General features: G+C 46.4%; 1 pseudogene; it reads left to right on the forward strand.

Moving 5' to 3' along the window:
• Positions 1–28,496: 28,496 nt before the first annotated feature.
• Positions 28,497–32,133, forward strand: LOC123067649 (uncharacterized; annotated as a pseudogene).
• The last annotated feature ends 39,956 nt before the right edge of the window (positions 32,134–72,089 follow it).

Here is a 72,089-nt window from a genome sequence, read left to right on the forward strand (position 1 = left end):
GACCACTTATGTTCCTGGCATGGAAACGACACAGGTCTTGCTGATAGATGGTCGAACGGATCAAGGCCATCTCTCTTTCTTCCACCAGGAGGTCGACTGCATCTTGTCGAGCCTGCTCTGCTTCCTCCTCTGAGAAGAGTTCGACTCGGGGAGCGTTGTGGAGCAAATCGCTCGGCAAAACGGCTTCGGCTCCATAGACTAAGAAGAATGGAGTCCGTCCAGTCGACCGATTGGGAGTTGTCCTCAGCCCCCACAGCACTGACGGGAGCTCATCAACCCAAGCTCCAGCCGCGTGCTTGAGGTCACGCATTAACCGAGGCTTCAATCCTTTGCGAATCAATCCATTCGCCCGCTCGGCCTATCCATTCGACTGAGGGTGGGCAACCGAAGCGTAATCGACCCTCGTGCCTTGGGAAGCGCAAAAGGTTCTGAACTCGTCGGAGTTGAAGTTCGCCCCATTATTCGTGATGATGCTGTGTTGTACACCATATCTGAATATCAACTCTCTAATGAAACTCACAGCAGTGCTTTCTTCAAGGTTTTTGATGGGCTTGGCTTCAATCCACTTAGTAAACTTGTCGACTGCTACCAGTACATGGGTAAATCCGCTCCTGCCGGTCCTCAGAGGTCCAACCATGTCCAATCCCCAAACGGCAAAAGGCCAGACGAGTGGAATAGTCTTTAGAGCTGATGTGGGTTTGTGTGACATATTGGAGTAAAACTGACACCCTTCACACTTATCCACTATCTCCTTGGCCATCTCGTTGGCATACGGCCAATAAAATCCGGCTCGGTATGCTGTGGCCACGATTGTCCGAGAGGTAGCATGGTGACCACAGGTCCCCGAGTGAATATCATTGAGAATCATTCGGCCTTCTTCTGGCGCGATGCACTTCTGGCAAACCCCAGTCGCACTTTCTCTGAACAACTGTCCTTTTATCAAAGTAAAGGCTTTAGACCGTCGGACGATCTGTCGAGCCTCTTCCTCATCCTCTGGGAGTTCCTTCCTAAGAATGTAAGCGATGTATGGCACTGTCTAGTCGGGAGTGATGACAAAAATCTCCATGACTAAGTCGACCACGGCTGGGATTTCAACTTCAGTCGGATCTGTGGCACTCTTGGGCTGCGGTGACTCCTCGGTGAAAGGATCTTCCTGAACTAAAGGTGAATGAATATGTTCCAGAAACACGTTTTGGGGAATGGCCTCTCTCTTTGAACCTATCTTGGCTAACTCATCTGCGGCTTGATTTTTCAGTCGGGGAATGTGGTGGAGCTCCAACCCTTCAAACCTCTTCTCTAGCTTTCTCACCGTGTTGCAGTAACCAGTCATGGCTGGGCTCCTAACATCCCATTCCTTCATCACTTGGTTGACCACCAAATCTGAGTCACCGTAGACCATAAGGTGACGGACGCCGAGTGATATGGCCATACGACACCCGTATAGGAGTGCTTCGTATTCGTCTTCATTACTGGAGGAATCAAAATGAATCTGGAGAACATAACTGAGCCTGTCTCCGCGAGGGGATACCAAAACCACTCCAGCGCCTGAACCATTCAGCATCTTGGAGCCATCAAAGAACATAGTCCAATGCTCCGAGTGAACTTGAGTTGGCAATTGCTGCTCAATCCACTCGGCAAGGAAATCTGCAATTGCTTGGGACTTGATGGCCTTCTTTGCCTTGAACTTGATATCTAATGGAAGGAGTTCAATTGCCCATTTTGCTACTCGACTAGTGGCGTCTCTATTATTCAGAATTTTGGATAGTGGCGCGTCGCTGACGGCTGTAATGGAGTGGTCAGATAAATAGTGTGCAACTTTATTCATGGTCATGTATATTCCATAGACAAGCTTCTGATAATGTGGGTATCGTTGCTTGGATGGAGTCAAAACTTCAGAGAGATAATAGACCGGGCGTTGAACCTTGGAAGCTTTTCCTTCTTCTTCTCGCTCGACCGTGAGTATTGTGCTTACAACTTGTCCAGTGGCTGCAATATAAAGCAGTAAAGGCTCTTTGCTGATTGGTGCAGCGAGCACCGGCTGGGTGGAAAGCGGGGTTTTGAGCTCTGCAAACGCTGCGTCAGCTTCATCAGTCCACTCGAACTTATCAGACTTCTTCATCGGTCGGTAAAGAGGCAAGGCCTTTTCCCCGAGACGAGAAATGAATTGACTCAGGGCGGCCAGACAACCAGTCAGCTTCTGAATGTCATGCACTTGCACGGGGCGTTTCATTCGGAGGATGGTATCAATCTTTTCTGGATTAGCGTCGATCCCTCATTCGGAAATGAGAAAACCGAGTAACTTTCCTCCTGGAACTCCGAATGTGCATTTTGACGGATTAAGCTTGATATCATATCTCCTCAGGTTGGCAAAAGGTTTCTGCAAGGTTAGTCAATAGGTCAGAACCTTTGCGAGACTTGACCACAATGTCGTCCATGTATGCTTCCACATTCCGACTGATTTGAGTGAGCATGCACTTCTGAATCATTCTCATGAATGTGGCTCCGTCATTTTTCAAACCAAAAGGCATGGTAACATAGCAAAAGCACCCGAATGGGGTGATGAAGGCTATTTTTATTTCATCGGGACCATACAGTCCGATCTGATGGTATCCGGAATACGCATCTAGAAAAGACAAGCGCTCGCACCCCACAGTCGAGTCAACAATCTGATCGATGCGAGGGAGAGAGAAGTGATCTTTCGGGCAGGCCCGATTGATATGCTTGAAATCGATGCACATATGAAGTGAATCATCCTTCTTAGGAACCATGACTACATTGGCTAACCACTCGGAGTGGTAGATTTCATGGATGAACTCTGCTGCCAACAGTCGAGCCACTTCTTCGCCAATTGCTTTCCTCTTCTGCACGGTGAACCGCCGAAGATGCTCCTTGACGGGTTTTACTTTGGGGTCGACACGCAAACGGTGCTCAGCCAGTCCCCTGGGTACACCTGGCATGTCAGAGGTTTTCCATGCGAAGATGTCCCAGTTCTCACGGAGGAAGTGGATGAGCGCTTCTTCCTATTTGTTGTCGAGCATCGTTGAAATATGAGTCGGCGCAGTGTTGGGATCGGTCGGGTGAATATGAATAGGCTTCGTTTCAACAGTCGACTGAAGTGTAAAGTCTGTAGCGGGCTTCTTGGCTCGGAGCAAATCACTCGGATCTGCACTCTTCTGATACTCTTGCAATTCGACTGCTGCCATCTGAGCATCGGTGATTTTGGAACCTTTCTAAAAACATTCTTCCGCCTTCTGCCGGTTGCCAGTTACCATGATCACACCTTTGGGGCCAGGCATCTTCAGCTTGAGGTACACATAACATGGTCGAGCCATAAAACGTGCATAGGCTGGCCTACCCAAAATGGCATGATAGGCACTCTGGAAATCCACGACTTCAAATGTTAACTTTTCCTTACGGTAATGCTTGGAATCACCGAAAACCACGTTGAGGGCGATCTGGCCGAGTGATTCAGCTTTCTTCCCAGGCATAACACCATGGAAACTCATGTTGCTCTCACTAAGTTTGGACATCAGAATGCCCATCCCCTTCAAGGTTTCAGCATAAAGTATGTTCAAGCCACTGCCACCATCCATCAGAACTTTGGTCAGTCGAGTGCCCCCAACCACAGGGTCGACCACCAATGCTTGCCTCCCAGGGGTGGCCACATGAGCGGGATGGTCCGACTGGTCGAATGTGATGGCCGTCTGAGACCACCTCAGATAGGTGGTCTTCTCCGCAGGGGCGACCATGTTCACTTCTCTGTTGATGACCTTCAATCGACTCTTGCTTTCAACATCAGCAAAAATCATCAGAGTGGAATTGACGTTGGGATAACCATCGTCTTCCTCTTCAGCTTCTTCTTTGTCTGACTCATTTTCCTTCTCATTGGGCGGTTTCTCTCGGAACTGCTGGATTAGGAGTCGACACTGCCGAGTGGTATGCTTCGGGTAAATCAGATTACCTTCCTCATATTTCTTCGTGTGGATGTGGCATGGCAAATCCAGCACATCATTTCCTTCCTTATACTTCACCTTCTTAGGGGGCCAGGGCCCCTTAGGTTTCCCCTTGAACTTTCCTTGATTCACTGCTACGATCTCTCCAGGAGCTGCTGGCTCGGCTTTACGCTTCTGCTTCCGACTGGAGTTACCTCCGCTGGCATCTTGGCCGACCGGTTTGCTCTTCCCGCTACGGAGTCAATCCTCTTCTTCTTCGTTAGCATACCGGGTGGCTATCTCCATCATCCGAGCCAGAGTCATATCTCTAGTCCGACCGAATTTCAAAACCAACTCCCTGTACTTGACGCCTTCCTTGAAGGCACATACGGCTTGATGCTCTGAAACATTCTCGACGGTGTGATGCAAAGTGGACCATCTCTGGATGAACTCCCTCAAAGTCTCATTCGGCTTCTGCACACAATGCTGCAGCTCGGGCAAACCTGCTGGCCGCTTGCACGTGCCCTCGAAAGTTCTCACGAACACTCGGGATAGCTCTTCCCAACTGTGAATACTGCCTGGAGGCAACTGAGTTAGCCACGCTCAGGCTGACCCCTCCAACATAAGAGGGATATGCTTCATCGCTATCTCGTCGTTGCCGCCCCCAATCTGCATAGCCACTCGGTAATCTTCAAGCCAAGTTTCCGGCTTGGATTCACCGGTGAACTTACTGACTCCGGACGCCAGCCTGAAGTTGGGTGGAATCATTTCTGCCCTGATGGCTCTGCTAAAACACTCGGGACCAGAAACATGCACTCAACTGCCACTTGGACGGTCTCTGCCTAGGTCTTCTCTGTGTGCCCTGTTTCGGTCAACCAGGCCTTGAACGAGGATAGATCTCGCATCAAAGCCTGGTTCCCTTGGGTCGACTGAAGCTTTGCGCTCACCACTATGACGGCGCCTGTCATCGTTCCGCCGAGGCACATACGACGCACTCCTCGGGGGAGGCGCGGTTCCTCAACGACGATTGTCACGGTCAAGTGGATGATCATATTGCCTACGCCCTTCATGCCGTGGAGGTGATCTGGGGCTGTGAGCCGACTGAACCGTGTCCGCAGCTATGGATCTGCTGTGAATCCTGTTTCGCGACTGAGATACTGCTGTATTCTGCTCTCCTGCCGCCCTGAGCAGGGCCCGGATTTGCATCAACCCTCTACCAGCCTCTGACTGGGAGGGTTGGATCGACTCTGCTATGCAGGCTGCGGCTGTGAGATTCCGAATCAGAGCGCAGTATACCTTAGGTGGAGGCGGAAAGAGTTGTCGCCGACTGGACTCATGGATCCGCTCCTGAGCGCGCTCGTCGAGAGCCCGCTGGAGGTTGTCCAGTCGATTGCCTCAGCCATATTAGCTAAGCGCACCTCCTCCAAGGCCCGAGCCTTGGGGGTTTCCCCTACGATGGGTGTGTGGAGTGCATCCATGTTGCAGCAACGAAGTTCTTCCCTCTGCTGAGAAGAGAGGGGTTCGGGTCGGTATTCCTCGTGGGCATGCGACGGATCGCCGCCTCCGTCTCCGCCGCCCTCGCGGCGGAAACCAGGTGGGCTGTGAGGCCCATTGACCATTAAGACTTCGGCCGCAGGATCACTGCTATCGCATTCGGATGCGGTCTCCACGGAGCCAGTCGACAGATCGAACAGGCCGTGGAGAGTTTCGTCGGGCTCGATTGCCGCAACTTGATGGGTGGTCGATTGCTGAGCCACCGCGTGTTTCACCCACCGCTGAAGCTGCGATCAACCGGATTGTTTGCGGCAGCGGACAGCGGGAGGGGAAAACGCCATTGGAGCCGACTGGTATTGAGTCGACGGCTGCCGAAGAAGAACGCCCTGAACGCATGCGTGGAAGTGCATCGCTCCTCGGACGGGGAGCGCCTCAATGTCCAGGGGAGCTTCTTGGAGCCACGTGGAGTCGTCGGTGACGAAAACGAGCGTGCCAAGATAGATCTCGCGGCCCTTAGTGGCAATCCGCCGCCGGAAACCATGATGATGGTGATCGGAAAAACTTGCAACTTCACCAATAAGTCGCTAAGACACCTGCCCCACGGTGGGCGCCAACTGTCGTGGTTCTAAGCCTGACAGTAGAAAGGGGGGTAGGTATGGAGAGGCAAGATCTTAGCTATGGTAAAGATGTACACACGAGATTTACGAGTTCAGGCCCTTCTCTGAGGAAGTAATAGCCCTACGTCTCGGTGCCCGGAGGCGGTCGATTGGATTATGTGTGTTGTATTACAAAGAGTGCCAACCCTTGTGCCAGAGGAGGGGGGTGGCTTATATAGAGTGCGCCAGGATCCCGGCCCGCCTCCATTACAAGGGAACTAATGTACATAAAGTAAGGGGCGTTACTGGTAACGCCAACATTAAGTACTCTTAATGCCCATGAAGACTAAGGAGTGAATATCTGGCCGTTACACGTTCTACCGACTCCTGGTATTTGACATTGTCGAGTGGTTCCCATATGGTAGAGTGAAGGTAAAGGATTCCAGGTCGAGTGATTGCATCGTCGAGTGGATTCTTGGTCTTCTCATCTTCTGGGGTATTGACCTTGGGTAGGGTGTGTGGGTCAGGCCTATGACCCTACCCCAGGTCTGTATCCTCATCAAAATCCTAATCTCGAAATACGTCAACTCAACAAGTACCTTTGGGGACACCTGTAGAGCACCTTTATAATCACCCAGTTATGTTGTCATGTTTGGTTGCACACAAAGTGTTCCGCCGGTAAGTGGGAGTTACATAATCTCATAGTCATAGGAACATGTATAAGTCATGAAGAAAGCAATAGCAACATACTAAACGATCAAGTGCTAAGCTAACGGAATGGGTCAAGTCAATCACATCATTCTCCTAATGATGTGATCCCGTTAATCAAATGACAACTCATGTCTATGGCTAGGAAACACAACCATCTTTGATCAACGAGCTACTCAAGTAGAGGCATACTAGTGACACTATGTTTGTCTATGTATTCACACATGTATTATGTTTCCGGTTTATACAATTCTAGCATGAATAATAAACATTTATCATGAAATAAGTAAATAAATAATAACTTTATTATTGCCTCTAGGGCATATTTCCTTCACTTTCATTGTCACAAAGCAATGGAACATGTTTCATATAGATCCCATAATCTTTAAGAGTTTGGGTCATCCAAAGTAATTGAGCACAACATGAACCGGCGGCAATGTATTCACTTCGGCGGTAGATAAGGATACCGAGTTTTGTTTCTTGGAAGAGCAAGACACAAGAGATCTACCAAGAAATTGACAAGTACCCGAAGTGGACTTTCTATCAACCTTGTCACCGACATAGTCCGAGTCGGAGTAGCCAAAAAGATCAAAAGAAGACCTCTTAGGATACCAAATGCCAAAGTTTGGTGTATGAATTAAGTATCTCACTATCCTTTTCACGGCCTTAAGATGACATTCTTTAGGGGTCGCTTGATATCGTGCACACATGCACAAACTTAGCATAATATCGAGACGGGAGGCGCATAGATATAACAATGAACCAATCATGGAGCGGTAAACCTTTTGGTCAACCGGTTCGCCATCCTTGGTCAAGTCAAGATGTCCACTAGTAGGCATGGGTGTATTCATACCTTTGCATTCTTGCATGTTTAACTTCTTGAATAAGTCCTTGGTGTACTTTGTTTCAGAGACAAAGGTACCCTCCTTAGTTTGCTTGATTTGCAAACCAAGAAAGAACTTGAGTTCGCTCATCATAGACATCTCAAACTTCTCCGACATTAGCTTTCCAAACTTTTCACTAAAATGAGGGTTAGTCGAACCAAATAAGATATCATCAACATAAATTTGGCACACAAATAACTCTCCGGTAACCCTTTTAGTAAAAAGAGTAGAATCAATCTTTCCAATGTCAAAGCCCTTTTCAATAAGGAACTTGTTCAAGCATTTATACCATACTCTAGGAGCTTGTTTAAGACCATAAAGAGCTTTGTGGAGTTTGTAAACATGAGTAGGTTTTTTAGGACTAACAAAGCTGGGAGGTTATTTAACATAAACTTCCTCCTCAATTTCGGCATTTAGAAAAGCACTTTTGATGTCCATTTGGTACAAGGTAATATCATGATGATTTGCATAGGCAAGTAAGATGAGAATGGACTCAAGTCTAGCAACGGGGGCATATGTCTCACCATAGTCCATACCTTCGACTTGTGTGTAGCCTTGGGCGACGAGACGTGCTTTGTTGAAAATGACTTATCCATCTTCGTCTTGCTTGTTGCGAAACACCCATTTGGTACCGATGATGTTGTGATTGTTGTCGGGCTTCTCAACCAACGTCCAAACTTGGTTCCTTTCAAAATTGTGTAGCTCTTCATGCATCGCGTTTATCCAATCCGGATCTTCTAGAGCTTCTTCAACCTTCATAGGTTCAATACTAGAGATAAATGAGTATTTTCACAAAGTTAGCTAGGCGTGTTTTAGAGCGTGTGATTCTCCTGGTTTGAATATCATCAAAGATTTGCTCTACGGGATGATCTCTAGAAACTCTTGCTCTAACTCGTGAGAGCTTTTCTTTGGGTCGGGGTGGAGCATCTTCTTCATCATCTTGTTCTTCCTCTTGGCCTTCTTCGTTGTTGACGTTGTCGTTCTCTTGTGGAGGTGGAGAAGGAGGTTGATGAGGTTCATCTTGGTGTACTTCCTCGTTTTCTCCATCTTGGCGTGTCCCGCTTGTGGATGCCTTCGTGTCAACTCTTGGTTCACCTTGTCGTGAGGTAGAAGCTTCCACTTGGACGGACGAGGTACTCTCCTTCACCTCCGTTGGATGAATCTTGCCAATATGCAAGTCTTGGATTGCTTTCGAAGGGTCTTTGTCACCTACATCAATTGGCAATTTCTCTACTTGCGAGCCGTTAGATTCATCAAACTTCACATCTACTATCTCTTCAACCTTTCGGGTGAAATTGTTATAGACACGGTATGTGTGAGAGTTTGAGCCATAACCAAGTAGGAAACCCTCATGAGATTTAGGAGAAAATTGAGAATGACGATGCTTATCAAGAATGTAGCACTTTGAGCCGAAAACTCAAAAGTATCCAACTTGGGGTTTGTTACCGGTGAGAAGCTCGTATGCCGTCTTGCCGAGTAGCTTGTGAAGATATAGACAATTCGTTGCATGACAAGCTATCTCAACCGCTTTCGCCCAAAAGTGTTTTGGCATCTTGTAATCATCAAGCATCGTTCTTGCCATCTCAATAAGAGTCCAGTTCTTCCTCTCAACAACTCCATTTTGTTGAGGCGTGTACGTAGCCACGAACTCGTGTGAAATCCCTTCTTCATCAAGAAAGGTATCCACATTTGTGTTCTTGAACTCCGTTCCGTTGTCGCTGCGAACCTTCTTGATCTTCGCTTCAAATTGATTTTGGGCCTTCCTAGCGAAGTTTTTGAAGATCTTTTGTACCTACGATTTGTCATGATGAAAGAACACCCACGTGAATCTGGAAAAATCATCAACAATGACTAAACCGAACGAGTTACCACCGAGACTCTTGTAGGCATTGGGACCAAAAAGATACATGTGAAGTAGCTCAAGTGGTCTTCTCGTGGTCATGATGTTCTTCACAGGATGACTTCCTCCGACTTGTTTTTCTGCCTGGCAAGCACTGAAAAGTATGTCCTTGTCAAATACAACATCTTTAATTCCAAGGATATGATTACCTTTAATCAGCTTATCAAGATTTCTCATACCCACATGACCTAACCTTCTATGCCATAACCAACCTCTATAAGATTTAGCAATTAAGCAAGTCTTAGGTTGATCTCTCTTAGTGAAGTCAACAATATATAGATCACCTCTACGTATGCCGGTAAAGACCATTTTATGATTGTCTCTTCGAAACACTTGGCAATCTACTTCAGTAAATAGGACATTGAAACCGAAATTGGCTAGTCTAGATACAGAGAGTAAATTATAGCCAAGAGATTCAATGAGCATGACATTTTGTATGGAGCTATCATGTGAGATGGCCACTGATGGAGTCATGTACCTAGGGTAGGGTCACAGACCTGGTCTAAGTACCCTGCCCAAGGACACCCTTAGAAGAGATCACCTTCCAGTCGACCTACGAGGGACTCACTCGACTAGCTTGAAGGACTCGACCACGAAGACTCACTCGACCATCAGAAGGTCAAGAGGCACTCTGCACTGCAACGGTCTGTAATTAAGTAGACTTTATGATAGTAAAGACACTTTATGTGGGGCGTTACCAGTAACGCCCCAGACTTAATGTACCTTAAACCCTTCATTACATGGGTTGGCTGGGGTCCTGGCGCACTCTATATAAGCCACCCCCCTCCACAGGCAGAAGGGTTCGGCACCCTGTAATCCATATACACATAATCCACTCGACCGCCTCCGGGCTCCGAGATGTAGGGCTTTTACTTCCTCCGAGAAGGGCCTGAACTCGTACATCTCTTGTGCTTACAACCTCTCCATAGCTAGGACCTCGCCCTCTCCATACCTACCCCCCACTCTACTGTCAGACTTAGATCCACGACAGTTGGCGCCCACCGTGGGGCGGGTGTTTTAGCGATTTTGTGGAGAAGTTGCGATTCTTTCGAGTACTTTCATCATGGTAGCTGCTGGAGTTTTGGTCGAGGGTCGAGAGATTCGTCTCGGTGCTCTCACCTTCATCGCCGACGACTCCGCCTGGCTCCAGGAGGCTCCACTCGACGTCGATGCGCTCCCCGTCCGCGGTGCGACGCATTTTCGCGTATGTGTCCGCGGCGTTCTGCTGCGGCAACCGTCGACCCCATATCGGTCGACTCCCCTATCGACCACCCTCCCGGTCTCCCGCCAGCGCAAGCGCTCGGGTCGGTCGAGGCTTCAGCGGTGGGTGAGACACGCGGTGGCTCGCCAGACGGCCACCACCCAAGTTGCGGCAATCGAGCCCGACGAATCTCTCTACGGCCTGTTCGATCTGTCGACTGGCTCCGTAGAGACTGCATCCGAATGCGATAGCAGTGATCCAGCGGCGGAAATCTTGATGGTCGACGGGCCTCGCAGCCCCCCTGGCTTCGCCCGTGATGGTGGGGCAGGCGACGGAGGCGACCCCGCACGAGACCACGAAGAGTACCAGCCCGAGCCACTCGACTCTCTGCAAAGAGAGGAACTTCGCCGCAGGAACATGGATGCCCTGCATACTCCCATCGCAGGAGAAACCCCCGAGGCTCGCGCCTTGGAGGAGGCACGTTTGGCTAATTTGGCCGAACGCGCTCGCCTGGAGAATCTTCAGCGAGCACTCGACGAGCGCGCGCGGCAACGAGTTCCCGACACCAGTCGACGTCAACTCTTCCCGCCGACTCAGGTATATCAAACCCCAATCCAGAATTTAGCAGCTGCGACCCGTATTGCAGAGTCCATCCAGCCCTCTCAGTCGGAAGCTGGCAGAGGCTTGATGCAGATCAGGGATCTGCTCCGGGCAGCAGGAGATCAGAATTCAGCCGTGTCGCAGTCGCGCAACAGAATTCACAGTCGATCCGTCGCTGCGAATACGGTTCAGTCGGCTCACAGTCCCAGATCGCCTCCGCGGCGTGAGAGGCGCGAGAATCGGCGAGACCAATATGGAGACCGACACGACCGAGATGATAGGCGTCGAGTGCCCACTTCCCCTCCGAGGGGTGGGTCTTACGCTCCTCGGCAGCAAGATGACAGACGTCAGCTCAGTGCGGGGCGAAGAGTTCCAGTCGACCCCAGGGAACCAGGCTTCGACGCGCGATCCATTATCGTGCAAGGCTTGGTCGACCGGAACAGAGCCCATCGAGGTGGACTCGACAGAGATGCGCCCACGAGCAGTCGAGTGCACGTTTCTGGTCCGAAATGTTTCAGCAGAGCTATCAGAGCCGCAGTGATTCCTCCCAATTTCAGGTTGGCAACAGGAGTCAGCAAGTTCACCGGTGAGTCTAAGCCTGAAACTTGGCTTGAGGACTACCGAGTGGCAGTTCAGATTGGTGGTGGGAATGACGAGGTGGCCATGAAGCATTTGCCCCTCATGTTGGAAGGTTCTGCCAGAGCGTGGTTGAATCAGTTACCTCCTAGCAGTATTTACACTTGGGAAGATCTGTCCCGAGTGTTTGTTAGAATGTTTGAAGGAACTTGCAAGCGACCGGCTGGATTGACGGAGCTGCAAGTCTGCGTGCAGAAGACCAATGAGACCCTCAGGGAGTATATTCAGAGATGGATCACTTTGCACCATACTGTGGAGAATGTGTCTGATCATCAGGCAGTCTGCGCCTTCAAGGATGGTGTCAAGAACAGAGAATTGAGTTTGAAATTTGGTCGAACCGGAGACATGACCTTGAGTCGGATGATGGAAATTGCTACCAAGTACGCCAACGGTGAAGAAGAAGACCGACTCCGAAGCGGCAAGCACAAGCCGAGCCAGTCGGAGAAGGGAAACACCAGTCGGAAACAGAAGCGGAAGGCTGAACCGGCAGCTCCTGGAGAGGCTCTGGCCGTGGCTCATGGAAAGTTTAAAGGGAAACCAAAAGGATCCTGGAACCCTAAGAAGGTAAAGGATAAAGAAGGGAACGACGTGATGGATATGCCGTGTCATATCCACACGAAGAAAGACGAAGAGGGGAATATCATTTACCCAAAGCATACCACTCGCCAATGTCGACTCCTGATCCAGCAGTTTCAAGGAAAACAGTCTAAAGACAAGGAAAAGGAGTCGGACAAGGCCGAAGACAAGGAGGACAGTGAGGAAGGATATCCGCATGTCAACTCCACTCTGATGATCTTTGCAGATGTGGAAAGCAAGAGTCGATTGAAAGTCATTAACCGCGAGGTGAACATGGTTACCCCAGCAAAAGCAAATTATCTGAGATGGTCCCAAACACCCATCACATTCGACCAATCTGATCACCCGACTCATATTGCCACCCCTGGGAGGCAAGCTCTGGTGGTCGATCCAGTTGTCGAAGGCACTCGACTGACAAAAGTGCTGATGGACGGTGGTAGCGGGCTGAATTTGTTGTATGCAGACACACTGAAAGGAATGGGCATTCCGATGTCCCGACTGAGCACCAGTAACATGAGCTTTCATGGAGTTATACCAGGGAAGAAAGCCGAGTCACTCGGCCAAATAGCTCTGGACGTGGTGTTTGGTGATTCGAAACATTTTCGCAAAGAGAAGTTGACGTTTGAGGTCGTGGATTTTCAGAGTGCATATCATGCCATTTTGGGGAGACCAGCTTATGCACGGTTCATGGCTCGACCATGTTACGTGTACCTCAAATTGAAGATGCCCGGCCCCAAAGGAGTGATCACTGTCACCGGTGATCGGAAAAAGGCAGAAGAGTGCTTTCAGAAGGGCTCAAAGATTGCTGATTCCCAGGTGACAGCGGTCGAGTTTGAAGAATACAAGCAAAACGCAGATCCGAGTGATTTGCTGCGATCCAAGAAACCCGCCACAGAATCTGCATTTCAGTCGTCCGGTGAGACGAAGCCTGTTCACATTCACCCGACCGACCCCGATGCAGCCCCGACCCACATCTCCACAACACTCGACCCGAAATAGGAAGAAGCGCTCATCCAGTTCCTCCGTGAGAACTGGGACATTTTTGCATGGAAGCCCGCTGACATGCCAGGTGTTCCCAGGGGACTGGCTGAGCATCGCCTAAGAGTCGACTCATCAGCAAAACCAGTCAAAGAGCATCTTCGGCGGTCCGCCGTCCAGAAGAGAAAAGCCATTGGTGAGGAAGTGGCTCGACTGTTGGCGGCAGGATTTATCCGAGAGATATACCACTCCGAGTGGCTCGCTAATGTCGTCATGGTTCCTAAGAAGGACAAATCGCTCCGAATGTGCATTGATTTCAAGCACATCAACCGGGCCTGCCCGAAAGATCATTTTCCCCTCCCTCGCATAGATCAAATTGTTGACTCGACCGCGGGATGTGAGAGATTGTCTTTTCTAGACGCCTACTCCGGGTACCACCAGATCCGTCTGTACGGACCCGACGAGGTAAAAACAGCTTTCATCACTCCATTCGGGTGCTTCTGCTATATCACCATGCCATTCGGCCTCAAGAATGCCGGAGCCACATTTATGCGAATGATTCAGAAGTGTCTACTCACTCAAATCAGTCGGAATGTGGAAGCGTATATGGATGATATCGTCGTCAAGTCACGAAAAGGTTCCGACCTGCTCGCTGACCTCGCCGAAACATTTGCCAACCTCAGAAGGTATGATATCAAGCTCAATCCATCAAAGTGCACATTCGGAGTTCCTGGTGGCAAGTTACTCGGTTTTCTCGTTTCCGAGCGAGGGATCGACGCTAATCCAGAAAAGATCGGCACTATTCTCCGAATGAAACGCCCTGTGCGAGTGCACGATGTCCAGAAGCTTACTGGATGCTTGGCCGCATTAAGTCGATTCATCTCACGACTCGGTGAAAAGGCATTGCCTCTTTACCGACTGATGAAGAAGGCAGACAAGTTCGAGTGGACTCCAGAAGCTGATGCAGCGTTTGCCGAGCTAAAAGCTCTGCTCTCCACCCAGCCGGTGCTTGCTGCTCCAATCAGCAAAGAGCCTCTGTTGCTTTATATCGCAGCCACAGGACAAGTCGTCAGTACTGTGCTTACGGTCGAGCGGGAAGAAGAAGGAAAAGCTTTCAAAGTTCAGCGCCCAGTGTATTATTTGTCTGAAGTCTTGACTCCATCCAAGCAGAGATATCCTCATTATCAGAAGCTTGTGTATGGAATATACATGACCACAAAGAAGGTTGCTCATTATTTCTCTGATCATTCCATCACAGTCGTCAGCGACGCTCCACTATCAGAGATTTTGCACAACAGAGATGCAACTGGTCGAGTGGCGAAATGGGCGATTGAACTTCTTCCCCTTGATATCAAGTTTGAGGCAAAGAAAGCCATTAAGTCCCAGGCAATAGCAGATTTCCTCGCCGAGTGGATTGAACAGCAGCAGCCGACTGAAGTTCACTCGGAGCATTGGACCATGTTTTTTGATGGCTCTAAGATGTTGAATGGTTCCGGTGCTGGGGTTGTCCTGGTTTCCCCCAGAGGAGATAAGCTCAGATATGTGCTCCAGATTCACTTTGATTCCTCCAACAATGAGGCAGAGTATGAGGCCCTCTTATACGGATTGCGCATGGCCATTTCACTCGGCGTCCGTCGCCTGATGGTCTATGGCGATTCAGATTTAGTGGTCAACCAAGTGATGAAGGAGTGGGACGTGAGAAGCCCAGCCATGACTGGATACTGCAGTGCAGTGAGGAAGCTGGAAAAGAAGTTCGAGGGGTTGGAGCTCCATCATATACCCCGACTGAAAAATCAAGCAGCTGATGATCTAGCAAAGATAGGTTCCAAGAGAGGAGCCATTCCGAGTGGTGTGTTCTTGGAGCATATACACACTCCGTCAGTCAAAGAAGATCCTTTCACCGAAGAAGCTCCACAGCCCAAGAGTGCCACAGATCCGACTGAGGTTGAAGTCCCAGCAGTGGTCGACTTGGTCATGGAGGTCTTGGTGGTCATTCCCGACTGGACAGTTCCGTATATCGCGTATATCCTGAGAAAAGAGCTTCCGGAGGATGAGGAAGAGGCTCGACAGATCGTCCGTCGATCTAAAGCCTTTACCGTAATCAAAGGACAGTTATATAGAGAAAGCGCGACTGGAGTTGGTCAGAAGTGCATAACACCAGACGAAGGTCGAATCATCCTTAATGATATTCACTCGGGGACCTGTGGTCATCATGCGTCCTCTCGGACCATCGTGGCCAAAGCATACCGAGCCGGATTTTACTGGCCAAAGGCGAATGAGATGGCAAAGGAAATAGTGGATAAGTGCGAGGGATGTCAGTTCTACTCGAATATGTCGCACAAGCCTGCATCAGCTCTGAAGACCATTCCACTCGTCTGGCCTTTCGCAGTATGGGGGTTGGACATGGTTGGTCCTTTGAGAACAGGTCGAAGTGGCTTCACGCACGTACTGGTGGCAGTCGACAAGTTCACCAAGTGGATTGAGGCTAAACCAATCAAGAACCTTGACGCCGGTACTGTTGTTAGCTTCATCAGGGAACTGATATTCAGATATGGAGTCCCGCACAGCATCATTACGGATAATGGGTCGAACTTTGACTCGGAGGAATTCAGGGATTTCTGCAACTCTCAAGGCACACGAGTCGACTACGCTTCAGTCGCCCATCCGCAGACGAATGGACAAGCAGAGCGAGCCAATGGCCTGATTCTCAAGGGATTGAAACCCCGACTGATGCGTGATCTCAAGCATGCAGCTGGAGCTTGGGTCGACGAACTTCCCTCGGTGCTTTGGGGACTGCGGACCACACCTAATCGGTCGACCGGAAGAACTCCATTCTTCTTGGTCTACGGAGCTGAAGCAGTCTTGCCGAGTGATCTTCTCCACAATGCTCCTCGAGTTGAGATCTACAACAAAGCAGAAGCTGAACAAGCGCGGTAGGACGCAGTCGACCTTTTAGAGGAAGAAAGGGAGATGGCTCTGATCCGATCGACCATCTACCAACAAGATTTGCGTCGTTTCCACGCCAGAAATGTGAGGGGTCGAGCCTTCCAGGAAGGAGATTTAGTTCTCCGAGTGGATCAGAAGAAACATCACAAGCTTGCTCCTTCTTGGGAAGGACCCTTCATCGTCACCAAAGTTCTCCACAATGGGGCGTACCGTCTTTACAACGTCAAACATAATATCGACGAGCCCCGAGCTTGGAACGCGGAACTACTCCGCCCATTTTACACTTAAGTTTATCACTCGGATGAGTTGCAATAAAGTACTCCTGTAGTTCATGGATTTCAAAATAATAGTGTCATAGTTCCTCCATAATTTTTGTCACTTTTTATTTTTTGTCCAATAAAATTTTCCCCTCAGTGGGTGACTTAGCTGCGAATCCGTTTCGCCTAAGTTTGTAAAAATCCTTACCGAGTGGTGAGCCAGACTCCCACTCGGAGGCTTAGCCGCGAATCCGTTTCACCTAAGTTTGTAAAAATCCTTACCGAGTGGTGAGCCAGACTCCCACTCGGAGGCTTAGCCGCGAATCCGTTTCGCCTAAGATTAAATAAAATCCTACCGAGTGGTGAGCCAGACTCCCACTCGGAGGCTTAGCCGCGAATCCGTTTCGCATAAGATTAAATAAAATCCTACCGAGTGGTAAGCCAGACTTCCACTCGGAGGCTTAGCTGCAGTCCAAGTACTCGCCTAAGTTATAAAAATCCTACCGAGTGGTAAGCCAGACTTCCACTCGGGGGCTTAGCTGCAGTCCAAGTACTCGCCTAAGTTATCAAAATCCTACCGAGTGGTAAGCCAGACTTCCACTCGGAGGCTTAGCTGCAGTCCAAGTACTCGCCTAAGTTATAAAAATCCTACCGAGTGGTAAGCCAGACTCTCACTCGGAGGCTTAGCTGCAGTCCAACTGCTCGCCTAAGATATAAAAAATCCTACCGAGTGGTAAGCCAGACTTCCACTCGGAGGCTTAGCTGCAGTCCAAGTACTCGCCTAAGTTATCAAAATCCTACCGAGTGGTAAGCCAGACTTCCACTCGGAGGCTTAGCTGCAGTCCAAGTACTCGCCTAAGTTATAAAAATCCTACCGAGTGGTAAGCCAGACTCTCACTCGGGGGCTTAGCTGCAGTCCAAGTGCTCGCCTAAGATATAAAAAATCCTACCGAGTGGTAAGCCAGACTTCCACTTGGAGGCTTAGCTGCAGTCCAAGTACTCGCCTAAGTTATAAAAATCCTACCGAGTGGTAAGCCAGACTCTCACTCGGGGGCTTAGCTGCAGTCCAAGTGCTCGCCTAAGATATAAAAAATCCTACCGAGTGAAGAGCAAACCTCTCACTCGGGGCTTAGCTGCAGCCCAGTGCTCGCCTAAGATATAAAAATCCTACCGAGTGAAGAGCAAACCTCTCACTCGGAGGCTTAGCTGCAGCCCAGTGCTCGCCTAAGATATAAAAATCCTACCGAGTGAAGAGCAAACCTCTCACTCGGGGGCTTAGCTGCAGTCCAAGTGCTCGCCTAAGATATAAAAAATCCTACCGAGTGAAGAGCAAACCTCTCACTCGGGGGCTTAGCTGCAGCCCAGTGCTCGCCTAAGATATAAAAATCCTACCGAGTGAAGAGCAAACCTCTCACTCGGGGCTTAGCTGCAGCCCAGTGCTCGCCTAAGATATAAAAATCCTACCGAGTGAAGAGCAAACCTCTCACTCGGGGGCTTAGCTGCAGCCAGTGCTCGCCTAAGATATAAAAATCCTACCGAGTGAAGAGCAAACCTCTCACTCGGGGGCTTAGCTGCAGCCCAGTGCTCGCCTAAGTGGATTAAGGAATAAGTCGACTGCAGTGAGCGTCTTGCTTTGAACCTGCAAAAGACATTTCAAGCCAAAAGCAATCATATTCAAACATCAAATTCAAGTTCGGAACGATACCTAAAGGAACCGAAAGTGCTCAGGCGCTAAGCCTGTTAAGGTTTATCGGTTACAACTCCACTCGGCATACCGAGGCAAATTTAAAGCGTCGAGCTTAAAAGAAGTTTTTTACTCCTCCTGTGGAGGGCTGGAAGGTGCAACAAACTCATCAAGATCAATTCCGTCTGCGATCCGAGTGGCAGCAGCAATGAAAGTTTCCATAAAGGACCTGAAGTCGTGTTTCTTGGTGTTGGCCACCCGGAGGGCCGCCAGCTTGTCTTCTCGCGCATCTTTGCAGTGGACTCGGGCCAGACACAGAGCAACATCTGCACCGCACCGAGCCGAGGACTTTTTCCACTCCTGCACTCGACCAGGGACCGTGTTCAAGCGAGCCATCAGCGACTCGAGGTCGTTCTGGAGTGTCTCCCTGGGCCAGAGCGTTGAGTCGATGCGAGATGTGGCGACCTTCAGCCTTGCAAGATAGTCCACGACAGCTGCAACACGGGACTCCAGTCGGAAAACATTCATGGCAACTTCGTCGTTCACCGGAGAATTGACAGGATCAAGGTTTGGTTCCAGCCGGCTAGTCTCTTCTTCAAAGTCTTGACAAAATTCTGCAAGGGCGATCACCGAGTCAAGGCAATGGTCGAATGGAAAAATCACAGTTGAAAATGATTGTTGAGCATAAAGGTTTACCTTCAAGCATAAGGAACAGCTTCTTGGCAAGACCACTCAGGAAGGCCTCCAGATCATTTTTCTTCTCAAGAGCAGCTTTCAGATTGGTATTTTCTTGTTCAAGCTTGGTGACTGAAGCTAACTTCTCGTCGGCAAGCTTGATCTTCTCAGCTAGTTCAAGGTCTTTTTTCTGTTGGGCCTCCTTCACCTTACCTGCAAGTTACAGCAAGATCAGATTTTGAAACAAGTAAAGGGAAAAAGCAGTCATCGAGATCTCACCAAACATACCTTTGGTCTCCTCCTTTGCCTTCGTCAGATTCTCCTGATCCAGCTTCAAATCCAGCTCGAGCTGAATGTGCTTGTTTTCCAGCTCAGTGTAGCGAGCCGCAAGGTCACAGGATCTCTGGGAAGAATCAATCGACTAAATGTCAAAGATAATTCACTTCCGAGTGGAACAGGAAAAATCATGCGTTTCTAAGACTACAGCCGAATACAAGCATTCGACCGTAGTCTCGGGGACTACACACACTGGGTGCACTCAGCGTGCCCCCACTAATCCTATTGAAGACAGAATCGACCAGTCGACATCAAAAAAAACAAGATGTATTCTTTAAGACTGTAATCGACTGCAAGCAGTCGACCACAGTCTCGGGGACTACACCCAGTGGGTGCACTCAGCGTGCCCCCACCGGTTTGCGAAATCCAGTCGCCATAGTCGAATGACGGAAAGACTGAACTTATAAAGCCTAAGGCTGACTGCCAGCAGTCGACCTTAGCCTTGGGGACTACACCCGGTGGGTGCACTCAGCGTGCCCCCACCGGTTTGCGAAATCCAGTCGCCATAGTCGAATGACGGAAAGACTGAACTTATAAAGCCTAAGGCCGACTGCCAGCAGTCGACCTTAGCCTTGGGGACTACACCCAGCGGGTGCACTCAGCGTGCCCCCGCTATCACGGAGTTTAAATCGACACACCCAGTGGGTGATTACTATAAATTCTGGAAAGAAAACAAGCGGTGGTCGACTGACCTGAACATTGCTTTGAAGGGCGGAACTGGCGTCGTAAGCTGCCTGGCTCGCATCCCGGATGGTCTTCAACTGCTCCATCATGATCCCTGCCTGGCGTATCGCCTCCTTCACGGCGCCAGCTTGGTCCTCTGGGACGTGGTGCGTCGTGAAGAGGGAGGGCTGCAGAGCACTCGTCAGTGGATCTGCGAAGGACACAGTGTGTCGAGTGGTGTTCTCCTCCTCCGCGACCAGAGTCTCAGGCACCGTCACATCCTGGGACACCCTGCCGGCAGACGCTTTCCTACTCCTTCTGGGCTTCAGCGGTTCCTCATCTTCATCATCATCAGGGAGAGTGATAACAACATTGGATGGATCTACAGAAGAGAATCAGAATTAGAGATCATGAGTCAGTCAACTAGAAACGGTGTTAAGAGTATAGTACCAGGTTTTGAGGTTGCTGCGTCCTCCATCTCATGGTCGTCAGCCCGGGCTGAGGTCTCAGAAGTAGCAGCACTGCAATTCCAAAGAGTCAGTCGACTAACTCCAGCGCCAACCAGAGATAATGTTCGCACAAAACAAGAAGACTCAAGCGGCATGATTACCCTGATATGGTGGGGATGGACACCTTCATCTTTGGCAGGAGCTTGGTCGGCTTTGACGGGGCCGCCCTGGGCTGCTTCGACGCCTTTTCAGTCGGCGCCGGAGAGGTGGTCCGAGGGCGCTTGGTCGACTATGTAACAGTCGCAACCCCCTTGCCACGTTCAGTCGCAGGGTCATGGACAAGTTTCGACCGCCTTTCCGAGCGCGGTGGTGCGACCTCCTCCTCCTCCTCCTCTTCCTCGTCCTCATCGTCATCATCACCATCATCATCATCATCATCATCATCCTCAGCGGCTTCCGAGTCCCACTCCTCCTCCTGACTCTCGCCCCCGCTCGCTTCTCCCTCCTTGGTCGAAGCCTGTGCTCCATTGGGCATCGAGTACAGCTCAGTGAGGGCCTGATAGACATCAAGACAAAGATCAGTCGACCGATCGGCAGAGAAAACAGAAATAAATGTGACGAGAATACAATGGGAAGTGGAGCAGACATACCTTGTTTGGATCACTGTGGGAGTCCAGTGGAGGAATCCTTCTGGCTCCGCGAGGGTTAACCTTGTTCCCAGTAACAGCGGCCATCCACCTTTCCAGAGTGGCATCGTCGACCGCTTCTGGATTGACCCGAGTCACATCCTCAGTCCCGCAGTACAACCACATGCAATGGCTCCGGAACTGAAGAGGCTGGATACGACGCCTAAGAAAAACCTCCAGGAGATCCATACCCGTCACTCCCTCCCGAACCAACTGAACTACACGCTCCATCAGCATCTTCACGTCAGCTTTCTCCTCCGGAATCACCTTCAGAGAGGAGGGCTTGTTCACTCGGCCCATGGTGAACTGAGGGAGTCCACTCGACTGCCCCGGCATCGACTGATCCTGGCAGTAGAACCAGGTCGACTGCCAGCCTCTAACTGACTCGGGAAATGTCATGGCTGGGAAGGTCCTCTTGTTCCTCACCTGGATCCCCAGACCCCCACACATTTGGACAACTCGGGTTTTTTCGTCGCCTGGGCTCGCCTTCTTCACGGTCTGAGAGCGACACGTGAATATGTGCTTGAACAAACCCCAATGCGGTCGACAACCCAGGAAACTCTCACACATGGACACAAACGCGGCAAGATAGGCGATAGAATTCGGGGTGAAGTGGTGGAGTTGCGCTCCAAAGAAGTTCAAGAAACCACGGAAGAAAATGCTCGGCGGCAAAGAAAATCCGCGGTCGACATGGGTAGCCAGAAGCACGCACTCACCCTCTTCCGGCTGGGGCTGCCACTCTTTCCCTGGAAGCCTCGCAGCTCCATGAGGGATCAGGCCCTCGTTGGCCATGTCGAGGAGATCCTTCTCCGTGATGGTCGACTGGATCCAATCTCCCTGGACCCAGCCTTTCGGCAGGCAAGATCTAGACGAAGACCCGCCACAACTGGTGGATCTCCCCTTCACCTTCTCCGTCGCCGACGCCTTCTTCGCGCGTTCCAACGCTGCCGTCTTCTCCTTAACCATGGCTGCCGGCGGGACGCGCGAGGAGAAGTTGTGCGGAGGCGAGAGTGAGCGCGTTGGGCGGAGACGAAGGGAACAGAGGGAGAATGCTGAGGCACTGTTCAAAAAACCCTCGCCGGGCGCATTTATAAGATCCCTTCCGAGTGGATGACAGGTGGTCCCGGTCGATCTAATCATATCCTGAACAGTTACGTGGACGCGATACGTGGCGAAAAAAGTGGCGCGGGGATCGAGGCATCTATGCCCTGTCCTGTCCGAACACCGCGGTCCGCCCCGCTTCGCGCGCTTCCCCAAATTTCACATCCCGCGGAATCCGCGAACGGCAGACCGGTCTGCCAAACGCGGGATTTCCTGCGACCCGTCGCTCAGAAATCGGCGAAGTCCAAAAGATCACTCGACGAAGGAAAAGAATGGATCGAGTCGACTGAAGAAAAGTTGCTCACTATCAACAAAGAGATTTTCTTTTCAAAATAACGCACGACCAGTATGCGAAGGCTAATCGGAAACAACATCAACTCCTTCATCACTCGAGCCTCAATCCATTCGGGGGCTAATGATGGAGTCATGTACCTAGGGTAGGGTCACAGACCTGGTCTAAGTACCCTGCCCAAGGACACCCTTAGAAGAGATCACCTTCCAGTCGACCTACGAGGGACTCACTCGACTAGCTTGAAGGACTCGACCACGAAGACTCACTCGACCATCAGAAGGTCAAGAGGCACTCTGCACTGCAACGGTCTGTAATTAAGTAGACTTTATGATAGTAAAGACACTTTATGTGGGGCGTTACCAGTAACGCCCCAGACTTAATGTACCTTAAACCCTTCATTACGTGGGTTTGCTAGGGTCCTGGCGCACTCTATATAAGCCACCCCCCTCCACGGGCAGAAGGGTTCGGCACCCTGTAATCCATATACACATAATCCACTCGACCGCCTCCGGGCTCCGAGACGTAGGGCTTTTACTTCCTCCGAGAAGGGCCTGAACTCGTACATCTCTTGTGCTTACAACCTCTCCATAGCTAGGACCTCGCCCTCTCCATACCTACCCCCCACTCTACTGTCAGACTTAGATCCACGACAGCCACCTTACCAAAGCCAACCACCTGACCATTTGAGTTATCACCGAAAGTGACATACTTTCAAGGGCAGTTGTTTTCAGCAAGCTCACGAAACATATCCTTGTCTCCGGTCATGTGATCGGTACATCCACTATCAAGAACCCATTCCTTTCCTCCAGCCATGTAGCCGCGAAGATTAGCCATAAGACCAAAGTGTCTCATAGACTCATCGAGATCAAAGTCACCATCCTCATCCTCATCATAGTATCCATGTTCAACATCGTCTTGTGATTGATCATTTCCTAGAGAGAGTGATTCATTAGATATATGATCATCACAATGTTCATCTTTATGAATTCTAATGACTTCGGAGATGATATTACTAATGATTCCAACATCTCCTTTGGCACACATAAGGTTACGAAGCTCAAATAAACAATCACCAAATTTAGGATCATTGGAATTCATTTTACTCAAGACAATTGACTTATGGAGAATCTCAACTAGATTTTTCAAGGAATAATTTGGAAATCTTTCCTCAAGAAATCTCCATATGGTGTAAGCACAGTCAAGAGTAGGCAAGCATGTAATCAAATTTTTAGGCAATCCTCTAGTGATAAGATTTATAGTTCTAAGATTGCGAATCATGTCAAGATCCACATTCGGAGTGGGATGCAAAGGATCACTAGGGGCATACAAGGGCTAGTAATGTACTTGTTCAAGTGATATTCATTGAAAATCGCAAGCATCTCATTTTTCCACTCATGAAAGAACTCTACGTCAAGTATGGGGTACTCTATCTCTAAGACTCCCCAATGTAGACTCATCCATCTTACTCCAATGGTGATTAAACCAAAGCAATGGAGACCAATGCTCTGATACCAATTGAAAGGATCGAGAAGAGGGGTCTAGAGGGGGTGAATAGACACTTAACAAAGAAAAGTAGTAGTTTTTATAATTTCTTTAAGTTAAGGTGGAGTTTTAGCACAAGTTTAAACATTCACAATACATTTGAAGCAAGCTTGGCAAGAGTATATGAGCAGCGGAAAGTAAAGCATGCAAGTTGCAAGAAAGTAAATGGATGGGATTGGAGTGTGCAAACACAATTGGAGACACGAAGATTTTTTCTGTGGTTCTTATAGGTGGTGCTATCATACATCCACGTTGATGGAGACTTCAACCCACGAAGGGTAACGGTTGCGCGAGTACACGAAGGGCTCCACCCAAGAAGGGTCCACGAAGAAGCAACCTTGTCTATCCCACCATGGCCATCACTCACGAAGGACTTGCCTCACTAGGGTAGGTGATCTCCTTGCCCGTACAAACTCCTTGGTTCAACTCCATAATCTTGACGGAGGCTCCCAAGTGACACCTACCAATCTAGGAGACACCACTCTCCAAAAGGTAATAGATGGTGTGTTGATGATGAACTCCTTGCTCTTGTGCTTCAAATGATAGTCTCCCCAACACTCAACTCTCTCTCACATATTTGGATATGGTGGAAAGATGATTTGAGTGGAAAGCAACTGGGGGAAGGCTAGAGAACAAGATTCTTGTGTTTGGATTGGAATATCTTGGTCTCAACACATGAGTAGGTGGTTCTCTCTCAGAAAATGTATATTGGAAGTGTAGGCATGTTCTGATGGCTTTATCCATGAATGAAGAGTGGGTGGAGGGGTATATATAGCCTCCACACCAAATATAGTCGTTACACACAATTTACCAAACTCGCTGGGACCGAATCGAGAAACTCGGTCAGACCGATATGGTTCAAAATGTGAACGTTAGAATTTCCGGTGGGACTGACATGATCAACTCGGTGGGACCAATGTGCTAGGGTTAGGGTAAAACCTCAACTCGGTTCGACCGATTACACAAACTCGGTGAGACCGATTTTGGTAATAAGTGAAACAGAGAATTGGTCAATCAAACTCGGTGGGACCGACTGCATATCTCGGTGGGACCGAAATAACTGCAGTAGGAAATAGAGAGTTTGCATGCCCATCTTGGTGAGACCGAGATCCCATCGGTGAGTCCAAACTGATTAGGGTTTCTGGCAGTGGTTATGTCAAGTGAACTCGGTGGCGCCAGATAGATCAAATCGGTGGGGCCGAGTTTGACTTTATGTTTGGGACATATGTGGATATGAGAAAGTGGTTGAGGGTTTTGGAGCATATCACTAAGCACTTTGAGCAAGCAAGCCATTAAGCAACACCTCATCCCCTTTTAATAGTACTGGATTTCCTATGGACTCAATGTGATCTTGGATCACTAAGATGAAACTGTAGAGTCTTGAGCTTTGAGCTTTTGCCAATCTTCTGTCCTTAGCATCTTTAAGGGGTTCCACATCCTCTTGTCCAAGCCACTCCAATATTGAACTCATCTGAAATATACTAGATAAAAATATTAGTCTAACAAGAGATATTTTGACATTAATTACCAAAATCACTAAGGGAGCACTTGTGCTTTCACTTACCTCCCCTCGTCTTCGAGGGAAATATCTTAGTCTTGGTATCCTTCAGATTCTTCATAGTGATAAATTGATAATAATCCCAAGTGACTCAACAAATATAGCTATGCTCCCCGGCAATGGCGCTAGAAAAAGGTCTTGATAACCCACAAGTACAGGGGATCGCAATAGTTTTCGAGGGTGGAGTATTAACCCCAAATTTATTAATTCGACACAAGGGGAGCCAAAGAATATTTGCAAGTATTAGCAGCTGAGTTCTCAATTCAACCACACCTGGAGATTGATTATCTGCAGCAAAGTGATTAGTAGCAAAGTAGTATGGTAGTTTTGATAGCAGTAGTAATTTGCAAGTATTAGCAGCTGAGTTGTCAATTCAACCACACCTGGAGATTAATTATCTGCAGCAAAGTGATTAGTAGCAAAGTGGTATGGTAGTTTTGATAGCAGTAGTAACAGTAACAATAACGGTAACAATGATAGCAATGATTTTGTAGCAAGTGTAACAGTAGCAGCAACAGTAGTAACCTAGCAAGAACAATATATGGAAAATTCGTAGGCATTGGATCGGTGAATTTGTTGTATGATATTCATCATATAACAGTCATAACCTAGGGCGATACGGCACTAGCTCCAGTTCATAAATATAATGTAGACATGTATTCCGTAAATAGTCATACATTCTTATGGAAAGAACTTGCATGACATCTTTTTTCCCACCCTCCCGTGGTAGCAGGGTCCATGTGGAAACTAAGTGATATTAAGGCCTCCTTTTAGTAGAGAACCGGAACAAACATTAACACATAGTGAATACATGAACTCCTCAAACTACTGTCATCACCGGAAAGTATCCCGACTTCTGTCACTCCAGGTTTTACGGATCATAACACGTAATAGGTGACTATAACTTGCAAGACGGATCTAGACCATAGATATAATGGTGATAACATAAACGATTCAGATCTGAAATCATGGCACCTGGGCCCAAAGTGATAAGCATTAAGCATGGCAAAGTCATACCAACATCAATCTCAAAACATAATGGATACTAGGGATCAAGCCCTAACAAAACTAACTTGATTACATGATGAATCTCATCCAACTCCTCACCGACCAGCGAGCCTACGAAGGAATTACTCACTCCCGGGCGGGAGCATCATGGAATTGGCGATGTAAAAGGTTTGGTGATGACGAAGATAAAAAATCCCCCTCTCCGGAGCCCAAAACGGACTCCAGATCTGGCCTCCCGATGAAGAATGCTCCGTCTCATGAAACGCGGTAATTCTTTCTCTCTGGTTTTTTCTCCGAAAATGTGAATTTATAGCGTCGGAGATAGGGTCAGCGGGGCCACCAGGTGGGGACAACCCACCTGGGCGCGCCAGGAGGGGAGCGCCCTGGTGGGTTGTGCCCACCCTGGGGCCCCCCTCTAGTGGTTCTTGGCTCCAATAATTCTCTTTTATTATATAAAAAATCCTTTCAAAGTTTCGTTCCAATCAGAGAACTTTTATTTCTGCATAAAAAACAACACCATGGTAGTTCTGCTGAAAACAGCGTCAGTCCGAGTTAGTTTCAAATCATGCAAATTAGAGTCCAAAACAAGAGGAAAAGCGTTAGGAAAAGTAGATACGACAGAGACGTATCAGTATACTCTGCTTCATCTACCGAGTTTATCTTCATCTTCATCTACCTCATTCCTTCAAGATGTCATGGATCAACTTCAACTTCTCTTTGTTCTTCTCCTCTCCAATGCCTTCAACTGAACAGCAACCTGAACCTTGAGCTCATCCCTGGGTTTTTTGAGATTATCATGTCTCTTCTTGAGATCAGACATGTGAAGATTCAGCTGCACACTCTCTCCAGTGACTTTTTTCACAGTCTTGGTGAGCTCATCAACCCGAACCTTTAAAATTGTTGTTGCCGTCACTTAGCTTTTCCTTCGCTTTCAAATGATTCATCTTCAGGTTCCTAATGAGACTGCCTTGAGCTTCTATCAGGTTCATCAACACTGCATACTTCTCTTGCAGCGTCAAGTTCTCTGCCTCTTTCTTCTCCATCTCAGTCTTCATGCCAGCCACAGTTGATGCACTGGTAACCTCAACTCTCTTCTCCTTAGCCTGCACATAGCTGAAATAACAGGGTATTGAAAAGTTGATGAACATCTTCAACTAGTTTGTCATAGTTGGCATCTAGATTCCTTTTTTCTTCTTTAAGGTGGTGCATAGTAAGTGAATAATCCAGATTATCCTTCCTCCTAGCAGTCTTTCTGTCTTCAAACATTTTTCAAAGCTTCAACAATGCATTTTGCATTGTGGGAGGCCACTCTGGGTCAACCCACCCAAGAAAACTACAATTCTGACCTTCCTACAATATAGCAACACTTATATTGTTACTCTCTGAAAAATTCCAATTATAAAAGGGCATTTAAAAAAAATGCAACTAACAGCATAACAACTATACAACCTATGCATGTGGCCAACTAAACAATGTTAATTCTACTGCAACCTAAGATCTAGGACAAATTGTCATGCAATACAAAATAAAGACAAGTAGCTGTGCAACACTCAACTTTGAGCTTCTAGTATTAAATAATCACCATTTGCCTCAATTAAACAATGAGCATCTCCACTGCTAACTAAGATGCCGGTCGGTCAGATACATGGTCAATACGTGCTTATACGGTTGTCAGACCGTTTTGCAACATTCAAACTTAAAATTGGTACTGAACTGCAAACAAAATGACTACTGTTACTAATTCATTAGCGAAGCGTGGTATTTTCTTGCAATTAACTCCTACGAGCGGAGAAGATGAAGGAGTCGCACCGGCAAGGCCGCGGCCGCCGTGGCTCGCAGCTCGGCGACGATGACTTGCCTTCGTCTGCCTACGACACGCCGCCGCGCCGCCAGGAGGACTCGGACGGTGACGATTCCGACGAAGCAACAGCAGAAGACGAACGCGACGGAGGCGCGGAAGAAGGCGACCGCCTGGGCCAGTGGCAGGTCGGCTCCATGCCTTCCAAGTTCCACCTGAACCAGCTTTCCGTGCAGGTAACTTCGCTAGCTTCCATCGTATCTTGGATCTGTGAAGGTCTCCGTGCTCACAACCTGTTCGACGAAATGACGATGTGTTGTGCTTTTGTGGCCAGTCGCCAAAAGGGGACATCAGCTACCCTGCTGTCAATTTCGCTAACTCTTTGGCCGCAGTGTGTATCTATTACTGAGGATCTGAGGAGTCCCATTAACTCGAAACGATGAACACTTTGACACATATAACTAGGAACTGTAATACTAAAATGCTTACTCTTTGGAGTAATTTGGTCAGTATTCAGTGGTGTTCAACATCAGAGATGTTATTATTTAGCTTCAGAGTATAAGTGCATGAGTTGCTCGTAATCTTTCTTTTTTCCTGTTGGCAGTACTGAGTGGCTTCGCACTGATACGAGACGAACAGCAGTGGGCTTAGACTTTGACCGTGAGTCACTTGAGTGGTGTCTTGAGAACAACCTGAGCAAGATTGGAGCTGATGGGTATTTGAGGTTGTTGCTTTTTGATGGAAATATTCTGCAGCCAAATGAATCTCGCCTTGTCAAGCAAAAGATCAGTGATCTCGTGCAAGGTCTAAATTTTACCAGTGATGATGGCTCTACTGAAACGAACAGCTGCGAGCAGTCAGATTCTTCATTTACGAAATGTGAAGCCAATTCGACCATGTCAGATGCAATTTTGCCTGGAAGAGACATAATTTGTGCATTCAACTACAGTTGTTGTTGCCTTCACAAGAGAAAGGACTTGGTTTTGTATTTCAGGCATGCTTTCAATGCACTTTCTGAAAGAGGCGGTACATTTGTAATGGATGTATATGGTGGCACGTCATCTGAATGCAAGCTTCGTTTCCAGAGGAGATTCCCCAGCTTCACTGTGAGTAGATTTATAGCATTGCTTAATCATTGCAGCACATCGAGGCCTTTCTTCTAAAGTACCAGTTAGAAACATACTAGGCATACTGTCATAAGATTAGTATGTTTTAGGGTGAGGTTGCATTTTTTTATTGGTAAATGATGCAGTATTTGTAAGAAGAATTTACAGCATGCTAACAAATCATTTTTATTGGTAAATGATGCAATATGTAAAATTAGAAATATGTGGCGGTTGTTGTCTGCGACATGAAAGATGTTGAATTTTGTATCTCGCTTCCTGAGCAATTTAGCTACAGATTTTATTTGACTTACTGGTGCATCATCATGTAGTTAGCTAAAGTTAAGACAGCTTGAACTAGCAAGTCAGTAAGTTATACTACTCCCTCCGTTCCTAAATACTTGTCTTTCTAGGCATTTCAACAATTGACTACATACGGAGCAAAGTGAGCGAATCTACACTCTAAAATATGTCTACATACATCCGTATGTAGTAGTCATTTGAAATGTCTAGAAAGACAAATATTTAGGAACGGAGGGAGTATTTGTTATGGGTTGCATGGCAAATATATGTGTTACACTAAGTTTCTTTCATAAATAACACACTTGATGGATTTGATGAAGTTAGCTTGGATATGATGTTTCAGTACACAAAGATTGTAATATCTCCAATATATTGTATTGACAGAGCTTCCTTTACACTCATCGTTCATATAATTTCTACCCTTGTATAGTCTGCAAGTTGATATGAACTGGAACATGCAGGAGCTTTATTAGTGAGAGCTCATAATCTTCTGGCATAAAATATTTAATGTAGAATTCTTCTTCTTATATACAACTATGCCTACAGTATTTCTGGGAGCAAGAAGAGTTTGACATCATAACTCGTGAAACAAGGATCAGCCTCCACTTTCAAGTTGGAAAGAAGCAAATGATACGGCATGCTTTCACGTACCATTGGCGCCTGTAAGTTTTGCTTATACATTACTTAGCAAGGCCTTAGGTTCAGACTTATCGCTTGTTTTCCCATTCACCGATCGAACAGTTCTGGAAAACCTGCAAGGTTGCTAGTCTTCCAATACAAATAATTAGTATAAAAAATTAGGCAAACTGTCATGGTCTTTTGGGCCTTCTCTCAGGGTGGATTGGATCTACGGCGGTATTGACTAGGATGGTTGATGGGAGGGTGACCAACGCCACTGAGGGAGAAGAAACCTACACGCGTTATAGATAGGGGGTAGTAGGGTAGAGAGACAGAGAGAGATGTTTTCTGTTGAATAAACCCCATATGCCTGGCGTCATTATATAGGCTAGGCTCTAACCATTGAAACATAAACTGCAAGGGAGCACATCTTATCTGATGGGAAATAATAAACTGAATCTAAAGTAACCAAAACATATCCTGAAACTCGAGATAGATGCTTATCTTTAAACTTGATCTGCTGCAATGCCTCCAGATCCTTCCATGGCGTCAATAGGCCTGGGCCTCTTGTGGTAGCCTGGTAGGTTCCAACACTGAGCTGTCATACTTTGATGCTGCTGCCATCTGCGATTGTTACTCAGAAAACGAAAACCTGCTTCAAGGTGGAATATGTTTTCAGTTATGGGGCGTTTTTCAGTTATGGTCAGTGGTGCACTTGTGCATCGCTACCAAAGCTTCCTTGCCACACTATTGGTTTCTGGAAAATATGCATGTGAATGGCAAGACAATGTTGTTGATCCAGATGGACGGAGAGTGTCTTCGAAAGAGCACTGCTACACAGAGGACGCTTGTCCAGCCGAAACTTGCACGACATGCCCATCGCACCATCCATGGGCAAATCTAGACAGCAGCGTGCGGTGGGATTAGCTGTAGTGCATTGTCGTTCAGCAAAGGGTCGTCCGTGAAGTACTTCCGTCTTTGAAATCGCAATTCATGTCGCTCTTTTGCAGGTGGTCGATACCGGAAATCAAGGACTGCCTGGAGGAAGCAGGATTTAAGTCCATCCACGTCTGGTTCAGGGAGATGCCAGACACCAAATCAAGCGGAAACGCCAGGGAGTACACTGCCGACCGCGACGTGAAGTACGAGGAGCTCCAGCGTTTCAACCAGGCAGACCTTGGAACGCGTACATAGTCGGGGTAGCAAACATGTAGCAGATGAAGCGATCCTTGCTGCCTCCTGTTACGAAAATTGGGTGGAAAGTTGGAAACCTGACAATTTTCCCTTCCAACACCGGAGGTTTTGCCTAATGTGCACATGCTCACCCACGCCCTATTGACACGACGCCGCATCGCATTGCAGCCTCAAGTATCCAAAGGATGTTTGCGATGACAGTTCTAAACTACTTTCTGTAATAAAACCATCCCTTTCAGTCTCTCGCCATTTGCGGAAAACCGATTGTGATTCGGTACGGCGAGGCTTCTTGAATTTGTGGAGTTGCACTAGGCGGCGCTTCACCAGGTCGAGCTCTCCCCGCTCTGGTGCTCCCGTCCAGAGGGAGGCAAGACTTGTAGCAGTCGCCGTTTCAAGAGAGCAGAGCCGCAGAACCATTGGTAAGTCTCCATCAATCTTCAGAGTTCCCTTGGTCGGATGGCTTGGTCGTCTTGGTCACCTCTCTACCTCAACTTTCTGTCCCTCTCTCCAAATGGAGCTTTCTGCTGTGAGACACCCCGCCCTATTGGGTCTCGTCTAGGTATCATCCACCGCTTCTCTTGTTTGCATCACGGTGTGGCGTGACTTTGACAGAAGCGGCATTTGTATCATCGCTCTGTCCTTGTCTCGTGGTCAAGTACCTCAGGTCCCATTCCAGATTTGTATTATCGCAGTAACAGCTCAGCCCGGTTAAACTTTGAAGCTGTGGGACACCTTTCTCTTTGTACAGCTTTCGTGCGCAGCTGCGGCGAAGGTTCCGATCGATTTTCCGGATCAAATCCTGGGCGGCTCAAAAGCGCTTATTCACGGTGCTATCTCGCTCGCCATCATGGATTCCACCTAGGCTAGAGCACGCACTGCAAAGATCGCTCCGTCGCCTTTGTATCAATTCAGCGGCGTACGCAAAGGAGTCCACATGGTCTCCGTCGTGCCAATGATACAGGTTCAAAGTGCGGCGAGTGAGGACCGAGAGCGACGTACACCTGATCTACCCCATGCACTCATCGGTTTGCTTGAGATCTACTCCTAGTGGAGGAAACAGGAGCAGAGAAACGACCGGCGACGGCGCGATCGGGGACTGGGAACGAACGACTGGAGTGGAGTGGAGTGGAGTGGCCAGTGGGTTTATCGGTTCGGCCAGTGCTGAGCGACCCCTGTTTCCACCAACGCAAAGCTGGCTGGTAAATTAGGACGTGTGTTTAGATCGTCACGCAGAAAAAAAACGACATGTCCATTGTTGATCGCAGCAAGAAGCAGTGTCGCATGGCGGCCTGTATTGCGTTGCATGCCTGACTGACAACGATGTCTGCTGCCTGCTACGTCGATTGAGGAAAAGGAGCGCACATGGAGACGAAAGGATTCGATGCGCTTCCCTCGGACTCAGACCATCAAAACGGCGTGTGTGTATGTGTGGTGTGGTCTCGCTTTATTCTGTTGTCGCTTCGATCGCGCGGGCGACTGAATCGATAGGGAGACAACGTACAGACCGTTGCCAACTGCCCATCTTGCTTTTCTGCCCCTTGTCCAGTGGAATTTGTCAATTTTGCCCCATCCGAGTGGCAACCAAAATTGTGTGGTAGTAGGCTGAACAGAGATGACTAGTTTGTGATGTGTTTGGTAGACTGCATTCCCCAGCTACGCGTCGTGTCTGGTAGGCTGCATGCCCCCAGCCACGCCCGCGCCGAATCAAATCAGTCTATTTGGTTGCCTGGACTGCATCTGTTTTCCGGCCTGCACGAATCTCAAAGCAACTCTGGGCCTGCATCCGGAAGAACGGCCGAATGGGTCGTTTTTCGTGAGCCACCTGTGGCGAGCGACTACACGTGTGTGGAAGCGCGGGAGACGACGAGACGTCTCATAACTCCCTACACTCTCTCCAGTCACCTCTTACGACAGTTCACACACACTCGCTATCTCTCCCCTCACCACCCCGTCGGTGTCTTCGATGGCAGACCCATTGTCGCGTCGTGTCTCCCCCCACCCCACTCCCATCATCACCGGTAGCACCCCATCCAGGAGCGGTGGATTGCCGGCCTTCCCTCTTCCGTTCGGGATCTCGCCGCAGCTCTCCGGGCGTCGTCCCCTTTCTGCAGGGTGCCGCCACCACGGGCCAATGCAGCACCGTCGCCGCGTGCTTCGGCTCCGCCATCGGTGCCGGACCTCCTCGTCTTGGGCTCGATGATAGTCCCCATCGCCTGTGACTTTGGCCGGCTCGGCTTAAGGGGATATTTTTACCCCATTCGAGGGTTTTCTCCCCTGCGTCCGGCGCAAGGGGGTGGGAGCTCGAGGATGGCGTGCGACGAGGACCACAGCCACGACCCTCGGAATGGCCAACTCATCTTTGGCGGTGGTGACACCCCTGTTCCTGCTAGGGTTTTCTCCACGGCCCGCATATGCTCCACTGGCACCCGCTCCAATAAGCAAAGATTTGTCCCCCTTGTAGATGAGTTCCTAGTTAGGGTTCTTAGCGTACTTCGAGTAATGGTTAGTAGGGCAATGTTAGATTTAATTGCTCGCAGTGGATTGGATTGTATTCGATCCGATCGGATTTGGTATGAATCTAGTACATTTGGGTTGAATAAGACAAACGGAAGTTTTGCTACTGCTTAGATGAGAATGTCGTTGCCTTAGTCATGCTAGATTGGTGCATTTGTCGCCGCTCCTACCACATTATTACTGCCTAGGGTAGATTGGTTTGTTCGTGTCACATTGATACTGCCTACAATGCTTCTGCTTAGTGTGTTCTTGCTTTTTGGTGTTGTTCTTCGCATGATCTTGTTGTATAGTGTGTATGTTGCCACATTGATACTACCTAGGCTACATCATTGCATGATCAGCATATGACGATGCATGTGCATGCTAGTAGGACACACCTGAATGCCAAAAATATTGTAGGACAAAGCCAGGCATGTGCATTTGACAACTGACATGATCTAATGGTACCATTGATCATTGGCATTTGCACTTCTACAATGTTATGATCTTATCATAGCACGACTCAAATGCAAGTGCCACTAATCAGCAACAGTTGCAAATGATCACTGCCAATGATCATCACTACTTTGCTAGTTGTCGTCCACTTTACTCACAATATAATGAAGACGGGGTTGGGACATAGCCAGCGGAGCAGTGCAGGTCATCGTCGGCGTCGAGGCTGCTGAGGAACCTCATCCCAGTTGAAAATATGCCTTAGATACAATAATATTGTATTATTATACTTTCATTTTCATAATTAAGAGTTCGTATTTCATGCCATAACTGTTGTGATTCTGGAATGCGTGATTCAGTGGAAAACTCACATGCACATGTGGAATGATAAACGGTAAAGAATAGGTTCCTAGTGTTGCCTCTAGGATTGGCTCAAGTGTTGTTGGTGATCATGTTTTCCGGATATTAGAATATCGTTAAGTGTAATGATAGTCCAAAAACAACATTAAGAGTATGACATTAGAAGGACGATCGTATTGAATCAACCCAAACTTGTTTGTTATACTTTGAGATAATATCGTCTGAAATCAATTGTTATAAGACGGAGTGTGAACATGTGTTTTAGTTCCCCAGACTATGAGAGTATCATAGTCACTTCCTACCATATGATGAACTTTGGGGTTGCTCAAACATCATTTGTAACACGGTGATCATAACGACAACTTACAAGTTCATCAAAAAGTTTGACACGAGACTAGATAGCTCGAGAGTGGGATTTGCTCCTCCGATGATGGAGAGATATTCTTAGGGCCCTCGTGGTGTGATGGCATCCATCATCATCTGGCCAGATACAGGTGACTACATCACGGAGATGCCGGAACACTTCAACGAGAAAGAAGATTAAAACTGGCAACAATATAGTGAGCATGTGTATGAGTCAGGAGGATACCGATGCATCCTGGGTTTTTTAAAGTATTGTGAAGCAAAGGGAACATCACATTATAACCAAAGGTTCTCTCAAATGCCATTCGTGTAATCATAGGGATCCATATGGACATCCACGGTTCCACTATTGGTCATTGAACGAAGGGGTTCCGTTCATGACTATGTATTACCGAACTTACGAGGTCACAAGCTTAAGGTAATCATGATATGTTGAGTGTTAATAGGATGAGAGTATCGAGGAATTCTTTATGCGATTGTTTCATTAATGTTTGGAATAGTTTCGAGAGGATCCGGAAGCGTTTCAGAGTCACCAGAAGGATTCCAGAGTTTATCGGGTAATACCGGGTATTCCTGATAAATAATATATAGGTGTAAAATGTTGCTAGTGGTGTTAAATTAATAATTAAAAGCTCTAGTAATTGTTAGGAGGCTTTATATTTAATTTAATATCAACGACCCTTAAAAGGCCAAGAGGTGGAAGGCAACTTAGGCCACAAAGGCCCAAGTGGAGGTGGTGCCCCTCCCTTTCTTAAGGGGGACGCTGAATTGGAGTGGGGGAGGAATCCTCATCCCCCTCCTCTTGGCCCACCCCAAGGAGGCTCTTTCCCTCCTTGGTGGTTGAGGGAGTCCTGGATTAGGGGGTACTCGGACAGCCGGACTATATGGTTATGCCAGACTGTTGGACTATGAAGATACAAGATTGAAGACCTTGTCCCGTGTCCGGATGAGACTCTCCTTTGCGTGGAAGGCAAGCTTGGTGATTCGGATATGTAGATTTCCTTCTCTGTAACCGACTCTGTGTAACCCTAGCCCCCTCTGTGTCTATATAAACCGGAGGGTTTAGTCCGTAGGACAACAACAATCATAATCATAGGCTAGCTTCTAGGGTTTAGCCTCTATGATCTCGTGGTAGATTAACTCTTGTAATATTCATATCATCAAGATTAATCAAGCAGGAAGTAGGGTATTACCTCCATCGAGAGGGCCCGAACCTGGGTAAACATTGTGTCCCCCGCCTCCTGTTACCATTAGCCTTAGACGCACAGTTCGGGACCCCCTACCCGAGATCCGCCGGTTTTGACACCGACATTGGTGCTTTCATTGAGAGTTCCACTGTGTTGTCACCATAAGGCTTGATGTCTCCTCCAATCATCTACAACGATGCGATCCAGGGTGAGGTTTTCCTCCCCGGACAGATTTTCGTATTCGGCGGCTTCGCACTGCGGGCCAACTCGCTTGGCCATCTGGAGCAGATCGATAGCTATGCCCCTGGTCGTCAGGTCAGGTTTGGAAGCCTGAACTATGCCGCCGACATCTACGGAGACTTGACCTTCGACGGATTCGATCCCATGACAGGTGCGCCGAATGGTCATGATGAGCATGACTTAGATCTGCCATCGTACGGTGTTCGGGAGATCACACCTACAGCTAGCCCGGCTCTCAATCCGGAGCAGATCGTGCCATCCGAGGACGGGTGGATAGACCCCGCCACGGAGACCGCACACTCATCGGCGATAGATCTGAACACATACTTCGCCTTCAATGAGGTCTGCGTCATCGGACCCTCGGACTCGTCTCCGGCCATAGGCTCCGAAACGCGCACATCCGTGCCTGTTGAACCTGATTGGGCACCGATCATGGAGTTTACCTCTGCGGATATCTTTCAACACTCGCCCTTGGGTGAAGTGCTAAATTCATTGAAATCTCTCTCTCTCTCTCTCTCTATCAGGAGACTCTTGGCCGAACTATGTCTGGCTTGAGTGGGAAGCGGACGACGAAGAAATTTGTTGCCCACCCACCACCCACTTAATAGCCACTGTCGATGACTTAACCGACATGCTTGACTTCGACTCCGAAAATATCGAGGTATGGACGACGATGCAGGAGAAGAACAGGAACCACCGCCCAAAGGGCGCTGGACCCCCACCTCATCATATGATATATATATGGTGGATACACCCAAAGAAAGCAATGGCGATGAGGCAACGGAGGATAACCCTCTTGAGAAGCAACCAAAGCGCCGACGTCGGCGCCACTCTAAATCCCGCCACAACAAAAACAACGATAACGGCACAAGAAAGAATAATACCCCGGTCGACTCCAAAGGTAACGACGACCCCATGGACCCAGCGATGGAGCAGGATGAGCCAGGGGACGTCGAACATAGTCCGGGGCCGCTGTCCGATCACAGCGATGCCGAAAATAAAACTTATAAACCGGAGAGGAGAACAATCCGGACGACGATGCACTCATCATCCCGGAAAAGCACTTGGAACAAGAAGACCTCCACAAAAGGCTTATCGCCACCGTGAGGAGCTTGAAGAGCAAAGGCTTAAGGCCGCACAGGATACGCTCAATCACAGATGGAACAAAGTGCTCGACACTAACGAAAAATACGGTGGCGATCGCCACACCAAGAGCTACCCAAAGCGCAAGCTACTGCCCGAATTCGACGACGAGGCTATAGAGCCCATACCGCCGAAAAACAATACGGCCGATCTGCCGGACCAACCACCCCGTGGCCGAGACAGAGCGGCTCATGACGCCGCACACCAGTCAACTCACGATCTACGAGAGCACCTGGACAAAAAGTTGGTATGGCCATGTCCATTTATGGATCTAGGAAGCATGCTCCCACGCAGGATCACGACCACCAAAACGACCATACTGATCGAATACCAGCTTGGAATCAACATCGAACACTACATCCATCTGAAGCATGCCACGACAGATCCATATACCGGGGTGTCGCGCACCCCCTGTGCTTCACCGATGATGTGCTAGATCATGAATTTCCAGAGGGGTTTAAACCCGTAAACATAGAGGCATACGACGGAACGACAGACCCTGCGGTCTGGATCGAGGACTTCATTCTTCACATCCATATGGCTCGCGGAGACGATCTCCACGCCATCAAATACTTACCCCTCAAGTTGAAAGGACCAGCTCGACACGGGTTGAAAAGCCTCCCCAAAAAATCCATTGGAAGTTGGGAGGAACTTGAGGATGCTTTCAGGGCTAATTTTCAAGGGACATATGTTCGACCTCCGGATGCAGACGATTTAAGTCACATAATCCAACAACCCGGAGAATCAGCCCGTAAGCTTTGGAACAAGTTTCTCCCTAAGAAGAACCAAATTGTTGATTTCTCGGATGCTGAAGCCTTAGCGGCTTTCAAACATAGTGTCCGGGACGAATGGCTCGCCAGACACCTCGGCCAGGAAAAACCGAGGACAATGGCAGCCCTCACAAGCCTTATGTCCCGCTTTTGCGCGGGCGACGACAGTTGGTTGGCCCGCAGTGGTACCAGCGACCCAGGCACATCCGAAGTTAGGGACGGTAATGGAAAGCCATGACACAATAAAAACAAGCGTCGAAATAATGAGGACAGCCCAGACAACACGACGATAAACACCGGATTCAGGGGCTCTCGACCGGGTTAACGGAAAAATCCATTCAAAGGCAGCAGAGATGGACCATCCAGCCTAAACAAAATTCTAGACAGATCATGTCAGATTCATGGCACCCCCGAGAAACCTGCGAATCACACCAACAGAGAATGCTGGGTCTTCAAGCAGGCCGGCAAGCTAAACGCCGAACACAAGGGGAGGGAGCCTCCAAGTGAAGACAAGGACGAACCTCGTCAGCCGAACACTGGGGGACATAAATTTTTTTCCACCAGAGGTCAAATTAGTGAACATGATCTACGTCACCCACATACCAAAAAGGAAGCGTAAACGCGCACTCTGAGACGTATACGCTATCGAGCCCGTCGCCCCCAAATTCAACCCATGGTCGGCCTGCATGATCACTTTCGATCACAGGGACCATCCGACTAGTATCCGGCATGGAGGTTCGGCTGCCTTGGTGCTCGATCCAATAATTGACAGATACCATCTCACCCGAGTCCTAATGGATGGCGGCAGTAGTCTCAATCTGATATATCAGGACACTGTCCGCAAAATGGGGATAGACCCATCAAGAATTAGCCAAAGCAGTACTACCTTTAAAGGAGTAATACCAGGCGTAGAGGCCCGCTGTACAGGCTCTCTAACACTAGAAGTTGTATTCGGTTCTCCCGACAACTTCCGAAGCAAAGAACTAATCTTCGACATCGCTCCATTCCGCAGTGGCTATCACACACTACTCGTAAGAACGGCCTTCGCTCGTTTCAATGCAGTACCGCATTACGCTTATCTTAAAATTAAGATACCCGGTCCATGTGGCGTCATCACAATCAGCGAAAATACAGAGCGTTCTTTGCATGCGGAAGAATATGTGGCGACTCTAGCAGACGAACCACTGAACGGCCTCTCCAGCCCGAATAAATGATCGGTCGTCGAGACCACGAACACGGCTAGACGTGTCCGGCACACCACTAGTTGTAGCAGCCCAGATAAACCTGAGCTTGGTCGACGGATATGCCCCCATATGTGGTGCTAGGGGCTGCCCGCATGTAAAAGGGTCCATAGTTCGGCTCGACCCTATTCATACACAATAGATTGAATTTTCATGGATCATTAAGAATAACCAACTTTTCACACGATGACACCAGATTCTTTCACCTGAGTTTTTCTTTCTTTTACAGGTGATTATCGTGCTACACCCTTCCATGATACGGCACAATAGAGACAAAGGCGAATACGTGCAGCAGGGCCCCGTTCAAAGGTTTCTTTTTAGATTAAGACCCTATGTAAACCTTTTTTATTGTCTCTTGTTACCCCACACCCTCCGAACACTTAAAACAACCGAGAGGGATAGTGGCATTATTGACAAGCTATTTCGTCACGCCAGATTAATGCACGTACCTGGAAATTCATGGCTCATTATCGAGGGCGTTACTCTGCCCAGTATATGTTGTAAAGTCTGAATACCTTCGGGAGTGTTCGGCATCACGAGTTTGGCCTTATATGCATCAGCTCCGAATCATATCTTTGGTCAATAGTTGGGTTTGCCCGGCTCCCGTGTTTTGCTACCTTATGTTCCTCTCTATCGGCTAAGGTGGCACCGGGAGAACTACTGCGATTGTGCCCTGGTTCATCTAGATGAGCACCTCAGTAGAGAAAGCCGAAAACTGACTTTCATGATAAAGCGAGAGACTGGTCAACCACTCGACGACTCAGTGGAATCTTCGTGATTCCTCCGCATTAACGAAGGACCGGCACGTATGTACGCACCCTATATTTGGATGAACGCGAACATACCAGGGGCTATATAGTAGCCCCACCGTCAAACTCCTATGGCTAAGTGAAAGTGTTAAAGCTATATAGTCCGATTGCCTTGTTCGCTGTGCTATCACCTCCTTAATGGACCAAGATGTTGGGTTAAGTGTGAGTACGCGCTTTTCCGAACACCCGCGTATTATATGCGTGGGGGCTGAAGCCGACGACTGCAAACTTTCAAGTTATATACATACATACATAAACGGCCGCACAGGAGGCACTCAATACTTTACGTGCAAAAGTATAAATATAGCCTTTATAATCAAAATAGCATTGTTTTTACAATCAAGATACATGTTACTGGAACATGGTACTCTTTGAGCACTGAGCCTCTATTGAACGGGCACCTTCTAGGACTTCTTCAAAATAGTGCTCGGGCGCATACTGACCCCCAGGGGGACCCCTGGTTGCAATTTCGGTGGCCTCCATCTTCGCCCAATATGTCTTGACACGGGAAAGAGCCATTCGCGCACCCTCTATGCACGCCGACCTCTTGACAGCGTCGATATGCAACAGAACACAAAGAAATCATTGCACCAAACCAAAATAACTGCCTGGGCTCGATTCCTTCGGCCACAGATGATCCACGACAACCTTCATGGCAAGTCCGGACAACCTATGGAGCTTGGCCCATTCGGCCATTTGCTCATTCAACAGCAGTGGACGCTTTGGAGCACTGAACTGTGACCAGAACAATCTTTCCACCTCATGATCTTTCCGATCCTTGAAATACTCCGTCGCATCAGCAGCACTCTTTGCTAAATCCAAGTATGCATCCGCAGAACTCCAAAATTGATCAAGAGGGGCATATTTCGGATAGCCGAACTTCGTTCGCAATAAAAAGGGCTTCCCAGCCGTGATATCACCAGCTTGCTGAAGCTCCTCCCGCGCCGCTCTAATTTCAGAGCGAGTTTCCTTTGCTGCTTGCAAGGCCTTCTCTAGGTCAGCCGTTTTCGCTTGGTTTTCCCTTTTGAGAAGCTCATATCGGTTGGCGGCATTTTTTAGCTCAATAGCCATGCTGGCTATTTTATCCTCACTTTGGCGACGTGCAGCCTGTCCGGCTTTTAATTCTTCGGCTACCTTCAGGGCAGCCGCATCACTTCTCCTGGCTTGCTCCTTGGCTTGGGCAAGTTCTGCCCAAAGGGTCTCCACGGCGGCAGCTGCATCTGCAGTCAAAGCATACTATAAATACTGGCATCATGCTCTTCTTAATATTTGCTGACCACCCGAATATACATACCCTGTGCCTCGTCAAGCCGCTTGTTAACAAGCGTGATGTACGCATCTACCACGTCAAGTTGCCGCTTCAATTCGGCAAATTCAGCAGTTCGGTCAGCCGCTGAAGCTGCAGCTGCCTGCACACGAAAACGACGCTATCATTACCTGAGACTATGATGCTCTGCTCGCCGCATATGGATGGCAACCAGAGTCTCAGGGGCTACTATCTATACAAAGCACACCTTGCGTATGCGGTACAGTCAAAAATATACATATTACTCTGCGTACCTCAAAGCCTCTTAGCAGGCTCGTAAAAGCTTCATTCAACCCACGTTTTGCGGATTAAATCCTGTCAACCGCCGTACCCATTAAGGTACGATGTGCCTCTGAGATATCTGCTTGCTCCAGAAGACCCATCAATGTATCCGGTTGTACGCCGGACACTCCCGGGCTTTTTCTGTCAGTCTCCTTAGGAGCCGAGAACTCCGGGCTTCGGGCGACCGAAGAGTTACCTTCTGGCCTTTGTGGATCAAGATAAATCCTCCGCGACGACACCTCAGGGTCGTCCGCCTCATGAGGCGGGGAAGCAAGAGGAGGCGTTTCACTCTCCATCATCTCCGGAAGAAGATCCCCCGAAGACAAACATTATTGAGAAGGGCTATGAGCCGGACTGCAAACATATGTCTCGGTTTTTATTCTCAGGAAAAGAGTAGGGGCATATTTGCTAAAGTACCATTGTTCACTTACAACTCGGTTGACGGCTGGCCCCCTTGTGGGCGCTGTGCAGTATGAATGCCCTCCGGGGCAGGGCCCCCTGGGGAAGGTTTCTTCCCTCGTTTAGAAACATCCGCTTCCAAGTCTTCAGGGGCGGCCCTTTTCTTCCCGTGGGGAGAGGGGATTTTAGATTCACCTCCCCGATCATCCTCCTTCGCGGAGGCACTAATTCCCTCGGTTTGGATGTGTAACATATGAAGCCCGCTTTCGGGTTCCCTATTCCTCCCCTCGTCTTCTCCTGATGGCACTTGATACGGTGCGCGAGTCAGCATCCTGGTTAGTAAAGGATCCGGCGAGCCTTCGGGAAGAGGGGCCGGACACCTGATCCTCTCCGCCTTTCTTATCCAATCCTGGCAAAGGGCAGATTTTTCAGAATAATGTTGTGACAAATATAAAGACAACATGTTCGGTCGCAGAGTTACTTACTTGGGTATCTGGACAGTTGCAGTTGAGACCCGCATCCTCGGTGGTGTCCGGACACTTTATTCGTGATCCAAAGAATAATTGATACATCCCTTCGAGCGTCACACCGAAGAAGTGTTGAATGGTTCGCGGTCCTTCCGGGTTGAACTCCCACATGCGAAGAGATCGATGTTGGCATGGCAAGACCCAACGAACTAACATTACCTGAATTATTTTGACAAGACTGATATCCCTCTTGAGGAGATCTGGATGCAGCTTTGCAATGTCAGCATATCATTAACTGGCCCCCAGTCCAGCCCTTTGTTGTCCCATGATGCCAGTTGGGGCGGAGGGGTAGAGCGGAAGGCTGGAGCGGCTGCCCGCTTTGTACCTCGGGGAGCTGTGATGTAAAACCACTCCCATTGCCATAAGTCGGACACCTCCGGGAAGGAACCCTTTGGCCATGGGGCGTCGGCACCTTTGCTTATTATAGCGCCTCCGCACTCCGCGTGTCGCCCGTCGATCATCTTCGGCTTCACACTGAAGGTCTTGAGCCATAAGCCGAAGTGCGGGGTAATGTGGAGGAAGGCCTCACACACGACGATAAATGATGAGATGTGAAGGAAGGAATCAGGAGCTAGATCATGGAAATCTAACCCGTAGTAGAACATGAGCCCTCTAACGAAGGGATCAAGACTAAAGCCTAGCCCTCAGAGGAAGTGGGAAACAAATACAAAACTCTCGTTGGGTTCGGGAATGGTGATAACCTGCCCTTGAGCAGGTAGCCTGTGAGGGATTTCGGCGGTCAGATACCTAGCCTCCCTAAGCTTCTTGATGTCTTCCTCTGTGACGAAAGAGGCCATCCACCGGCCTTGAAGGTTGGATCCGGACATGGTTGAAGGTCCGAAGCGCTTAATCTGAACCTTGGGTGTTGGAACTCGAGGTAGGGGAAGGGAAGGATCGAGCGTGGAAAGAAAAGGACAGGTCTTGACCTCTTTATAAAGATGGTGAATATCAAGCGTCCTCCGCGTGACCGTTTGGAACTTGCCTAAAATCGAGGAGTCATACTAACAACACGGTTGGGTTACCCACACCCGTATTGATGAGAATCCCGTGATAAGGGGAACACGATCTCTGCTTCGACAAGACGTGCCAATAAAACCGCCTCGCAGGGCGTGCAACAATAGGTTGAGAAAAACGGTTCGTATAAACAACCGAGCGGCGGCATGATGTCATGCTATGACAAGTTGTCAGCAGATTTGATTTGTGGAATATTGCGCTCTCTACGGTGGTATGTGGAATTTGTTTTACAGAGCTAAACACGATCCTTGTGTTCAAAATATACCTTGAAGTATTCGGAGAAGGAACCCGCCTTGCAATGCCGGAGACAAATCTGCGCGCCGGACTCATCGTCATTGAAGCCTGGTTCAGGGGCTACTGAGGGAGTCCTGGATTAGGGGGTACTTGAATAGTCGAACTATATGCTTATGCCGGACTATTGGACTATGAAGATACAAGATTGAAGACCTCGTCCCGTGTCCGGATGGAACTCTCCTTTGCGTGGAAGGCAAGCTTGGCGATTCGGATATGTAGATTTCCTTCTCTGTAACCGAGTCTGTGTAACCTAGCCCCCTCCGGTGTCTATATAAACCGGAGGGTTTAGTCCGTAGGACAACAACAATCATAATCATAGGCTAGCTTCTAGGGTTTAGCCTCTATGATCTCGTGGTAGATCAACTCTTGTAATACTCATATCATCAAGATCAATCAAGCAGGAAGTAGGGTATTACCTCCATCGAGAGGGCCTGAACCTGTGTAGACATTATGTGCCCCGCCTCCTGTTACCATTAGCCTTAGACGCACAGTTTGGGACCCCCTACCCGAGATCCGCCGGTTTTGACACCGACAGTGGTAGCTCCTCTCCCCCCTCTAAGCTATATATACTTGAGGTATTGGCCCTTTTTCAACACACAAGTTTTGGAACCTCCTCTAGTTCCTCTAGTTCTAGATCTAGTTGATCAATTAGAGCTTGACCTAGATCCTCTAATCCTCATAATTAGAAGCCCAGTGTGGTTTTAATATCCTCCTCTAATTCTCCAGCGATGATTAGCTATGGAAGGTGAAGCGTTGCTGGATAGTGAAGGCTTACGCTTGCAACCAAGTAGAGAGGTCGTGCTTTTGGTCTTTTGTTTGAGGGATCATTCATGGGCGGTTCGTGGGATCATTCATCTATGGTATGATGGACTCGAAGTATGATCTACACTACTTGCCTACTTCTGTTGCACTCCAGAGTTGGTAACGATTGTTGATCCAAACCTTATATGCATCTTCATATTGTTCATGGGTGTTCGTAGGGCATTTTTTTTGTTTTCTAGTATGTTTGCCAATAGGGGAATCATGAGCGGTTATATGAGTAGATGCAGGTTTTGGTCTAGATCACATGTGGATGTGAAGGTTTGATGTTCTTGCTATGCTTCCCTCGAGTGTTGCTTCGGTTCAGTTCATTAACGTCATGTAGTTTTGTATAATGTTCTAACAATCGTCGGATCTGCCTGTCGACGATCTGCTAGCAGTTCTTTGGACTACATCATAGTTAAGAATAGTGAACCTTCACGTACACAAGAAGGCAATTAAGATGAACAATCTTCTAGGGGGTCACGCGTACTTGACGAAGTTTAGTGTGGGGGTAGAGAATTTTAATTAAGTATCTTCTTTCACACACCCCAAAAGTTAATTTAGCAACAAGAATTATTGCTTTGATGGTGTGCGTAGGTAGATACTGTTATCCGAAAACCCTAGAAGACACATAATTAGAATTTTGCCAAAACGACTTGAGGACATCTAACTTGGTTTTTGCAGGTTTGCATATGATATGGTATAGCCTTCGTCATGATAATGAGTTTATGTATGAGATGGTTATATGTTGTAATGCTAAGTGGCCTGCGCGTCATGGCATGATGGCGGGAGCCACGAGATTGCCACTTTAATGTAATAGTAGTAGAGATAGCCTATAGGTTACAGGTGATGGTGACAAGTATACACGAAGGACCCCAGTGTGAAGGAGGTGTACCAAGCGCATGTGGAGGTGCTGAAATTTTCGTGGCACGACAACAATTTTTGAAATTGGTGCCACAACAATTTTTTTCAAATGGTCGCCACAACAAGGTTTTCTGAAATTGCCACCATGACGTTGTTTTTGAAACGGATGCCACGACAACTTTTCAACTGAAGATTCAAGAGGATCATGAAGACTTCCTGGTGCCAGGGCTATACCTTATCATGCTATTATGAATTACCTGAGATGTTTATCCATTTGTTGTTTGCATCCTTTGATTGCGCATTAGTCAATTATTAGGGTGATCTCTCATAGTAAATATCAAGTTAAAAGGTGCTCTTCCCAATGTTGCAACCATCTATAACACATAGCGTTACGGAGTACGTCATATCCACATGAGTACAAAACAGGATGTGAGGTGTAAGGCGGGAGCCGGGCATGGTCAGACCATGTATGCAGATAACACTCAGTTGTCTTGAAGTTCTAACAGAATCATTCCGAGCTCGGGGCGGGAAGCATCGAAAGATGAAAATGGGTCATGTGGAGATATGATTAGAAAAAGTTTGCCTACCAGTCAAAATTCTCGTCATGAGTGATGCTCACATCAATGGCTGAGAATAAGATCGGGATCTTGAATAACTACTATCAATTATGAGAGATGTTGATTTGAATGGGAGTGCACTTTATATTAAAACTATTTAAACACTAAAGTGCAAATTAATAATGAACAATATCTAAATATGTTTGTGTTTATCATTGTAGATCAATGGCTCGCAATATGTTCAACTTAGCCCCTATGTTAGAGAAAGAAAAGTTAGCTGCTAATGGTGGAAACTATGCGGATTGGATCCAGAACCTGAGATTTGTACTCAGGAGTGCAAATAAGGAGTATGTGCTAGATTAGCACCTAGGTGATCATCCTACAAAGGTTGCACCAAAAGAAGTTGTAGATGCTTTCACTGCTCGTAGTGATGACTATGAGTCAGTCCAGTGCTACATGTTGACTTGCATGGATCCTAAACTATAGAAATGTTTTGAACATTCTACTACTCAACTCATAATCGGGTCTCTCGAAGTTCTGTACAAGAAGCAGGCAAGGACCAAACGTTTTGAAATAACCAAGGCCATGATTGAATGCTAGATGGCAGCTGGTTCCTCAATGAGTGAGCATATAGTGAAACTCGTTGGCTATGTTGATAGACTGGCTTCTCTAGAATTTGGAATTCCACCAACACTCGGTATAGATATTGTGCTTGCTTCACTCCCCCATCTTATGATGGGTTTATCATGAATTACAACATGAATGGGATGGAGAAAAGTGCAAACGAGTTGTTTGCTATGCTCATGACTGCAGAAGTTGGGATGCAGAAGAATAAACAAGTGTTAATGGTCAATAAGACCACCAGTTTCAAGAAGAAGGGCAAGTCCAATAAGATGTCTACTGGTGCTGGTAAGACCATCTCTCAGAAGAAGAACAAGGGCATCACTATGGAGACTGAATGTTTCTACTGCAAGCAGAAGGGACATAGAAACACAACTGCAAGAAATACTTGGCGGATAAGAAGATGGTTCTTCTGGTAAAGGTATAAAAGTTATAAAAAGTTGATGTTATTCTACTTGTTAATTTACTATATGTTATGAGTATTTGATACTAATCGATTTCTCTTACTTAAAAACCAATGCAGAGACTACAAAAAGCTTGCAAGTTGAGAAGAAACGAAGTCATGATACAAATCGGGAATGGTGATGGGATCGCTACTCAAGACCGTTGAAGTCATGCCTTTAGTTTATCTTAAAGATTCATCTTAGGATCGAATAATAGTTATTTCATTCTGGAGTTGTGAAAAAATATATTATGTTTAGGTTATGCAATAGGTATTCTTATAAGTTTTATACAATGGTTGCTCAAGTTGTTATAAGGATATGTTTTGGATTTACCTCTATTATTGATGGTTTATTCACGAAATCTTGAATTGAGAAATTAATAAAGTTAACGTTAAACGTCTTGAGAAGACTGATAAAACACCACTTAAATGTGGCACTGTTTGGTTATATCAGAAAAAAATAATCTTCATGTAGATGAAGTGTTGGAACCAATTGGCAAAAATATATAGTGATGTATAAGGTCCGATGAGCATACCAGGGTGCGGTGGATAATTATGCGTCATTAAATGATTTGAGTAAATATGATTTACTTGATATAAATCTGAATATTTGAAAAGGAATAAAATAAAATTGAGAATGAAAATATTTTGAAGAGTTCAAGAAATTCAGAATGAAGATATGAATCATTATGACAAAGGATAAAGAATCTTCAATTATGAAAAAAATATCTAAGTCATGAGTTTAGCAAAACATTTGAATAATTGTGGAATTATTATTACCGATATGCTTTTATTAAATTTGGGGATATGCACATGAAACATCAATGTATATACTAAACAAGAGCACAACATTATAGTCTGGCAAGTAAACACCATATGAGTTATGGATTACATGATCTAGACAAATGCTAATATGTAGGTTACCTCAAAGATGTAGTTGGGTATTCCTTCTACCAAAAGTTCAAAGACAAAAATGTTTGTCAAAGAATGAAAACTTTTTCGAGAAGGAGTTTTCTCGTGAAAGAAGTAAGTGGGAGGATAATACGACTTGATAAGATTACTGAATCTCTGGCAAAAGTAAACATAATTAATAGATTGGAAATTGTTCCAAAAATTGTCCGCAAAACTAAGACAGAAGTTACTACACCAGATGTAGAAACTCTAGTAAAAGCCTATAACTAACAAGCTTAGATCAAGAATAGTTAGTAAACCTCTTGAATAATCTCACAATGCGATATTCTTCTTAGAAGAAGATGAACCTGTGCACTACTAGGAAGCGATAGCAGCACCCAGCTCAAAGGAATAGCTAATGACCATACACACCGGAATGGAGTTCATATACAATTAAGTTTGGAACTTGGTTGATATTCCAAAATGTATGATTCATATATGACAGTTAAGTTTGGAACTTAATTGTTTCTCCATAAGATATGAAGTAAATAGAATGGATATCAAAACTAGTTTCCTAAAAGGAAAGAATGTATGTATGATACCATCAGAAGGTTTTGAAGATCCTCTGAATACCGAATGAGTGTGCAAGATTTAAAAGGTTTTATGTTTTGAAGCAAGTGTCAAGGAGCTGGAATCAACATTTCAATGAAATAGTTGAAGAGATTTGACTTTATTAAAATGATGAAGAAACTTGTGAATATATGACGTTCAGTGGGATCTATATAGCATTTCCGATATTATATGTAAATGACATATTGTAGATTGGAAATTATATAAAGTTTCTAAGCACAATTAATGATTATAAAGAATATGTTTCCAATAAAAGACTAAAGCAAAGCAAATTATTGGACATAAAGATCAATAAAGATAGATCAAGACGCCTGATTGCACTAAGCTAAAATTGAATACACTGACAAGGTTTTAAAAAGCTTTAAAATGGAGAATGTGTTCTTTCCCAATGTCACATAACATGATGCTTAGAAGAAATCAGTGTCCTAATACAGTTCATAAGAATGTACAGACGAGTGAATAATTCAATCCATCATGAATGTTATGATATGTATAAGGCCAAATGTTTTATGCACTAAGTGTTAGCAGCAGGTACAAAAGTCATACTGGATTGACTCACTAGGTAGTGTTAAATAATTTAAGTACCTCAAAAGGACAAAGGAGTTGCTCCTTGATTTTAGAAGAGATGAAGAAGTTCGTTGTAAGTGGTTACTGTTGGGAAATGTAGTAGAAAACAAAATTTTTGTGCCTATGATCACCCAAAATCAATATGAAGATGCATTACAGGTTGGGATCACGATTGTTACCGTCACCGAGTTGTAGCGGAAGAAGAACGTGTCGGTGTAGATCATACTTGGAGTCCCTCGAACCGTCAATGAAAGATCCCTCGTACCGCCCACGAACAGTCCCTCGAACTGAAGACCGAAAGCATGGCCTCTCTACTTGGTTGCAAGCGTACGTGCAGCCTTCACGATCTGGCAGCGCTTTGCCATCTAGAGCTAATCATCGCCGGAGAATTAGAGGGAGGATATTACAAACACACAGGGCTTCTAATTATGAGGATTATAGGAGGCTATGGCTAGCTCTAATTAGTCAACTAGGACTAATTAGAACTAGTACTAGATGAACTAGAGGAGGCTCCAAAACTTGTATGAAACAATAGAGTAGAAAACCCTAGTATATAGCTTAGAGGAGGATGAGAGGGCAGACACCAAAGGAGGAAAGTCCGATTCCCTCCCTCCCCAAGGAAAGGGGGCGCCACTTCCTTATGGACCATTATGGCCCATAATTCCATCCATCATGTCCCGAAGACCCGGTCTTAGTTGGAGGGGCTTTGGCATCGTCTTCCTTTGGTGAGGTCGGTTTGTTGTTTGCGCCCTCGTGGTCAAATAACGACAATAGTTTCGTTGGGTCTATGCTGCAATCTGAAATTGTTTCATCGAGGAAATGGTCTTCGGGTGCGAGCGTTGTGGGTGTGGCAGTTATCGCACACCATGGCGATGAGTTGCAAGTTCTTCTGGAGTTGTTGGTGGAGACCGTGTTGGTATGCAACCCCCGCGTTCTTTATCCCAAATGGGAAGCTATCGGCGAGGCTGGGTGTGGAGGTTGGCGGGAACAGAACCTCGCCCTGTGTTCCGCGTCGAACGGTTGGTAGACACAATCGGAGGTCGCGACATGCATTGGTGACAAAGATGATGTTCAGAATGTAGATAATTCGTGTGGAGCGAGCCGGTGGGTTGACATTGACCTAGCTACTCCGTCGATGGTGAACATCAAGGAGCCAAAGGTTAGGCCTTCCCCGATGGTAGGCCGCCGGAAAAAAAAAAGATTCGATCGATGATCGGTCTCCAGCCGGCATTGCCCATGCTTGGCGCACCAACTCACGGAGTGAATTCCCTTCAGATTCCTTAGTAGGGGTCCAAGTGCAGCCGGAAGTCATGGATCGAAGGTAACATGAGGGGTTTATCCAAGTTCGAGCCTCCGGAGAGTAATACCCTACATCCAGCTAGTTTTGATGATTTATAGTGGATGGATACCTCGTGCGAGGGATTACAATGAGGAATGAGATTGCTACCGAGAGTTTTCCTATCTGTGGATAGATGATCAATGGGTACCCTAGACCTCCCTTTATATAGGCAAGCGAGGTAAAGGGTTTTACAAGGCAGATGTGACCTGGGGCAACGCCGCCCTCTAGTTTTGGGGATCATGAAGGCCGTCCTCGCCTCCTAGGGTTTGCTCCTTGCTTTGGGCTTGGTGGGCCCCATGTCTTGAACGAGGTCGGGATCTTGGGCATTAGCCACACCTGGTACAGGACCCTGTCATCTTCCACAACCACAACCATGGGAAATACGGCCCTAAAAACCAAAACCTTTTATGCTTTCATCTTTTGCTCTTTCCTCCTTGGCATCTTTTGCGCTTACCTACCGATCACTGGTGGATCTTGATGAAGATTGTTGAGGGGGGAAATCAGAGTTGAGGGGCAAAGAAGATAAGTTATGCATGAACTCTGAGAAATCTTTGATACTCAAGCCTATTAATATTAGGGGTACACTTAAGAGCTTTCCTAGAGTAGGGGGACAATGGCCCCCATGAAGCTCCACCACTACTACTTATCATATTCCACTACCTAATGGATCAATTTTGCCACGCTCAGCTTGCGCAACACCACATCCCACAACCAATACAATTCCACCATTAGCTTTCCGATTGATGAAACTGCCCACTTTCTCCGTGGTCATCATCCTGGCTCTCGTGGCGCCGCTAGGAGTAGATGGCCCGACCATCGGTGCCACCGCCACTCCTCCTTCGGCGTGTGGAAACGCGACCAAGTGGGCAGGCCCTCGACGCGTGCTACATCACCCCCACCACGCGTTGCTACCATGGCGTGGCACGGTGACCAGTCTGTGCACCCCGTGATCACCGTCTACTTCGACATCCTCAACGTCTCCGCCAATGACGATCGCCGCTGCAGCAACAATGGGTGACGCCGCCACGATGCCTCTCCAGCACCTCCAGTGGCGACTAAGCTACTCCAAGACAGTGCTGTAAAGCCTGGATTTTGGGCCCTTTCTTTTTCTTTTGGTTTATCTGACTTTTGCTCTGCTTTTCTTTTTTGAGTGGTTCTGTGGCCTTGAAACCTAGGAGATCATCCTCATTCCTTCTCCCAAGTAGTTCATCATCCTCAAACTCATCCCAAGATCATCATCTCCATCCTAGCCCAACTCCATAATTCTTTTTCTTGTGGAAAATTCCTTTTCTATTAAAGGAACAACCTCATTTTCCCTAGGTTGTGAAGAAACCTATATTTCTGTCCATCCAAAAATTCCCAAATAATTCTCATAAATTGTTTGGGTCATATCTTGCTCAAATATGTCAAAATCCTTCCTTGGACAGTTCAAAAATAATTCCCCAATATTACTTCTTATATTCTATCATGAATGGCATTTTGTGAACGAAGTGCTATTTATCTTATCTTGTTTGCTCCCAAACGTTTTGGGCATTCTTTTATGTCCAAATCATTTCCTCATGCCAAAATTCAACTTCATTTTCCTAGTAAATCTTCCTCAATGATTTTTCAAAGTTTCTATCAAATAGAAGCCTTTGTGAAGGAAGTACTAGCTAGGAGTATCCAAATGAGTTGAAGTTTTTCATGCTCCTTCATGTGCTTATATAATTACCCTCCTCCAATTTTCAGGTCCATCCAATCATCTTTGTGACCACAGGATCAAATATTTGTTTCTGGCAATATTTTCAGGTTGTGAAGCAAGTATATTTTATGTTGCTTCATTAATTCTGAGAAATTACTAGATCGTGATCCTACCAAAATAATATCTCTCCACCAAATTTGGGATCATTTCATTAAGCCATTTTCCCTCCAAAATTATTTCAAGTTTCTGGACAGTGAGGATGTTTGTGAAGCAAGTACCATTTTGGCATGTCCAATTGGTATGAAATTTTTACAACATCTTCCTATGTCCAAATAACCATACCATGCAAGATTTCAGTCCAAGTGGCTTCTCCATATGAGTGCATCATACTATTCTTGATTTTGGACCATATCCGAATTCACAAAGCAACCCTGTTATTTTGTGCCCTGTTGTGCTCCAAAACCCCAGGATTATAGTACTTCTTAACCCAAACCCCCCAGACATCACATTTGACCCTTAGCATCTCTCTGTTGATCACACTAACATGACCAAGTTTGATACAATAAACTTCTCTCTCGATGGATCCCATCTATCCATGGCTTCTTTTGCTTATCCTTCACCTCCCACAGTCCCCACTATGAGATACAACACTTTAGACAAAGTTTGCAATCCTCTCGTGACCTCCCTGTGCATTGTCTCGTGGTGACCGTGCAGCTGGCATGCCTATGCACGCCCTCTGCTTGTTGTGGCCGCATCCAGAGCATTGTTTGTGCTTTGTCCCCTCTTCCTCTCGTCGTCTTCGTGCGCGTGAGCATGTCTGGCGTCTTTACCTCGTCGTCGCTATCTCTCTAGATCCCTCTCCCCCTCAGGAAACCTCCTCGTCGGTTCTCGCCGCCGCGCGCCCACGGGCGAACAGTGGCCAACATGGCATTGAATGATCTCGTATTCTTCCTCCCCGTGCCCCTTGGCTCCCCTGCCCCCGTGAGCTCTCCGTTGTGCCTCCCTCGTCGCCTACCTCCGAGCTTGCATGCGTGCCTACGCGTCCGTGGCTCTGGCCACGCATCTACGACGAAGCCAGCTCGGTCCCCTCCTCCCCTGTCTATATAAGCCCACGCCGAGCTCCCTCGACCGCACCAGCAGCTCCCTCTCACTCCCAAGAGCCACCCGACTCCTCAGTCCATCACCGGAGCCCCCCTTTCCTCCTCCATGGCCGTCGTGCCCGCCCCAGCCTCAGCCTAAATTGGCTCGACGCCGAGCTCCTCCCTCCTTCTCTCCACCACTAGTAGACCTACCAGACCCCGACGAACCTCCCCATTCTATTTGTTTCTCTTCAGAGCCAGCGTGGCCGCTCGCCACCGAAATTGGTCACTGTCGCTCCTCTTTGCCTCCTGCTATTGCCGCCGCTACAACGCTCACCGGCGTGTGTGCTTCCCCTGGATGGGTGCAGACCTCCGTCCCGACGCCACCGGTGTCCTCTCCTTGGCCGGAGATGGCCGGAGCCGCCGTGCCCGGCAATGACCGCGCCCCTCCCATGCGTTCTGACGAGGAGAGTGATGCCTGCTTGAACTACGTTGATATTTCCCAAAAGAGGAAGGGATGATGCATCACAGCGATGGTAGGTATTTCCCTCAGTGATGAGACCAGGGTTATCGAACCAGTAGGAGAACCAAGCAACACAACGTAAACAACCTCTGCACACAAATAACAAATACTCGCAACCCGACGTGTTAAAGGGGTTGTCAATCCCTTTCGGGTAACAATGCCTCGAATTGGCGAGAAGACGTGGTAAAGTTGTGATAGATAGGATAAAATAAACAAAGTACAGCCAGGTATTTTTGTATTTTTGGTTTAATAGATCTGAAAATAAAAGCAAAGAAAATTAGATCGCAAAGGCAAATATGATGAAAAGAGACCCGGGGGTCGTAGGTTTCACTAGTGGCTTCTCTCAAGAAAAATAGCAAACGGTGGGAAAACAATTACTGTTGGGCAATTGATGGAACTTCAAATAATCATGACAATATCAAGGCAATGATCATTATATAGGCATCACGTCCAAGATTAGTAGACTGACCCCTGCCTGCATCTACTACTATTACTCCACACATCGACCGCTATCCAGCATGCATCTAGTGTATTAAGTGTTGGGGAACGTAGTAATTTCAAAAAAATTCCTACGCACACGCAAGATCATGGTGATGCATAGCAGCAAGAGGGGAGAGTGTGTCCACGTACCCTCGTAGATCGAAAGCGGAAGCGTTAGCACAACGCGGTTGATGTAGTCGTACGTCTTCATGATCCGACCGATCAAGTACCGAACACACGACACCTCCAAGTTCTGCACACGTTCAACTCGATGATGTCCCTCGAACTCCGATCCAGCCGAGCCTTGAGGGAGAGTTCCGTCAGCACAACAGCGTGGTGATGATGATGATGTTCTACCGATGCAGGGCTTCACCTAAGCACCGCTACGATATTATCGAGGTGAACTATGGTGGAGGGGGGCACCGCACACGGCTAAGAGATCCAAGGGATCAATTATTGTGTCTCAAGGGGGTGCCTCCCTCCCCGTATATGAAGGAGTGGAGGAGGGGGAGGGGGCCGGCCACCCTTGGCGCGCCCCATGAGGAGTCATACTCCCACCGGGAGTAGGACTCCCCCTTCCATGTTGGAGTAGGAGAGGAGAGGGAAGGAGAGAGAGGGGAAATGAAAGGGGGGGGGCGCCGCCCCCCTCCTTGTCCAATTCGGACTGGAGGGGTGGGAGGGGCGTGCGGCTGCCCTTTGGCCGCCTCTCCTCTTCCACCACTTGGGCCCATAAGGTCCAATAACCTCCGGGGGGGCTGGGGGTTCCGGTAACCCCCCGGTAGTCCGGTATATATCCGATAACCCCCGGAACCATTCTGGTGTCCGAATATAGTCGTACAATATATCAATCTTCATGTCTCGACCATTTCGAGACTCCTCGTCATGTCCGTGATCACATCCGGTACTCCGAACTACCTTCGGTACATCAAAGTACATAAACTCATAATATAACTGTCATCGAACTTTAAGCGTACGGACCCTACGGGTTCGAGAACTATGTAGACATGACCGAGACACATCTCCGGTTAATAACCAATAGCAGAACCTGGATGCTCATATTAGCTCCCACATATTCTACAAAGATCTTTATCGGTCAAACCACATAACAACATACATTGTTCCCTTTGTCATCGGTATGTTACTTGTCCGAGATTCCATCATCGGTATCTCAATACCTAGTTCAGTCTCGTTACCGGCAAGTCTCTTTACTCGTTCCATATACATCATCCCGCAACTAACTTATTAGTTGCAATGATTGCAAGGCTTATAGTGATGTGCATTACCGAGTGGGCCCAGAGATACCTCTCCGATAATCGGAGTGACAAATCATAATCTCGAAATACGCCAACCCAACAAGTACCTTCGGAGACACCTGTAGAGCACCTTTATAATCACCCAGTTACGTTGTGACGTTTGGTAGCACACAAAGTGTTCCTCTGGTAAATGGGAGTTGCATAATCTCGTAGTCATAGGAACATGTATAAGTCATGAAGAAAGCAAAAGCAACATACTAAACGATCAAGTGCTAAGCTAACGGAATGGGTCAAGTCAATCACATCATTCTCCTAATAATGTGATCCCATTAATCAAATGACAACTCTTTATCCATGGCTAGGAAACATAACCATCTTTGATAAACGAACTAGTCAAGTAGAGGCATACTAGTGACACTCAGTTTGTCTATGTATTCACACATGTATTACATTTCAGGTTAATACAATTCTAGCATGAATAATAAACATTTATCATGATATGAGGAAATAAATAATAACTTTATTATTGCCTCTAGGGCATATTTCCTTCAGTCTCCCACTTGCACTAGAGTCAATAATCTAGATTACACAGTAATGATTCTAACACCCATGGAGCCTTGGTGCTGATCATGTTTTGCTCGTGGAAGAGGCTTAGTCAACGGGTCTGCAACATTCAGATTCGTATGTATCTTGCAAATCTCTATGTCTCCCACCTGGACTTGGTCCCGGATGGAATTGAAGCGTCTCTTGATGTGATTGGTTCTCTTGTGAAATCTGGATTCCTTTGCCAAGGCAATTGCACCAGTATCGTCAAAAAAGATTTTCATTGGACCCGATGCACAAGGTATGACACCTAGATCGGATATGAACTCCTTCATCCAGAATCCTTCATTTGCTGCTTCGGAAGCAGCTATGTACTCCACTTCACATGTAGATCCCGCCACGACGCTTTGTTTAGAACTGCACCAACAGACAGCTCCACCGTTCAATATAAACACGTATCCGGTTTGCGATTTAGAATCATCCGGGTCAGTGTCAAAGCTTGCATCGACGTAACCATTTATGACTAGCTCTTTGTCACCTCCATAAACGAGAAACATATCCTTAGTCCATTTCAGGTATTTCAGGATGTTCTTGACCGCTGTCCAGTGATCCACTCCTGGATTACTTTGGTACCTCTATACTAAACTAATAGCAAGACACACATCAGGTCTGGTACACAACATTGCATACATGATTGAGCCTATGGCTAAACCATAGGGAACATCTTCCATTTTCTCTCTATCTTCTGCAGTGGTCGAGCATTGAGTCTGACTCAATTTCACACCTTGTATTACAGGCAAGAACCCTTTCTTTTCTTGATCCATTTTGAACTTTTTCAAAACTTTATTAAGGTATGTACTTTGTGAAAGTCCAATTAGGCGTCTTGATCTATCTCTATAGATCTTGATGCCCAATATATAAGCAGCTTCACCGAGGTCTTTTATTGAAAAACTTTTATTGAAGTATCCTTCTATGCTATCCAGAAATTCTATATCATTTCCAATCAACAATATGTCATCCACATATAATATTAGAAATGCTACAGAGCTCCCACTCACTTTCTTGTAAATACAGGCTTCTCCAAAAGTCTGTATAAAACCATATGCTTTGATCACACTATCAAAGCGTTTATTCCAACTCCGAGAGGCTTGCACCAGTCCATAAATGGATCACTGGGGCTTGCACACTTTGTTATCACCTTTTGGATCAACAAAACCTTATGGTTGCATCATATACAACTCTTCTTCCAGAAATCCATTCAGGAATGCAGTTTTGACATCCATTTGCCAAATTTCATAATCATAAAATGCGGCAATTGCTAACATGATTCGGACAAACTTAAGCATTGCTACGGGTGAGAAAGTCTCATCGTAGTCAACCCCTTGAACTTGTCGAAAACCTTTCGCAACAAGTTGAGCTTTGTAGACAGTAACATTACCATCAACGTCAATCTTCTTCTTGAAAATCCATTTATTCTTGATGGCTTGCCGATCATCGAGCAAGTCAACCAAAGTCCATACTTTGTTCTCATACATGGATCCCATCTCAGATTTCATGGCCTCAAGCCATTTTGCGGAATCTGGGCTCATCATTGCTTCCTCATAGTTCGTACGTTCTCCATGGTCAAGTAACATGACCTCCAGAATAGGATTACCGTACCACTATGGTGCGGATCTTACTCTGGTTGACCTACAAGGTTCGGCAGTCACTTGATCTGAAGTTTCATGATCAATATCATTAGCTTCCTCACTAATTGGTGTAGTCATCACAGAAACCGGTTTCTGTGATGAACTATTTTCCAATAAGGGAGCAGGTACAGTTACCTCATCAAGTTCTACTTTCCTCCCACTCACTTCTTTCGAGAGAAACTCCTTCTCTAGAAAGGATCCATTCTTGGCAACGAATGTCTTGCCTTCGGATCTGTGATAGAAGGTGTAACAACAGTTTCCTTTCGGTATCCTATGAAGACATATTTCTCCGATTTGGGTTCGAGCTTATCAGGTTGAAGCTTTTTCACATAAGCATCGCAGCCCCAAACTTTAAGAAATGACAACTTTGGTTTCTTGCCAAACCATAGTTCATAAGGTGTCGTCTCAACGGATTTTGATGGTGCCCTATTTAACGTGAATGCAACCGTCTCTAAAGCATAACCCCAAAATGATAACGGTAAATCAGTAAGAGACATCATAGATCGCACCATATCTAGTAAAGTACAATTACGACGTTCGGACACACCATTACGTTGTGGTGTTCCGGGTGGCGTGAGTTGCGAAACTATTCCGCATTGTTTCAAATGTAGACCAAACTCGTAACTCAAATATTCTCCTCCACGATCAGATCGTAGAAACTTTATTTTCTTGTTACGATGATTTTCAACTTCACTCTGAAATTGTTTGAACTTTTCAAATGTTTCAGATTTATGTTTCATTAAGTAGATATACCCATATCTTCTTAAATCATCTATGAAGGTGAGAAAATAACGATAACCGCCACGAGCCTCAACATTCGTTGGACCACATACATCAGTATGTATGATCTCCAACAAATCAGTTGCTCGCTCCATAGTTCCAGAGAACGGCGTTTTAGTCATCTTGCCCATGAGGCATGGTTCGCAAGTACCAAGTGATTCATAATCAAGTGATTCCAAAAGTCCATCAGTATGGAGTTTTTTCATGCATTTTACACCAATATGACCCAAACTGCAGTGCCACAAGTAAGGTACACTATCATTATCAACTTTGCATCTTTTGGCTTCAACATTATGAATATGTGTATCACTACTATCGAGATTCATCAAAAGTAGACCACTCTTCAAGGGTGCATAACCATAAAAGATATTACTCATATAAATAGAACAACCATTATTCTCATATTTAAATGAATAACCGTCCCGCATCAAACAAGATCCAGATATAATGTTCATGCTCAACGCTGGCACCAAATAACAATTATTCAGGTCTAAAACTAATCTTGAAGGTATATGTAGAGGTAGCGTGCCGACGGCGATCACATCGACTTTGGAACCATTTCCCACGCGCATCGTCACCTCGTCCTTAGCCAGTGTTCGCTTAATCCGTAGTCCCTGTTTTGAGTTGCAAATATTAGCAACAGAACCAGTATCAAATATCCAGGTGCTACTGCGAGCTCTGGTAAGGTACACATCAATAACATGTATATCACATATACCTTTGTTCACCTTGCCATCCTTCTTATCCGCCAAATACTTGGGGCAGTTCCGCTCCCAATGACCAGTCTGCTTGCAGTAGAAGCAATCAGTCTCAGGCTTAGGTCCAGACTTGGGTTTCTTATCTTGAGCAGAAACTCGTTTGCCGTTCTCCTTGAAGTTCCCCTTCTTCTTCCCTTTACCCTTTTTCTTGAAACTGGTGGTCTTGTTGACCTTCAACACTTGATGCTCCTTCTTGATTGCTACCTCCACGACTTTTAGCATTGCGAAGAGCTCGGGAATTGTCTTGTTCATCCCTTGCATATTATAGTTCATCACGAAGCTCTTGTAGCTTGGTGGCAGTGATTGAAGAATTCTATCAATGACACTATCATCCGGAAGATTAACTCCTAGTTGAATCAAGTGATTGCAATACCTAGACATTTTGAGTATATGCTCACTGACAGAACTATTCTCCTCCATCTTGCAGCTATAGAACTTATTGGAGACTTCATATCTCTCAATCCAGGCATTTGCTTGAAATATTAACTTCAACTCTTGGAACATCTCATATGCTCCATGATGTTCAAAACATCGTTAAAGTCCCGGTTCTAAGCTGTATAGCATGGCACACTGAACTATAGAGTAGTCATCAGCTTTGCTCTACCAGACGTTCTTAACGTTGTCAGTTGCATCTGTAGCAGGCCTGGCACCCAGCGGTGCTTCCAGGACGTAATTCTTCTGTGCAGCAATTAGGATAATCCTCAAGTTACGGACCCAGTCTGTGTAATTGCTACCATCATCTTTCAACTTTGCTTTCTCAAGGAACACATTGAAATTCAACGGAACAACAACATGAGGCATCTATCTACAAGAACATAGACATGCAAAATACTATCAGGTACTAAGTTCATGATAAATTTAAATTCAATTAATCATATTACTTAAGAACTCCCACTTAGATAGACATCCCTCTAATCATCTAAGTGATCACGTGATCCAAATAAACTAAACCATAACCGATCATCATGTGAAATGGAGTAGTTTTCAATGATGAACATCACTATGTTGATCATATCTACTATATGATTCACGCTCGACCTTTCGGTCTCAGTGTTCTGAGGCCATATCTGCATATGCTAGGCTCGTCAAGTTTAACCTGAGTATTCTGCGTGTGAAAAAATGGCTTGCACCCATTGTAGATGGACGTAGAGCTTATCACACCCGATCATCACGTGGTGTCTGGGCACGAAGAACTTTGGCAACGGTGCATACTCAGGGAGAACACTTTTATCTTGAAATTTAGTGAGAGATCATCTTATAGTGCTACCGTCAATCAAAGCAAGATAAGATGTATAAAAGATAAACATCACATGCAATCAATATAAGTGATATGATATGGCCATCATCATCTTGTGCTTGTGATCTCCATCTCCGAAGCACCGTCATGATCACCATCATCACTGGCGTGACACCTTGATCTCCATCGTAGCATCGTTGTTGTCTCACCAACTATTGCTTCTATGACTATCTCTACCTCTTAGTGATAAAGTAAAGCAATTACAAGGCGATTGCATTGCATACAATAAAGCGACAACCATATGGCTCCTGCCAGTTGCCGATAACTTGGTTACAAAACATGATCATATCATACAATAAAATATAGCATCATGACTTGACCATATCACATCACAACATGCCCTGCAAAAACAAGTTAGACGTCCTCTACTTTGTTGTTACAAGTTCTACGTGGCTGCTATGGGCTGAGCAAGAACCGTTCTTACCTACGCATCAAAACCACAACGATAGTTAGTCAAGTTAGTGTTGTTTTAACCTTCTCAAGGACCGGGCATAGCCACACTCGGTTCAACTAAAGTTGGAGAAACTGACACCCTCTAGTCACCTGTGTGCAAAGCACGGCGTTAAAACCAGTCTCGTGTAAGCATACGCGTAATGTCGGTCCGGGCCGCTTCATCCAACAATACCGCCGAACCAAAGTGTGACATGCTGGTAAGCAATATGAATTGTATCACCCACAACTCACTTGTGTTCTACTTGTGCATATGACATCTATGCATAAAAACTAGCTCTGATGCCACTGTTGGGGAACGTAGTAATTTCAAAAAAATTCCTACGCACACGCAAGATCATGGTGATGCATAGCAACGAGAGGGGAGAGTGTGTCCACGTACCCTCGTAGACCGAAAGCGGAAGCATTAGCACAACGCGATTGATGTTAGTCGTACGTCTTCACGATCCGATCGATCAAGTACTGAACGCACGGCACCTCCGAGTTCTGCACATGTTCAACTCGATGACGTCCCTTGAACTCCGATCCAGTCGAGCTTTGAGGGAGAGTTCCGTCAGCACGACGGCATGGTGATGATGATTACGTTCTACCGATGCAGGGCTTCGCCTAAGCACCGCTACGATATTATCGAGGTGAACTATGGTGGAGGGGGGCACCGCACATGGCTAAGAGATCCAAGGGATCAATTGTTGTTTCTCAAGGGGGTGCCTCCCTCCCCGTATATAAAGGAGTGGAGGAGGGGGAGGGGGACAGCCACCCTTGGCGCGCCCCATGAGGAGTCGTACTCCCACCGGGAGTAGGACTCCCCCTTTCCATGTTGGAGTAGGAGATGAGAGGGAAGGAGAGAGAGGGGAAATGAAAGGGGGGGCGCCGCCCCCCTCCTTGTCCAATTCGGACTTGGGGGGGGGGGGGGAGGGGCGCGCGGCTGCCCCTTGGCCGCCTCTCCTCTTCCACCACTTGGGCCCATAAGGCCCAATAACCTCCGGGTGGGGGGAGGGGGTTCCAGTAACCCCCTAGTACTCCGGTATATATCCGATAACCCCCGGAACCATTCCAGTGTCCGAATATAGTTGTCCAATATATCAATCTTCATGTCTTGACCATTTCGAGACTCCTCGTCATGTCCGTGATCACATCCGGGACTCCAAACTACCTTCGGTACATCAAAATAAATAAACTCATAATATAACCGTCATCAAACTTTAAGCGTGCGGACCCTACGGGTTCGAGAACTATGTAGACATGACCGAGACACGTCTCTGTTCAATAACCAATAGCGGAACCTGGATGCTCATATTGGCTCCTACATATTCTACGAGGATCTTTATCGGTCAAACCACATAACAACATACATTGTTCCCTTTGTCATCGGTATGTTACTTGTCCGAGATTCGATCATCGGTATCTCAATACCTAGTTCAATCTCGTTACCGGCAAGTCTCTTTACTCGTTCCGTAATACATCATCTCGCAACTAACTTATTAGTTGCAATGCTTGCAAGGCTTATAGTGATGTGCATTACCGAGTGGGCCCAGAGATACCTCTCCGACAATCGAAGTGACAAATTCTAATCTCGAAATACGCATACCCGACAAGTACCATCGGAGACACTTGTAGAGCACCTTTATAATCACCCAGTTACGTTGTGACGTTTGGTAGCACACAAAGTGTTCCTCCGGTAAACGGGAGTTGAATAATCTCATAGTAATAGGAACATGTATAAGTCATGAAGAAAGCAATAGCAACATACTAAACGGTCAAGTGCTAAGCTAACAGAATGGGTCAAGTCAATCACATCATTCTCCTAATGATGTGATCCTGTTAATCAAATGACAACTCTTTGTTCATGGCTAGGAAACATAACCATCTTTGATTAACGAACTAGTCAAGTAGAGGCATACTAGTGACACTCAGTTTGTCTATGTATTCACACATTTATTATGTTTCTGGTTAATACAATTCTAGCATGAATAATAAACATTTATCATGATGTGAGGAAATAAATAATAACTTTATTATTGCCTCTAGGGCATATTTCCTTCATTAAGTTCATGGAAAAACGGAGTAATGCAATAAGAATGATGACATGATGTACACAAGATCTATTTATGTAGAAATAGACCCCATATTGCTATCCTTAATAGCAACGATACATACGTGTCGTTTCCCCTTCTGTCAGTGGGATCAAGCATCGTAAGATTGAACCCATCACTACAAAAAAAGACACATCTGTGACATTTTGGGCCGAACGATTTTTTTTCTGTCATACTTATGACACTTCAATGACAATAATTGTGACAAAACCCGGTATCATCATAGATGTTGTGGGCTCCTACTTCTATGACAAAAAATCATGATAGAAAATGGGATTTTCATCCTGGGCGGGCCGAAGACGCAGCTATAAGACATTCTTTGGGCCGTCCATGACGGAAAAAACCGTGGTAGAAGCGAGGGCGAGGAAAAATTCAGGGAGTTCCTGGTTACGGTGGATGGTCTGGGGCCAAGCGATGCGTGTTTCTCTCGTACACGTACGCCCATGTGTGCGAGGCGTTGTGCTCTAACTGAACCCGAGCGAGGCGTTGGGCTCTAACTTAACCCGAGCGATTGCACTAGCTACGTTACTGAACCCGAGTGATTCCTTCGCTACTGCTGCTAACTGAAGCCGATCGAACCATGCTGCCTCCTTCCCTTGATGAATAGTGAGTGTTGATGGGGGGGGGGGTTCGGATGAATAGTTCCCGGTGGGGGTAGATGGAGAGGACCCCATGGTTGCCTCTGGATGAACAAGACCCCGATTGATCGAGCCGGTTGGGGCTGGATGAATAGGACCCCGTGGAGGGCTGGATGAACAGGATGACCCCATGGAGGGCTGGTTAAACAGTAGCCGGTGGAGGGCTGGATGAATAGTAGCCCGTGGAGGGGTGGTTGAACAGGACCCCATGGAGAGGGATGGTTGAACAGTAGCCGGTGGAGTAGCATGTGGTGGATGCTGGATGAACAGGAGCCCGTGGATGAACAGTCGTAGGTGGAGGGTGGAGGAGGTCGACGGCGGATGAATAGTAGCCCGTGGAGGCTGGAGGAGGTCGATTTTGGAGATGAACAGTATCCTGTGGAGTCCCATTTTGCGGTACGCCACACCCCTCCCGATGAACAGGACCCCTGTTTCGACCGTAGCGCTCCAACACAAGTATGTTTCCTCCATTTTGCGGTATGCCACACCCCTCTCGATCAATAGGATCCCATTTCGACCCTAGGAGGTCCAACAAAAGTCCATTTCCTCTGTTTTGCGGTACGCCAGACCCCTCCCGATGAACAGGAATCATTTCGAACATGGCCGGTCGAACACAAGGCCGTTTCCTCTATTCTGCGGTACGCCAGGCCTCGTTTCCATCGGCTGTTTCGTCCAAGCTTGTTGGCTCCCACGCATTCCGTTGCCTCCCGATGAACACGACGCATTCCGTTGCCTCCCCATGAACACGACGACGATGCAGTTTCTCCGTTCCGTCCCAGCCAAGTACACGAGCCCTGGCCGTACGTATGCGCGAGTAGGAGTTCGAGACCCCGCCCGTATGTACGTACGTGGCCGTATTTAGTTTCTTGCACACTGGCCGCTGTACATACGTGTACATGCTACGTGCGTGCCTCTACTACGACACGTGCGCACCTCTACATCGACATGTACATACTGATAACCAACAAGTATAGGGGATCGCAACAGTTTTCGAGGGTAGAGTATTCAACCCAAATTTATTGATTCAACACAAGGGGAGCCAAAGAATATTCTCAAGTATTAGCAGTTGAGTTGTCAATTCAACCACACCTGGATAACTTAGTATCTATAGCAAAGTATTTAGTAGCAAAGTAGTATGGAAGTAACGGTAACAGTGGCAAAAGTAACAGTAGCAGTTTTGTAGTAATTGTAACAGTAGCAACGGTAAAGTAAATAAGCAAAGCACAATATGTGAACAGCTCGTAGGCGTTGGATCAGTGATGGATAATTATGTCAGATGCGATTCCTCATGTAATAGTTATAACATAGGGTGACACAAAACTAGCTCCAGTTCATCAATGTAATGTAGCATGTATTCCGAACATAGTCATACGTGCTTATGGAAAATAACTTGCATGACATCTTTTGTCCTACCCTCCCGTGGCAGCGGGGACCTAATGGAAACTAAGGGATATTAAGGCCTCCTTTTAATAGAGTACCAGACCAAAGCATTAACACATAGTGAATACATGAACTCCTCAAACTACGGTCATCACCGAGAAGTATAACGATTATTATCACTTTGGGGTTGTCGGATCATAACACATAATAGGTGACTATAGACTTGCAAGATAGGATCAAGAACTCACATATATTCATGAAAACATAATAGGATCAGATCTGAAATCAGGGCACTCGGGTCCTAGTGACAAGCATTAAGCATAGCAAAGTCATAGCAACATCAATCTCAGAACATAGTGGATACTAGGGATCAAACCCTAACAAAAATAACTTGGTTACATGGTAAATCTCATCCAACCCATCACCGTCCAGCAAGCCTACGATGGAATTACTAACGCACGGCGGTGAGCATCATGAAATTGGTGATGGAGGATGGTTGATGATGACGACGGCGACGAATCCCCCTCTCGGGAGCCCCGAACGGACTCCAGATCAGCCCTCCCGAGAGAAATTTGGGCTTGGCGGTGGCTCCATATCATAAAACGCGATGAAACTTTCTCTCTGTTTTTTTCTCCGCGAAAGCAAATATATGGAGTTGGAGTTGAGGTCGGTGGACGTCCAGGGGTCCACGAGGCAGGGGGCGCTCCCTAGGGGGGGGAGGGGGGCGCCCTCACCCTCATGGACAGGGTGTGGGCCCCCTGGTGCTGATTCTTTCACCAGTATTTTTTATTAATTCTGAAAAGTTGCTCCGTGGATTTTCAAGTCATTCCGAGAACTTTTATTTCTGCACAAAATAACACCATGGCAGTTCTGCTAAAAACAGCATCAGTCCGGGTTAGTTCCATTCAAATTATGCAAGTCAGAGTCCAAAACAAGGGCAAAAGTTTTTGTAAAAGTAGATATGACAGAGACGTATAACTCCCCCAAGCTTAAACCTTTGCTTGTCCTCGAGCAATTCAGTTGACAAACTAAAAGTGATAAAGAAAAACTTTTACAAACTCTGTTTGCTCTTATTGTTGCAAATATGTAAAGCCAGCATTCAAGTTTTCAGCAAAAATTATGAACTAACCATATTCACAATAACACTTAGGTCTCATGTTTACTCATATCAATGGCATAATCAACTAGCGAGCAATAATAATAAATCTCGGATGACAACACTTTCTCAAAACAATCATAATATGATATAACAAGATGGTATCTCGCTAGCACTTTCTAAGACCACAAAACATAAATGCAGAGCACCTTTAAAGATCAAGGACTGACTAAACATTGTAATTCATGGTAAAAGAGATCCAGTCATAGTCATACCCAATATAAATTAATTGTAATGCATGCAAATGATAGCGGTGCTCTCCTGCGGGTGCTTTTTAATAAGAGGGTGATGACTCAACATAAAATTAAATAGATAGGCCCTTAGTAGAGGGAAGCAGGGATTTGTAGAGGTGCCAGAGCTCGATTTTGAAACAGAGATAAATAACATTTTGAGCGGTATAGTTTCACTGTCAACATAACAACTAAGAGATCTCGATATCTTCCATGCTACACACATTAAAGGCTGTTCTCGAACAGAATGGTAAAGTTTATATCCCCCCACCACCAACAAGCATCAATCCATGGCTTGCCCGAAACAATGAGTGCCTCCAACTAATAACAATCCTGGGGGAGTTTTGTTTGCAATTATTTTGATTTGATTTGAGCATGGGACTGGGTATCCCGGTGACCAGCCATTTTCTCGTGAATGAGGAGCGGAGTCCACTCCTCTTGAGAATAACCCGCCTAACATGGAAGATACAGACAACCCTAGTTGATACATGAGTTGTTCGAGCATACAAAATAGAATTTCATTTGAAGGTTTGGAGTTTGGCGCATACAAATTTACTTGGTACGGCATGTAGATACCGTATATAGGAAGGTATGGTGGACACATATGGAATAACTTTGGGGTTTATGGAGTTTGGATGCACAAGCAGTATTCCCGCTTAGTACAGGTGAAGTCTAGCAAGAGACTGGGAAACGACCAACTTAGAGAGCGACAACAGTCATGAACATGCATTAAAATTAATCAACAATGAGTGCAAGCATGAGTAGGATATAATCCACCATGAACATAAATATCGTGAAGGCTATGTTGATTTTGTTTCAACTACATGTGTGAACATGTGCCAAGTCAAGTCACTCGAATCATTCAAAGGAGGATACCACCCTATCATACCACATCACAACCATTTTAATAGCATGTTGGCACGCAAGGTAAACCATTATAAGCTCCTAGCTAATTAAGCATGGCATAATCAACTATAATCTCTAATTGTCATTTCAAACATGTTTATTCATAATGAGCTAAATCAGGAACGATGAACTAATCATATTTACAAAAACAAGAGAGGTCGAGTTCATACCAGCTTCTCTCATCTCAATCATTTCATCATATATCGTCATTATTGCCTTTCACTTGCGCGACCGAACGGTGTGGATAATAATAATAGTGCATGTGCATTGGACTAAGCTGGAATCTGCAAGCATTCAACTCAAGGGAGAAGACAAGGTAATGTGGGCTCTTGGTTAAATCAACAACAATGCATATTAGAGCCACTAAACATTTTCATTATGGTCCTCTCCTCTCGACCCCCAAAGGAAAGAAAAGAAATAAAACTATTTACACGGGAAAGCTCCCAACAAGCAAAAGAAGAACGGGAAATCTTTTTGGGTTTTCTTTTAATTAGTACTACAAGCATGGAAAGTAAGCTAACTATTTTTTTGTTTTTCTTAAGGTTAATCAAACAAACAAGAAGAAAGCTAGAAAAAAAATTAAACTAGCATGGATAGTACAATGAAAAAGTATGAGCACCGATGACTAGAATGAGTGTGTGAACACGAATGTAATGTCGGCGAGAAATACGTACTCCCCCAAGCTTAGGCTTTTGGCCTAAGTTGGTCTATGCCCATGGATCACGGCTACTCTCTCCGGTGTACTAAGGAGTGTCATCATACTGCCACTGGGTGGCGATCTCCTTCGGATCCCACTGATAAAAGGATGGACGATAAGGGTCAAGTGGTGATTTCGGCTCATGCTCTGGAGCTGATGTATGGCCCCGGTACGCATAAACGGCCGCCGGCAAGACAAGGTAAGGGCCTGGAGTTAAATCAAACAAAGAGGGCGCAGACAAGATAATAGTCTCACTGTGTTTCTTCCGAAATCTCAAATTGTACTTAAGCATATTCTCATCATTTTTAACAATAAACTCATGTGCTACCATGCTCTAATAATCTGGAAAAGTAGGGGGCAGACATTTTTCCTCTTTCTCAAAATGCCTAATAGGTATCCTGAAATGTTTAGCAAGGTGTGAAGCATAGATACCTCCAAAGATGGGGCCCTTTGTACGGTTCAGGCTTAATCGTTTAGCAATAATAGCACCCATACTAACAGAGTTATCACGAAATAAAGCATGGAACAAAATAATAATATCAGGAACACTAAGGTTTCCACAGTTTCCGCGACCAATTAAGCATCGACTAGCAAATATGGCAAAGTAGCGTAAAATAGGAAAATGTATGCTAGTAATTCTTGCATCGGAAACCTTCCTCGTTTCCCTACAGTAATAGTATCAATAAATCCATCCACATCTTTACGGTGTGGTTCCTCTAAGCTGCCCCCAAAAGTTATCTTGCAAACCGTGCAAAATTCATGTATTGACATCTCCCTAGCCACATCATATAAATGAAACTCTAATGAAGGAGGTGATTTCTTAGGATAAAAGTCGAAATTTTGCATGAAAGTTTTGGTGAGTAAGAGATATTGTTCGGTCTGGTCGTGGAGGAAGTCGGTGAGGCCCGCATTATCAGCCAACGAATAAAAATCATCATGAGTCCCGGCTGCTCTCAAGAAATCATCACAAGGCCATTCACACGGCCGTACTTCCGCCACACGAGGGAGATTATACTTGGGCTTTTCATTCTCCTTAGCTTGTTTATCCTTAGAGCCTTGGCTAGAAGATCCCCTCAAGAAAAATCTCTTCATCTTTTTCTGATTTTTTTGAAATTTTTAGTAACTCAAAATAAAAGTGAACCAAACTCAACAAAATTGATAGCAACTAGTCCCACAAGTGCCTAGAGACTATATCATGCATTAGAAATACTTGGGACCATATAAATTTGACATGCAAGATCAAGAACAGGGTCACCTAAGCAGCAAAAATTTGCAATGAATAAAACACTAGAACAAAAACTAATTGGACCATTGGAGGAGTCACATACCAAGGAACAATCCCCCAAAGCAGTTTTGTGAATGGAGCTTTGAGCAAGGAGATCCAAAATGGTAGCAAACTAAGCTAGAACTCATGCTTGAGCTGGATAGTGATTTTTCTTGGGAGGAAGAAGAAGTGTGTGGGTGTAGGAATAAGTGGAAGGGGCCCACCGTGGGCCCACGAGGCAGGGGGGAGTGCCCTGGACCCTCGTGGCCAGGTGCTAGCTCCCCCTGCTGTGTTCTCAGTGCCAGATATTCTCAAATATTCCAGAAAAAATCATACTAAATTTGCAGGGCAACTGGAGAACTTTTATTTTTGGGGTATTTTTTATTGCATGGATAATTCAGAAAACAAACAAAAAAATACTATTTTTGCTTTACTTAATCTAAATAACAGAAAGTAAAAGGAGGGTACAAAAGGTTGTGTCTTCTAACTTCGTCCATCTAATGCTCATCAAAAGGAATCCACTAACAAGGTTGATCAAGTCTTGTTAACAAACTCATTCCGAATAACATGAAACTGGAGAAATTTCGAATGACACTAAGTTACCTCAACTGGGATATGAACATCCCCAATAATAAGAATATCATATTTCTTCTTGATAGTAGGAAGAGGAAATTCAAAACCTCTAATAATGATAGTTGGAATTTTTCCAATAGAATTGATACTGTGAACTTGAGGTTGTTTCCTCGGAAAGTGTACCGTATGCTCATTACCATTAACATGAAAAGTGACATTGCCTTTGTTGCAATCAATACCAGCCCCTGCAGTATTCGAAAAGGGTCTACCAAGGATAATCGACATACTATCGTCCTCAGGAATATCAAGAATAACAAAGTCCATTAAAATAGTAACGTTTGCAACCACAACAGGCACATCCTCACAAATACCGACAGGTATAGCGGTTGATTTATCGGCCATTTGCAAAGATATTTCAGTAGGTGTCAACTTATTCAATTCAAGTCTACGATATAAAGAGAGAGGCATAACACTAACACCGGCTCCAAGATCACATAAAGCAGTTTTAACTTAGTTTGTTTTAATGGAGCATGGTATAGTTGGTACTCCTGGATCTCCAAGTTTCTTTGGTATTCCACCCTTAAAAGTATAATTAGCAAGCATGGTGGAAATTTCATCTTCTGGTATCTTTCTTTTATTTTTAATAATGTCTTTCATGTATTTAGCATAAGGATTCACTTTAAGCATATCAGTTAAGCGCATAAGTAAGAAGATAGGTCTAATCATTTCAGCAAAGCGCTCAAAATCCTCATCATCCTTTTTCTTGGATGGCTTAGGAGGGAAAGGCATGGGTGTCTGAACCCATGGTTCTCTTTCTTTACCGTGCTTCCTAGCAGCAGCAAAGTCTCTCTTATCATAACGTTGATTCTCTGATTGTGGGTTATCAAGACCAACAGCAGGTTCAATCTCTACATCATTATTATTGCTAGGTTGAACATGAACATGAACATTATCACTAGGTTCATGTTCATCACCAGATTGTGTTTCAGCATCAGAAATAGAAATATCATTGGGATTCTTTGGTGTGTCTACAACAGGTTCACTAGAAGCATGCAAAGTCCTATCATTTTTTTTCTTCTTTTTAGAAGGGGTGCATATACATTATTTCTCTGAGAATCTTGCTCAATTCTCTTAGGGTGGCCTTCAGGATACAAAGGTTCCTGAGTCATTTTACCGGTTCTAGTAGCCACTCTAACAGAAAAATCATGTTTATTATTTAATTCATCGAGCAATTCACTTTGAGCTTTAAGTACTTGTTCTGCTTGAGTGGTGACCATAGAAGCATATTTACTAATGAGTTTAAGTTCAC

This window comes from Triticum aestivum, chromosome 3B (assembly GCF_018294505.1).
Source record: "Triticum aestivum cultivar Chinese Spring chromosome 3B, IWGSC CS RefSeq v2.1, whole genome shotgun sequence".
Taxonomy (NCBI): Eukaryota; Viridiplantae; Streptophyta; class Magnoliopsida; order Poales; family Poaceae; genus Triticum; species Triticum aestivum.